This window comes from Theobroma cacao, chromosome 9 (assembly GCF_000208745.1).
Source record: "Theobroma cacao cultivar B97-61/B2 chromosome 9, Criollo_cocoa_genome_V2, whole genome shotgun sequence".
Lineage (NCBI taxonomy): Eukaryota > Viridiplantae > Streptophyta > Magnoliopsida > Malvales > Malvaceae > Theobroma > Theobroma cacao.
In genome coordinates this window covers 30,947,196-31,018,603 of record NC_030858.1, presented here as the reverse complement: position 1 = coordinate 31,018,603, position 71,408 = coordinate 30,947,196, and the positions used below count along the sequence as shown (strand labels likewise).

The window sequence follows — 71,408 nt, the reverse complement described above, 5'->3', positions numbered from 1 at the left end:
GAGGTATACGTGAAAAACTATGTGAGAACTCGTTAAGAGACAAGGGTATACGTGAACACGTACAAGAAAAGAAGGTGTACGTGAATAAGTACTTGAAAACAAGGTAAGAGGGAAAAATACTTATAGTTTGGGAAATGTTAAGAGGAAGACCCTTTAACTATCTCCATATTTAAGCTACTAAGCCAAACTCTCTAGAACATCTTAAAATGAAAGTAACCCGTGAGTCATGCCACTTATTCCAGGTTGCTTTCACTGCTATATGTGTGAAGTGGTTATTCTATACAAAGTAGTTCTTTTACTTGCATTAGTCGTTCTGTATGGAGTAGTACTCCATTTATTTTAGTTGTTCTACATGAAGTAATACTTCATTCATTTTAATTGTTCTACATGAAGTAGTGTTTCACTTGTTTTTACTTGTTCTTGCATAAAGTAGTGCTTCACTTGTAAAGGTTGTTCTCATATTCTCTGCACAACATTACGCTGTAAAACAATTCTTTAAAGAATAAATAGTAATCAAAATCAACTATTTACAAAGACCAACCCTTGAAATGGATTTGTTGAAAAAAAGAATTAGCAGATTATTTTTCCATTTTAAAGAAATTCCAAAGCTTATACTTCCAAGTTGATTAATTAAATTGTTATTTGTTTTTGAATTTCTTGTCTTAATTTTCAACATGAAATTGTGTGTAAATTTTTGACACACCTAATGGGACAATCTTTGCCACAAATAGCAAATTCTCAAGTTTTCTTGAATTCAAAAACTAAAAGAAGAAATTTTTGCAGCATCACTTTGCCAAAGTTAGTATAATAAGTTGTGTTTCTTGTGAAAATTATGAAAATAAATATCAAAGAAAAAGATGACCAAATTGCTTTCATGTTGAAGAAAATATAAGGTTTAAATGAAAACAACCAAGTTGTTCCAAACCAAAAAAAAAAACATTAAATTCTTCAAGAAAATGGTGAAAATTCCTTCAAGGCACCTATTGGAGATCCTCAAAAAGTTTTTTTTAATCAACTTAAATGAATTCATCAAAGAAGCTATCAAATAACAAGTTGAAAGTGTCACTCAACCTTATTCTCATAAGATTGATGGCAAGAAGATGTGAGAAAAATGATTAACCACTAAAGTTCCAATAGTTTGACGATAAAGGAAACCAACCCTCTTACATACTTTGTTGAAACTTTCACTAATGTTGGCACCAATGGAGATATTACGATGAAGTAGAACAATTGACAATTGTGAACAATAAGAGTGTGAATTCCCCTATCACTTCTACAGTTGTTGTCATGTAGTTAGCATGACTGAACTCGCAATGTCATGTCAATGAAGATGAGCTTATGATTATTTGAGTATCAATTGCAAGAAACGATTATTTGAATCATCTAACCCTCAAAACTTGTATCTAAGAGATGAATTGGGGTTTACGTTGCATTTTTCAAAATATTAAGCCTAAGACCTTCGAAGATTTAATTACTCATACACATGGCATGGAGTTAACCATGTTTATTGTTGAAAATCAAAGACTTCCTTTTCAAAAGCCAAATAAAGGTAGGGAGAACCAAGACATTCACAAAAAGGGATAAACATTGACTAATAAGGGTGAAAACTAACAAGCTATGATTGTGAACACCAAGCCCTTCAAGATGTTCACCAATTCAAAGAAATCTCAAAATTGAAGACTTACATAAAGGCTTATTATAAGAAGTTAATTGGAGGATATGAAAAATTTCATGAAGTCTAAAGGGAAGGAAAATGAGAAGAATGAAGGTGTTGAATCATTTATCAATGTGACTTTTGGTAGTGATGAGGAAGAGGTTGAAGTTTTGATGGTGCAAGAGGAAAAAAAAAAGATACAAGAGATATATGAGCTTTTGATTCTCCATGTTCCCAACATATTTGCACAAGGAAAGAATGGGTTTCAAAGCTTGAGAAGTAAGAGAAACCAATTTACATGGCTAATGGTAGTGAAGACAACACTTGGGAATGTAAGGTATGAGCCAAAGTTTTCAAGAATTTGATTTCTCTTGGAAAGTTAAATAATCTATGTTATGGATATTCTATTTAAGGTGGAGATTTGAAGATTATAGATAGTTTAATGATTGTGATTAAAGAGATGAAGAATTCGAAAAATTTGCATGAGTTGATTGGAAGCACAATTAAGGGAGATGGGTTGATCTTTTCATATCAAGTTGAGAAAGTGAATGTGAATTTCATTAACAACAAAGCAAGTCACCTTTGCGAGCTTGGTGAAAAGGTAGAGTTATTAGCTCAAGTGGAGTACATTTGAGAAAGGTAAGATTGTTGGGTTTTTTTTTTTTTTATTTGGTAAAGTTACTTGCTAATTAAATAAATTTAGAAATTTTTTTGGTACTCAAAAATAGGTTATTATACTTTGGTTAAATATGAACTTGTTTGTCTTTGCTTTTTTTATTTAATTTAACAATTATTGTGAAACTCTTATGAAAAATAATAACTTTTAAAATTAAATTAAAACTATTTGATAAGTTTACTTATATAAATTTTTTTTTATAAATAAGTTGTTTAACAAAACAACTTATATAAGTTCTAATTTTGATTTAAATTATCATAAAGGAAGAGGAGAATGAGATCAATCAAGAGAGAGAATATTTTTTGAAAGGGTAACGTTATGATTACTTTTAATAGATGAAGACATTTTTGAAACAAAAAGAAAATTTTTTGTAAAAAGTTGACATATTTTTAGAAGAAGAGAAGAAAAAATTACTCTAGAGCTTTTTCTAAAGTTTTTTTTTAGATTTTATTCTTTAAAAAATTATTTTTTTTAATGTTTCTCAAAATCTTATTTAGCTAGATTTCTATTTATAAGAGATAAATAAATTAAAAAAAAGTCGATCAATCATACACTATATATTATTTTGGAGAGTTGTAAGATATCCTAGGAAAATGTGAGAGAGACTCTTGAGTTTTGGGTATTTGAGATAGTTAGAGAAATGGGAAAAAAGATATAATTATAATCTTGAAAAATTGTTAAATTGTGAAATTTTTACATAATGAAAAGTTTTGTTTTTTATTGTATAGTTGTTATAAAAATAAAAATAAGTCTAATTCATAACCGCGACCAACCAAGCATAAGATTTCCATCTAAATCATGAAAGTGAAAATTAAAAAATAGTTTAAGGCGGATTAAGATGGGATGAGACAAAGCAAAGAAGTGAAGTGACATGCCTAATCCAACTAAGCCTTGTCGCCACATGTGAAAAAACAGTACAACTTCGAAACAAAACAAAGTTGACAAGCCAAAGCAAAGATCTACACTTGGACAAACACCCACATCACTTCTCCACCTAGCAGGCCCCCATATTTATTAAGTTATAACCACGGCATCTCAGTCTTTATTAGGCAGAGTTTAGACCTTGGAAGCATTCATCCTTCCCAATTTGTCAAACTTCGACCAGAGCGTTGAATAATAACCCAAAATCTCCAATCACTCGCAACTCCGCCCCACTCTCTTCAGGTAACTGCATTCATCTCTCGTTTGCTCTTTACATTTTCTTCTTCTTGGTTTTTGTTGCTTCCTATATTTTTTGACTTCAGGGTTATGCTCCATTTGTTGGTAGTTTTTATTTATTTTTTAAGTAGAATATCAGATCTGTTCTTTGCCAATGTGAATTCTGACTAATACCCAGATTTACCCTTTTGTTTTTTGCTTGAATTATTATCATTTTTCATTCTTCTGCTTTGAACATTGCCATTTTCATGTAGCGTTTACTTATAACTCACTGCCTTGTTGCGTGCAATGCGCTGATGCAGATTCGTCCTTTGGATATCTGAGGGATTTATGATCTATTGACTGAGGTTTTGCAATAAATGGTATTCTTGACTCGCTGTGATTCTATACTGTATAGCTGCAAATTCGTGCGATTTAATGGAATTGATGTGATTTCTTTTTTCATCCAAATGTTGCTATAGATAGCATCATTTAAATTACTTGAGTTGTGGCTGTGAGAAGGCAGGATTTCGTATTGCATGGTAAAAGATGAAGCGCATTTCGCCACTCTTCTTGGCACTTTTAGTCCTAGGATTTCTCTTTGCAACATATAATTTGTTGATTATGATAATACACTACAAGACCTCAAGTTCAGAAAATTGGGATTCATCCGATCCTATTATTGGAATGCATGAGAACTTAAAAGAAGGTGGGGATTCTAACTCAAAGTACCATGTTGCTCTCACAGCAACTGATGCTCCCTATAGCCAATGGCAGTGTCGCATTATGTATTATTGGTACAAGAAGGTAAAAGATATGCCCAGATCAGATATGGGAAAGTTTACTCGAATTTTGCATTCAGGGAAGCCTGATAGTTTGATGGAGGAGATTCCAACTGTTATTGTTGATCCTCTTCCGGAGGGTTTAGATCGGGTGAGTCTTCTGCTGCTTAATGTTTCAGTTCTTCATAAATTTCCTTTTAATTCTGTTTCTGGTTGTAAATTTTGAACATTTATAATTGAATGAGCGGTCTGCATTATTTTATATCAAAGTGAAATTTTGTTTATATGTTGTGTTCTGTAAAATGGATAATAAATTCAGGCAAGGTAACAGATGTGTTTTGGTGTGCTAAAATATCAATTAAAAGATGCACGACAGCTTCACTTACTCCATCAAGTATGATACCTGAGCTAGAAGCATGGAGGAAAGCTGCAAATATTATTGTCTCATTTTTTTTTTTGGTAATCTCTTGATTATTGACTTTTCTTTAAATGGATTTAATCTTTGCATATTTTACCAAAGGTTCACTTAAGTCAACTAGCTTAGCATCATTTTCAAAGTATTGGATGGGCAGGAACAAACAACTAAAATGATAGATGTTAAATATATTTTTGTAAACTCTACAGATATAATCAAGCTCATCCAAAATGTGTTGGTGTGAGTTTAAGATGTTTATAAAGATTTTCGCTTGAATTTTATTGTTAGAGTGAATCCTCCATCAGCACCAGTTGAAACTTGAAAGACACAAGCTGAAGTAAAGCACCTTCTTGTTTCAATAAAATTATTCTTAATTCTGTCTTGATGTTGTGTTCAGGGTTATGTTGTCTTAAATAGACCATGGGCTTTTGTGCAATGGTTGGAAAAAGCAACAATTGATGAAGAGTGAGTTTTTTTTAACTGATAAGACCATTTGTGTTTTCCACTCTTCCTTTACATGATCTGAAAGTTACTGCATTTTATGACTGATGCAGATATATTCTAATGGCAGAACCTGATCATGTATTTGTAAATCCTTTGCCTAACTTAGCTCATGGAGACCATCCAGCAGGGTTCCCTTTTTTCTACATTAAGCCAGCTAAACATGAGCATATTATTAGGAAGTATTATCCCAAGGAGAAGGGTCCTGTGACAGATATTGATCCAATTGGAAATTCTCCTGTGATTATTAGAAAGGTAGAACTTTATGGTCATGGTAGCTTGTGTGGCACATTTGATCTGAGCATAAATTACTATTCAATTACTTTTGACATGATAACATTACTTGTTATTTATAAAAATTTAAAGTATAATTCCTTGTGAGCCTCATTGTCATTGGTTGCAACCAAATAGTTTAATATGTTTGTATGTTTTATATGCCTTAGTCTGCACTGGAGGAAATCTCACCTACATGGATGAATGTTTCTTTAAGAATGAAAGATGACCCTGCAACTGATAAGGCATTTGGATGGGTGCTAGAAATGTGAGAAGTATTTTTTTTAATTGTCTTAATAATATTCTTTTCGCTGAATGGCCTTTTGACATGGTTGACCATTCAATTGGACTTAGGTATGCATATGCTGTGGCATCAGCACTGCATGGTGTGCGGCACATACTTCGTAAAGACTTCATGCTCCAGGTTTTAATTGAAACATAATGAGCCTTATTTTTCTCCCTCAATGACCTTTAGCCACCAGTTGAAATTTAACTTCCATCTCTGTTTGTTATCAGCCACCATGGGATTTGGAAGTAGGGAAGAAGTTTATAATCCATTATACTTATGGATGTGACTACAATTTAAAGGTACAATCATACAAGGATCTCTCTCTCTGTCCCTCTGTCTCTCTAATTTATTGTTTTTGAAGTATAATGTGTAATCAGTGATTTGTTTACCGCTTCGAGATGAAATTTTACCTTTCTAGACATATTTTGTACCACAAGTTCACTTTGATTTGGCATTACAGGGAGAATTAACATATGGAAAGATTGGAGAATGGCGTTTTGACAAGAGATCATATCTTAGTGGGCCTCCACCAAGAAACCTCTCTCTGCCCCCTCCAGGTGTACCTGAAAGTGTGGTAAGTTCATCAATAAGTTTCATTTCTTTGGGGTCCATTAGGGAAAACATAAACACAGGCCACCTGGTAAATATAGAAGCTGATGGATTGATCATTGAGTAAAAAGAATTCAAACTAAGCCTAAGTGAATTTTTCATTATTTACTGTGCACAACAACAGGACCTGGTAATGGCTGTAATCAGTGTCTCACTGAGTACTGGCCAATTAATTGATTTTGTATTGTTATACTCAGTTCAATCTATGTTGCAGATTTTTCAATCTTCATGGTCTAGACTGAACATTATGTGGGATATTTATAATTCTTATTTCAGCATAATTTTCCTCATATTAACTTTAGTTATCAACTCAATGTGATGGCCAATTGATGACATTAAGTTGGTGATGATAGATGCCGGAAGTACTAGTGAGTGGTGGTTTGGTACTAATATTCTGCCATTGCCTATAGAAGCAATAGCAGAATCAGCCGATCACCCTAATGTTCTGCCATTGGCTTTACTTCATTAGGACAGTTTTCCCAGTCCCTGAAGCCTATTTAAATAAGCTCACCAAATTAAATAGTTTTCTTGACATAAACTTTTGGGTTTTAATTTATGTAATTTTTATCTTTCTCTCTCCAGTCTTGAATCTAATCATTGCAATTTCTGTAGGTGAGGCTTGTAAAGATGGTGAATGAGGGTACTGCCAATATTCCCAATTGGGACACTTTAAATCGTGGCTGAGATCTAATCTAATTAGTCTGTGCATCCGTTCTCTTACTGATATCAAGCTCCTTCAAAAGAGAGTTATCAACACTAAATACAGGTAGTGAGACAGCAGTATATATAGAGAAGGATATGTTTACAAGTTAAATGAGGGATATATCATTTTTTACACTTCTTATTATAACCATGAATGCCTACTAATATTTTTTGTGTACCTCTTAAGCATGATGTCTATTTATTAAATTTTTCTTGTGAAGTTTTGCTGACTGTAAATCAAATATACCTTTTGAAATTTTAATTAGTTATGTTGGCAATACAAATCAGTGGGTGATGACAATCTTTTTGCCTGATCAATGAGGCATTGGGGGCATAAATACTAAGCTTTCACTATGCTAGCAAGCATAGCGATTCTTTCTTTCTTTCAAAGCACCTAGACCTACGCGAGGAACAAGCATGACAGTGCTTCTGTAGGTACCTAATTGGTAGAGAAGAGGGGTTGAAAATGGTCATTTTCTTTTACCTAGTCCCACATTGGTAAAGTTTCATGCATATAGGATTACACAGAGAAATATATGGATAATAGCCATGTCTGTTCAGTGTTCGGATGAGTCTAGGTTGCAGTTCCATTCCAATGAAAGATGTTTCGGTGTTTATAGAATGTTCATGGCGTATGTCTGATTTACACATAGGTTTGATTAGGTTGTGTCCTTATGGATGCCTTTCTTATGCATAGTAAATTGCCAGGTCTAAGATGATGCTTATAATGTTTGAAAAAGCCTTTGCATATTTAACTTAAACAAAATCAAGCTCATGCAAATTAGACAAACGCCTCTGTATAATACAAAGGAGTTTGTGTTATCTCTAGCTTTCTCCAATTTTTGTATATATATAAAAGAACCATTGCTATATTTCTTCACATTTGTTTTGCTTTATCTCCTAAGTATGTATAGACTTCTCCTTATGGGTGTGGAGATGAAGGTTGAGATGATCTTGTAGTTAGGGATGGCTTCATTTGAACAATTTGTTCTCCATCAACACCCATTTTCTTAGCAGAACGTCCAGCGTCAAAGAATCGTTTAACAGCATCTTCCATGTACTCTTTCCCTTGCTCGACGCTCATTTCCTTTCCTATCTCGTCTGGGTAACTTGTGAGGATATGATCTCCCTTGAGCACCGCCGCCAGCTGCAGCAGCTCTTGCTGGAACTCGCTAAGCTTGGCCTCTTCATTTGCCTCACCTTGCCTGATCCTCGCCGGAGTTGGGAGTTGTTCTGTTCACATAGTAATTTTTAACACTTTCAAATGTGAGAGCACACAAATCCGTATATTGGGTTTAACTGACTGTTTATTGGGTGACGACTGTAGTGTATGAAACTGGAGGTGCACGACAAGTGCACCATAGATTTTATGATTGTTGGACTTTTGAGCTCTTATCTTGGTTGTTCAGGCTCTAGCCAGCCAGTTCCCTTCCCCCTTCTCTCTCTTCTTTTCCACTCTTTATCTATCCTCCATTTTTCTTTCCCTTATCCCTCTTTTCAGCTTCTGCTTTGGGCAGCTTTTCCCAGTGCTACTTTCTTCTTCCCCCTTCTCTAATCCTATTCCCAACTCTCTCTCTCTCTCTCCCTTCCCATTCCTTTTCTTATTTCTGTCTCAGCACTAAACCCATGAACAACCAAGACTAGAACTGGCAAATCTTAAAAATAATAAAGCTGTTGTGCATCACAAATTTGGCACACTATAGTCTCTACCTTGTTTATAGTGTTATAAAAATGTTACAAGTTAGATGAAGACAAACTAGTTTAGTACACTTTTACCTTTCAGCACGTGAATGCTAGTATAAACAAAGTTATATTCATGGGTTCATGGTAGTTAGGACCAAAATCAAACGGTTTATTGCTTAAAAGTTAAAGGTAAGTTATGTTAAGTTTCTTTGTCTTCTTGTAAGTTTTTTAAGACTATTACTTACCATAAGTTAAAAAGTAAGGTGCTTTAAGCTTCTTTGTCTTAGAATTCTTCTAATTTGTAATCTTTCTATTCTATTCATCACCACATCAGTTAAGGTTAAGGTGTGTTAATTGTTTCTATCTCCTTTTCACTTGTAACCTTTTTGTGTTATTCCTAGAAAATTTATTACGTAAAGAATAGGTGTCTAAACTCTTTTTTTCTTTCCTTCCTACCTGTTTTAATCCCCTTGTCCAGTAACAAGTTAAATTGTCTAATGGCTGGCTCATCACATTTTGCAGCATATAAACCAGATGTTACCTGTCCAAACACTATTGAACTAATAACTTTTTAATTCTAAATCACACAATTTTTAAAATCTTAAGTTCATATTGGTAATAATGATTGACTTCAATCTTTATATAAATTTTAACAATCACATTCACATTCAATTTGGGATAAAGTATCATAATCTCACCAACTATGGACAAATGCTTTAATGCCAATTTCTAATAATCCAACCCAAACACCACTGGTCTAATAATTTTTCAAACCTAAATAACGTATCTCTCAAAAGTTTAAATTAAAATTAATAGTAATGATTTAAATTCGAATATAAGTTTTAATAATCACATTAACATCAATCTCACAATCAAAGTCAACTCTACAAGTCCAAGACCTTACTAGCACAATGAGGAAGCTCACTGAACTAGCACATACTCTGATATCAATTGTAATGATCTAAATCCAAACATTACTAGTTCAACAACTTTTAAACATAAATCACGATATTAAAAAACTTAAACTCAAATTATTAATAATAATTGATTTAAATATTTATATAGACCGTAATAATCGTGTTGCAAAAAACTTTTTTTTCGTCACCTTGGAGCGTAACATAAAATTTTGTTGTTAAATATCTTTCTTTTAGTGCTCTAGCAGTAACATATGGAGAACCTCACTAGAACAATTCCCCGTTACTGTAGGCCTAATATGAGTTTTCAGTGTTCGGCTGCATTGACTAAGAGCAAGTATTAGTAGAGGGTTGAGGCGGCTGACCTGGACAATCAGTTCTGGGCTCTGTCCGAGTTTGGACAATCGATTCAAAAGTGCCAGCCCATTCGTCCCTCTTGGTCAGGAATGGAGAGGACAGGTTGAAGACCTTCTTCACTGTTGCTGGAATTGATGAGTGCTCAAATTCTGAAGTTGGAAATGGTCTTCCGCTTGGCCCATGAACAACTGCATCACATATCAATCTAAACAAGTGGGCCTTCCTTGAATTGTTTAGAACATTAAAAGAGACCCATAATGGGTGATTTGAAGTTAATGAACAAAGATTTACTACAGTAACTGGTGGAGGTTTGTGGCTCACGAGGATTCCTTCAAACATTCACCTAAGTAGAAAAATAGCTAATCAATAAGCAAAAGGTCTACGGAAGTGTTCACACCATGAATCCAATACCTAGAATACAAACCAATTTGTTATAACTTTTTGAGGCCTTTCCATTTCCCTTTCACTCGTGGCTTAGCTCCAAAAGTTTTCTCCAAACTCCAAACAACTAATCCATTTCAATTTCAGCCATGCAACCCTCGAGATAACTTTAAGGCCTCAACATCATCTTCACCAACCACATTCAGCACACAAATGTCGTTGGCTTACTTGAAGAAAAGGTACAAAAGGAGCTCCATTTCATTCTACTTTTAGGTTTGCTTAGCTTGCTTCACCATTTTAACAAAAGATTTCACCGACTATTTTGACAATGACGGAAAGAGACAAATGAGTGTGGCCCGGGGGTTCTCCTTCACTTCCCCACTCTGCTTTATATCCCTTCATTAAAGTCAGTGTGAACTAGCTAGCAGCTGTTCTATCCCTATGCAAAAGGAAGGACTCCTTTTTGTAGTTGAAGGATGTCAATGTAAATATACTAGATAGTATAGGGCATATACCCTTAATGAATCAAATGTCCAACCAACCTACCCTCCTTTTCGCTTTTTTTGTTACCTGGGTTTGTAATTTTTATATTTTTTTTTCCCACAAATAGCAAATAAGGAAATTGAAAAGCAACTAAATAGTAAAGAGTGATTGAGTTCAACCCACCAGTGCCCTTATCAATCCAAGGAGAGACCATGATAGTAGGAACCCTAACCCCCAATCTATCAAACTTGAAGAAGAAAGGGTCAGGCCCCACAATCCCGTCAGGGCTAGGGACCCCACTAACAGGCGTAGCCACATGATCAAAGAACCCTCCATGCTCATCATATGTGATGATCAACAAAGTTTCATTCCACTGCGGGCTACCCCTCAATGTCTCGTACACCTCCTTCACAAACATCTGCCCTTGATACACATCGTGGGACGGATGATCGTCGTTGGCTGGGTCCAGCTTAGTGTCCATGTACCGCTGCTCCACCACAACGTAGCCCGGCAACTTACCGTCTCTTGCATGTTTTTTGAAGGTCAGACCGTAAGGACGAAACCTAAGCAAGTATTTGAGCTTCCTAAGGTTTTTGTAAAACAATGTGGCTGGTATGTTCTGGTAGTATATTCCCCATGATATTCCGGCGTCATCCAGGTTCTCGAAGATTGTTCTTTGTGGATAGCCCTTTACGAGGAGTGACGGAATGTTGCTCGTTGCTCCGGCGGATGTCGCCGAGTGGACGTAGAGACGATTTGGTTGCGTGGATGATGGCACGGAGGCGAACCACCTATTGAAAACAGCACACGTTGTTTAGAACAAATAATTAAGTTCGACATAAGGGTTGATATTTTACTTTTATATATTTTTTAAAAAATGTTGAAATTTTTTCTTACGTGTGCAAGAAAAATTAAAAAAAAAAAGAAAATAAATGTGTGAACTATAGAAAAATACTGTTATTTTCCATCCATTTATCATTCATTCTCATTAGTTGTACACACTAAATTCTAACAGGATGATACCATATAAATATGATTATATGATTAATTGCTCACTAATTATGTACCCTTGGGCCTTGGCATTAGAGAAAATAATTTCCAAAAAGGAAAAATGTTAGCATTTCTGCATAATTATTACCTGTCAAAGACAGCGAATTCTGATACAAGAGCCTTGTACACAGCAACCATTTCGGGCTCAAAACCATTCATAACACTCTGAGACATATTGGTAGATTGGTCCATGGAGTACGCTTGTTGAGCGAAGCCATTCATCGGCGGAGGGTTAGCGGAGGTATCATTGGACCCGAAAATCTGCTCCCTTGTGGCTTGAAATGAGTGACCAGGATCAGGGTCCACGAACTGAGCTTGGTTCTGGAAGAACAACTTTTTGGAGTTTGGATCAGTAGTGGACAAAGGGTTCCATTCAGTTCCGTCGACACCGTTGATTTCCGGGTTGATTTTCTTCATCCATCCTAGCATGTGATCAAACGACCGGTTCTCCATCACTAGGACGACGATGGTTTTGATTGGACTAGCAGCATGGCTAGGGCCGTGGAAGACTATAAGCAAGAAGAAGAAGATGGCTGTGTTGGCAGGTGGTAAAGGATTTTTTCTGGTGAACATTATTACAACAGGTTTTTTTGCTTGCATGAGAAAGAGAGAGGGGGGGGGTCTCAAATTTCAAGTGTGATTTGACAAATTCTGAGGCCCGTGAACTCTTTATATGTGGCTACATTTAAGGGTCAGATTTGCTTGTGCAACTGGGTTCTGTTTGTCATTTTGTTATTTCAGTTGTCTCGTGACAGATATTCCGCGTTACAGGTAAGGATAGATCTTGGTGGGATTGGAATATTGAATTTCTAATGTAAATATATTGCACCCCTTTAAGGAGAATAGTGTAACAGTTGTGCTGGCTTTGGTTTCTAAACAACACTGTCCACCCATATATACCATAAATCTAATGGATGATTAACTTGGCTTTACTTGTAAACTTCATCCATTTCTTTTATAGCATAATCTTCATCCACATGTAATTATTATTTCTTGTTAATTTTTCCCCGCACTAGTAATTAACTTAACCTTTTGTTTCTTTTTTAAGTTTTGTGTTAGTGAATGATAATAGAATTAGATTGGGATCCACTGGAAGCAAAATCTTACACCGGAGAAACATGAGGCAATCCCATGTTTGCGAAGGCCGAAGGTGCTCTTTCGGAAAAGGAGGTCAATGTTAATTCCATTCTATATTATAGTTTAGTTAAGTGACACTTCACTAGCATATATACAAATACAATATTGAAAAATAAGAAATTGATGCAACACGACAGTCGTTCCGTTTTCCAACTTTATTCCACTTGACAAAATAGGATGAAGACAACCCATTTTGTACTGTATTTTATAAGAAGCTACCCCTTTCTTTGTTTGTTTCCTTCAGCACTCATGTATTTTCTATTAATCAAATGTAATTGACTCTGATTGAATGCCTAAACATAGTTTAGCAGTAACCAACCATTGGTGGCGGACATTTAGTGTTAAATCCAGTTTTAAATATATTAGATTGATTAATCTTGAGTTTCTTTCCCATTTCTTTTCTCACCGTCAAGTTCACATTAATGAAAGCCAAATGAACAACTACTAAAATAACTTGATACCCACTTGCAATACGACTATGTACCAAAATATTTCCTCACATTCCCACGGAACATCTAGGCACGCACCTAGAATGATTTCTTTGGATGGTACAAATATTCAGATCTTCATGCACTTGATTACGCATGCAACTCATCATCTATTTCGATTCAACCAAGCCACAAACAAAATAAAGAAACTGTGCAGCGATGACCAGGGCAATGTTCTCCATAGATTTATTTCATTACAGAAGAAGAAGTTTTGAGTGAAAAGCCCAACTTCAAGAAAAGACGCTAGTTTTTGGGTTCCACATCACTCATCATCTTAGCCAGTAAAGCATAATAATAACATAAACAAGTCTTTTGACCCAGATATCAAACGTACACATCACTCATACTCACCCACACATTCTGCTACCACCATAAAATCCCCAATCCCCACTGTCCAACGACTGATATGCAGATCATACCTAGTAGACCTCTCGACTTGAGCTCTGAAGCTTATCTGCACAGAACTGGTCAAGCACATCATATTTTATCCACTGCCAGCTGCTGATTGTTAACAGCAATTCAGGCAGACCATAGGAAAGTTAATAGGATATTAAACCAAGTTTATTTGACCAACTCCTCAAGATATAGCCCCAAAACCAACAGATGATCTTATTAACACGTTCTATCTCCATTCCAAGTAACCAGTTAAGGCATTTACTCCTTACATGTTTCGCATCTTAAAGATGGTTTCCTCAATCTTCCTCCACAGATCTGGCGAAATCTGCAAAAGCAACTGTAAGAGCCACTTGTGATAAACAGGAAAACATGCATGCATGACAAAACATCTCCAAAACACCTGCAACCCAGGACCCCCACATTCTGCAGGCACATGTAAGAACAGGCATCAATGCACAAAAATGATCTAAAAATTAGTGTTACTTCTTAAAAAATGACCTAGGATACATTCACTAAGTGCATATGAACAAACAAAAACACACACACACAAACACACACAGAGGGAGGGAGAGGGAGAGGGAGTAAGTGGGAAATGATCTAAGAAAAAATAATTGAGTGCATACTCACTTGTTCAGCAGCAAGTGCCCGCTACAAGCCAAGGCCATCCATGCTCCAACAGAAACTCAACACTGACAATGCTGCAAAGTTGGAGTTGAATTTGGCAGCAGATGGATGCAGTACATTCATGGAAATCATTCTCAAGAACCTCAAGAACAAAAACAAATGCAGATGGAACAAGTTATGTGATAGAACTTTAGTAACAATTATGATCAACTACAAAATTAAGATGTACAAAATGAGTAAAAAAGTGAAGTTACCAGCTACACTTGCATATGGATCTCACACAAAATAACGACCTGTCCAGACTGATTGTCCTTGATACTGCTCAGGCAGTGAGGTAAACTGCTGGTTTCCATTCATGAGTTGCTGTTGCTGCAACTTCTGTTCATGCTGAATTTTCAGATGCTCAAGAGTATGGAAATTCTGCCAGCCTTTCTGCTTTTCCATTTGAAACTGCACTGTCGGAACCTGCTTACCAGGGAAGGGAAAGCTTACCGTTCCAGTCAAGCCATTGCTGCTGTTATTTACATACTGGGGATCTGCATGAGATGCATAATTGATGGAACTATCAAGCCCAGAGCCTTTCAATGATGATGTCAACTGATATCCATCCAACCAACTATAATCATCCATGAGTGGGTTCTCTGTTTCTGTAGCAGAAACAGATTCATTCAGTGGTTTTGGAGGAACAGGGCTAAAACCTGGTGGGGGACCAAGATGCCTAACTGGGCGGCTAACTGGATTCTTCCGCATCCCAACTTGTGAAGCTGAGGTAGTTTTAGCAGCCAAAGAATCACCAGTAACTCCAGATGACACAATAGCATCAATTCTGGATGGCATAACGGTTTCTGGCACTTTTGTCTGACTATAGTACATACCACCAGAACTAGCACTGATGGGTTGTTGGATAGCAACTGATCGTGCAGCGGGATGAGAAAGGCCTACATTATCTTGCATCTCAGGTTTTGTTAAATGCCCATTCTCCAAAAGTGTCGAACCTTTCAAGCTATTAGCCAGAGAAGTAGCTTCTTCCACTGACCACCTAGATGCATGCATCTGAACAGGCTGCAGATGCTGAGGGAATATGCTACCAACAGATACAGGCAGTAGAGGACTAGCATCAAATGTATTACGCTGGAGATGACTATCAAGAGGAACAGACATGGTACTGCTATAAAATTTGAGATCTCCAGCAGAATTACTTTGATTAAGCTTCAAAGTCTCAGAGGGGGACCAGTTTAGACCAATCACCTCAGTTCTCTTCTCACTCACAACAGGCGGCTTGAAAACAATCACTTCATCCTCATCCTCCTCTTCCCCAACCATTCTTGGTTGTGGAATTGGCTGCACAATACCAATACTAATAGTCTTCTCAGATGGGGTTTCATGCCCCACACTGTTCGTTGCCAGTGAGGTAGAAGAGGTGAATGTGACATCTTCTGAAGGCTCAACTCCAATAAGAAATTTCTTGGCTTTCGAATCAAAACAAACAGTTTCCTGATCAACCATAATGACATTAGCTAGAGCCTTCCCAGCTGCTAAAATTCTCTTGACACGGGCTTTCTTTTCCTTATCACCATCACTTACAAAAGACCGTTTCCTTGAGAAGTCCAAAATGGTGTGTGCTGGAAGAAGAGGCAAGAAACCTCGCAACTCAAAGTCCTCCCACAATGCAAGACGGTTTTCAGTTTCCCCTTCTTCATACCTGCTCATATTGAAAAAGCAGGTCTCATCTTCATCATCATCAATGCACATTGGCCTAACTGACAAGATCTTATTCAGAAAAGATATGCAATGTTTCCAGAAATGCGATCTAGTAATTGACTGTTTCTCGTCCACATCCTTGCAAGCTGCCGCAACATCTGGGCAGCAAGCCATCCATTCTAGAAAAACCAGGATAGCAGGTAAGGTGTGGCTTGAAGAAACATCCTGGAGTTGTAAACATCTCTTAACTACATGTCCCATCAATTCAAAAACGGCAGTGAACGCATTCTGAAGTAGGGCAGCACGCTGTACAATTTCAGCATATGTTTGACCTTCACTCTCCCTCTTCAGATTGTGAACTGTAAATATGAGAATAGAAACCAGCCTAACAAGAAAAAGTGCATTCTCAGCAGCATCTGTGCCAAAATTCAGTCCCTCTTCTGGTCCAGCAGAGAGAAGTTCACATAGATCACGGCTAACCAGAGTAAGAACATCTGCAAAAGTCTCCAGGCTGCACAAAAAAGCTTGATAAGAACACAACCCCAAAAAACTTAGTCAATAACAAAAGAGAATAAGTTTGTGAGAAAGTAAACCTTGTGCGTGTAAAAAGAATGCCATTTAGACGCACAAATCTAATGCAAAAGGACTTATAAGTCTCCTGGACACCAGACACTTTCTCCTTAGCAGGGCTTAATTCCATGTTGGCATCTTTAGATGCAAGTTTTGCTTCCACTTTCCCTCTACCCTTTCCTGTTAACCGCACAGCAGGCTCCTTGACCAAGAGAGTTTTAACATCCCCAGGAAGCTGTGAGCAATTATGACGATTCTGCCGAAAAGAAACATATATTTTAATACAATTTCCATAGTTGTATATATATCCCAATACTAGCATATAAATAATAAACCCACTCACCAACTGAGTTTCAAAGTCGGTAACATTAAATATACAATTATTAATCACACCCTTAACAGCGATTGAGAACAAATATTTTAAGATAAAAGTAGTAAGTTCTCAAAGTTGGATTACCCTATCAGAAGCTCACTGCCTGCTCAAAATGTAAATAAATATGTCTTCGACAGAATTAAAAATCTCCCACAACGCCATAATTAAAAAATATGATAACCATTTGACTTTATGTTATATTGTAGCTTCTGCAAATCTATGAATAATTGTGTGTACATATGTAAGACAACAAAATAACACAATTTCTTCTGTTAAAACATTTGACAATGTTTTGTTCTATAATACTCCATCACAAATCTTCATAAGCATTGTCATTAACCACTAAACCAAAAAAAGGTGGATTGATAATTTCTTCCCATCAGACCAGAAAGAAGTAGCCATCTGTTATCAGCACCTTTGCAGGAAAACACCCAAGACAAGGTTAATGGTTAGCAATTATCTACATTTTTCCAAAAAATCTTATAAGTATTGCATAAAAGATGATGCACAAATTAAAATGTTCAACCAAGCAAGCAACTTAATGTTCTAGTTAGCTACAAAAGCACGCATTACCAATCACCAATAAGACATCCAAAAGACCCCATGGTAGAGACAAGACTCTATAAAATAAGTAAATAAATAAACCCAAATGCCAAAATAGAAACTAAAATTAAAACTTAAACCTTCTCAAATGCCACAATCAAGTTATCCCTCGCAGTTGAAAAGGGGTTATCCACTGCCAAACTCCGAAAATACCGATAAACGGCCACCAGCTCATCCCCTGAATAGGACGCCAGTATAGCTAACTGAAATAAGCAGATATTTGCCCAAATAAAAAAATCAGAATTTTGCCCAAATAAAAAATCAGAATATGTTAAATAGGAAAGATTCAAGGCAAGTGCAAAAAGATTATCGGGGCATAAAAAGTTAAAGGATACTCTATTAACAGGAACAAGGAAAACAAAGATAAACCTGATGATGTGGATTCCCACTTGATGGCCAAATTGATGCAGCTTGCAAGTAGTAACTCGAAGCTGTTGCATACTCACGTGATTTAGAGTCTCCATCTCCATATAATCCTTTGTACCGAGCCAGGTCTCCCAAGTATATCAAACAACGGTGACAAGACACCAAGCCTTTTTTTATGTCAGCCGATTTCTTCCCATCTTTGTCCATAACAATTCGGCTTTCTGAATCATCAGAGAAGTACCCAAGTGGAAGTCCATACTTTGCTCTGATTTTCAAAATTAGTTCATGATAAAATCCCGTTGCCTCTGAAAGGAAAGTCTTAAACTGCAGTCTTATTTTTGTAAGACGGTCAGGTCTTGGAGCAACTTTCACACCCTGAGATGCGTTTGATCCTGCAGAAGCTAGGGCAGCACTATAATGTGCTCTTAGTTCCTCAATCCGCTTGTAATGTAACTGCCACAAAGCATATTCAATGTTGTGCTGCTCAGAAAAAGCGTGGTCCTCTAGAATTATGGCCTCATAGTTCTCACGCATCTGCTGCCAGGCATTGGGATCTGAAGGCACACGTGCCTGAGCTGATCGCCTACGATTATTTTCCAACTCTATATTCTGTACAGCGTACCAAAAATTAACTTCCATGGCCAGAAACGCAAAAGGAACCTCATTTTCTAAAGAAGAAAAAGATACCTTCTCATAAAGGCGCTGTGCGCGCTCCCTGGATGAAGGAGCAGACATTTTATCCATCTGCGCTATCATCATCCATCTAAAATATTTCGTCGAAATGCATTAAATTTGCAGAAAATGTGTACACATCATCAGCAAACAAAGTAGGCAACTTATCAGTGGCTAAAGCAAATTCAATCAATTTCAACTAAGTTAGTTGTAATAACAGTAGATGGGAAAGAATCTGATCCTCCAAATAATAAACACTTTCTATGGTAATAAAAATGCAACAGACTCCAGTAAAATAGAAGAAAGCTTACATAACTAGATTCCAAGATGATAATAGTTCAAATTTCTAACACCCAATATATAAAATGTAGACAATCGCAGTGCCCATCTCAAAGGAAAAATATTTATCAAACCATTCAACTAATTGAAAACCTATGATCAAGATTGCCAAAATCAACTAATTGAAAACAATGAGCTAGAAAGTACAATTTAAAATCTCTAATCCAGAAAGACTTTCACACTTGAATGTAGCTATCTAATAGTAATCAGCCCTCAAACGGCAGCTTCAGTCCCAAAACATCTAAGAATTAAAATCCATCCCAAACCATGTTTGGCTTACCCTCTCATGATTACTTAAAAAATAATATTTGAAAATGATTGCAAAATCTCTGGAAAGGATAATACCAAAGCTTCTTCCAACTGGCAATCAATCCATCCTTTACATCCTAAAGCTAATATTAGCCTCAAACTCGTACATTTAAAAAAACCAATCAAGACATTCTTGTTTTTCCTCGCAAAGAACTAACAGGCCCAAACATTTTACACATAAATAATCAGTAAAGGACAATAATATTTCCAAAAATTCTTTAAAGAAAATATTAAAAATAAAAAAAAACTCGTAAAATAGTCTTCCAAATAATAAAATCCCCGCTTGGTCACCGAGCTAACAGCGGAAAATCAACTCTCTCTATTATTATCCCAAATCAATTTTGAACGTATATTTTCCTTTTTCCTCTCGGAAAAATTGCCTTAAATTTGCAATTTTAAATTTTCCTTTCTTTCCTTTTCTTTTCTTTCAATTATTTCCTCAAAAGAATAATAAAAATCCATTAATTACAGATAAAAATTCAATAAACAAAAAACAAAACAGAAAAAGAAAACATCCGATCCGCAGATAGAAAAGAAGATGATTATAGTACTTACGTCTATCAATCCTCCAAAGTCTCCAGAAATAATAAATCAAATCCGAAAAATAAAATAAAGTCAAAAAAGAAAAAGAGAGGAAAAGAAAACAAAAAAGAAACTTACGTGAATCAGATCTGAAGAGACATCTCGAATTAAAGCATCGGGAAACGAATTAGAGAGAAAAATAAAAAGTTATTGGTTAGGGTTTGGTCGTTGAAATAGAGAGAGAGAGAGAGACGAGAGAGAGAAACTAAGAAAAATAAGGAGAGAGAGGTGGTTTGGTTTTGGCAGATGAGGTTAGAATTTCAATATTTCAATGTGTTTTCTTTTCTTTTCTTTTCTTTTTCTTCCGTTTTTTTATTTGTTGATCCATATCTTAGGACTCAGGTCGGCGATTTGCCAGAACGACGTCGTCTCCTTTCATACCGCTTGTTGTTTCCTTTTCGTATTTTTACCATACTAAAATAAATTTTATTTTCTTGAGGAGGCGTCATTGACGCGCTGAGAAGTCGAGTGACAGTCACTCTCCATTGTCCAACCGGAAATAAGTTAATCAAGTCTGGATAGTTGTATCCATACTTTTAGAGGTGTGCAAGTTCAAACTAAATTGAAATGAATTTGGTATTCTCGGTTCAATTATCTCGGTTAATTAAGTTTGATTAGAACTGTTTAAATGATTCAATCTTTGTTAGGAATTTTCTCATTTGAAATAATTGAATTAATCGAAGTGAGTAATACGTATATAATAATAAAGTAATTTGGGGTTTTCCTTATTTAGAGAATTAAAATATATGTTTTTCATATGTAAAATCTAAATCAAAGTATATAATATTAACTCCATAGTTTTTATTAACAATACTTTAATTAAAAGAAACAATAATATTGAGAGCAGATAATATGGGTTTGCATTTACCTAAACAACATAAGTGAGCTTTGAGTTCAAAAAACAAAACAAAATTTTTTATTTTTAAATCTTTATTATTCAATTAAAAAAACAAGATAAAAGAAAATCTCAATATGAGATCCAATAAAAAAATTCTACATCCTCACATTTTTTCCCCTTTATCTTCAGAAGTTTGGTTTTCAATAACCAAATTAAACTAACCTAAGTAGTTCAGTGTTCAATTTTTTCGATTACTATAATTACTTCGATTCGATTTCAATTTTTTTTAAAAAAAAGTTCAATTTTTCGATTTTAAGATTTCTGGAACCAATTTCATTGAATTGACCATTTGCACACCGCCAACATACTTCTAGGCTTTATCCTCTACTCATAACAATTCTTCTGCTTGTTAATTTTTGTAATTATTTTTTATTTTAAATTTTTTTATAAATGTTATAAAGTAAACGGTAATTATAACTAAAATCATATATTATTATTTAAGAAAATATATTTTATCTTAATTTTGAATATTATTTATTTTTTAAAACTAAATGTGCAAATAATAACAATAATAACCAAATAAATTGTACTTTAATTATATATATTGTTCTTTTTTTTACCAATTTTATTTTTTAAAAACAGAAACAAGCTAAATCAAACCTTCAACCTAATTAGAAAAACCCTCTAACCAACCATCATCGAAAAGACATACAAGCATCAACATTCACAACAGTCAAGTCGCAAGGGTATCAGATTTAGCTATTAGAAAAATAATACAAAAGAATAAGTAAGAAGGCTTGAGGCATGCTGTAACACATTGTCTTCAAAAAGTTGTTATCTATTATGGGGATTTACAGACGATGACTCTCTCAGACACAATAAATCTATTATAAAATGTTTTTGAAAGATGAAATCTATCTTGAAAGTACGTTCCTTTTATAAACACTAAAAAGTTGTGTCTATTGTATTTCAACTTATATATCTGTTGTGTTTCAATAGATATGTTTACTAAACAATTTTCAATAGTTATGTTTGTCAAAAACACTTTTCTTATTTTAAAAGTTATATTTAATCTTGAACAATCAAATCTAAATAAGACTTCCAATATTACAAATTATCTAAGAGAAACGTCGTTGTGGTACTTTAAGTGGAAAAATCCAATTGCAAAGGTGCCATTTTGACACTATAGGGCAACCACATCTGATCCATGGTTTGTCTTTTGGTACCTCCAATAGTCTTAGTAGGTCATCAACTCACTATTTTAATTTTTTTAAAGTTTAAACTTGATTTTTGACAATGGTAATGTTGAAAAATAAATAGTTTCGACAAACATTCTGACGAGTAAAATCAAAATTTAATTAAATATACAAGATAAAATTGTCTAATAAGTGGTGTTTGTAGACACCTCTAAAATAAAATGATAATAAAATATAAAATACAAAATAAAATTAATTAAAAAAATGAAAATGAAATGATCAATAAACAGGAACGGACTGAGCGCGTGCTCAGCCCCTTCCCTAGTCCATCATTATAAGGTAGGGAAGCCTTGAAAGGCAGTTGGGTTTTGAGAAGGAACGGTCACCTCCGGCTGCCAACCCCTCCAACCTACCAGAGCATTGTGAAATCATGCTCAGAAGAGCATGATTTCACTTTTGGATTGTCCAATAAAAGGCGGAGGGAATAAGATTTTGAGGGGGGACAAAAAAAAACATTTTCAACAAAAAACTCAATCTTTCATAAACCAAAAACCCAAATTCAAACAAAAAAATCAGATCTTTCAAAACCACAAAAAAAACCAAAATCATAGATCAAACCCAAAAAAATCCTAAATCTAGCAGCCAACTACCTAACCACAATCAACAGCAAATAAAAACTCATAACCAAAAAATACAAAGAATAGGGGAAATGGCAGTGGTTTAAGATTTTTGGGTTCGGATTTTGTGATTTTCTTGGGGAAATCTGGTTGGGTCACCGCACGTTAAAGGGAGGAGGCCCGATTTGGGTATCAATAAGCGGATTGCGCCGTTTAGGAGGAAGAGATTTGGGATCTAGGACTCCCGATCTACGGCGATAAGGAAGAGAAGTCACCGACCGGTGAAAAGAAAGTAGAGAAAAGCAGGCGCCGACCGGCGAGAAGGAAGAAATAGAGCGAGGCAAGCCGCCGACGTAAGGGAGAGAAGAAGGAGAAAGAGAGGAAAGGTTTTCTAGAGAGAAGGCAGAGAGAGTGGCCGGCTAGAGAGAGAAAATGAAGGTTGAAAATGAGTAAAAAAGGCCAAAAAAGATGTTTTTATACCCAAGTGTAGGAGAGCAAAACGGTGTCGTTTTAGTGGAGTGGCAGAAGTTGAAAAGTCCAGGCCTAAACGGTGCCGTTTTGAGCGGCTCTGCAGGCACCAAACGGTGCATTTTGAATTCTGCCTTGTGGGCCTCAAGAAGCAGACCGGGTGTAGTAGATGTGGGCTTTTGCGGGCTATTGAGCTGGGCTAATCCGAGCCCAGAAAGGTATAACCCATTTCTCTTTGGTTTGGGCTTATTTCAATTAATTTTGGGTTAGCCCATTTTGTTAAATAAATTACATTTTTTATTGTTATGATTTAAACCATATTAGGAAAAGTTATTTATATATATGTATATATATATTATGAATGCTTCTTTTAATGCTAGAAAATCAGAAAATAATAATGATAGTAATAATAAAAAAATAATAATAGTAAAAATGCATAGTTTAGAAATATATATATATATATATATATATATATAAAATAAGTAAATAAATAGAAAGAAAATTCATAATAGATTTAGTTTTTTTTAATAAATATAGTAATAATGATAAGTAAATGAGAAGAATAAAAAAGGAAAAATGAAATGATTATTTGAAAAATTTCACCTAAGAGAGGTAAAGAGTTGCCTCTTCTAAGTGAGATTTTTTAAATACGAAGTTCGAGACGGATTTTCACCGAAGCGTCGAGATAAATCCGAACTCTAAACTCCAATATCCGTTAAGTCAAATAATCGTTGCTAAAATAATAATATATATTAAGAAAAATAAATCTACATAATATTACATTTAAATCTAGGTTAGTGTAGTTGGTTAATTAGCAAATAAACATCATTAAATAAAAATAAGTTAATCATTAATTTAATTAATTGTTTATTTGATTAAAAAAGGAAAATAATACATAAGATGGAATATTAATTCACTATGCTAATTAAAGAATATAGATTTAAATAGGAAACTCTAAAAAATAATAAATAATTAATAACAAATAATACTAAACATATAAACAAGGTGATAAATTATTAAATACATAGTTGGGTGAATTATGAACCACCTAATTCAATAAACACGTGCATGTAGACATCTGCATTTTATCCTGTCATAGCACGCCACATTTATCTTGCAAATGGTGCGAGAATTCCGATGATGGGATTTCCCCGAAGAGCTTGTAGAGACAAGTTCTTTCGGGTATATCTCTAGGTGAGGAGAATTTCGAGACTTCACCAAAGCGTTGGGATGGTCTTCGAATAATTTTTCTAATAAAAGATTACCGACCCTATTATTTAAAATAAACGAGTCATGACATCATTTTACGCTTGCATCACGTGCATACGTAAAACCAAATAAAAGATTCAGGCAGTCAGTTTAATAAAAATTTAGTTAATAAGTAGGGATTAAATCAAAAGTAGGTTATAATAGGATAACTTAAGATTAAATGGTACCGTTCGTAGAACGGGCGCCACGGAGGTGCTAACCCTTCTTCGTGGGTAACCGCACTCCCGAACCTATCTCTAAAAAACATGGATCAGTTCTCGTTCTTTCGACGGACCTAAAATTAATTTAGGACTTCGTCGATTAGAATCGGGTTAATAGGTGACCAATCACACCTAGATAAAAAAGATTGGTGGCGACTCCTAAACCATTTTAATTTTCGCCGACGTCTAGCGGATGGGTTCCCGGACCCGCACGCTACGACAGATGGCTACTCCACTGGGGAAATCGAGAGTCAAGCCATTAATTAATCATAAGTTATATTAAGCCTTAAATAATTTGTTGTTTTCCCTAGCATCAATTTTGCATATTTTTATTTAATGCATTCAGTTATTTTGCTATTATTACTTCATTGTTTTTTATAATTGCGAAAAATTTAGGATAAGGGGAGTGTGAAATTATTGGTCCAAGGTCAGTATATTCCTTCTCACACACTACACATCTTGCATTCATGCATAAGCCTTCCACCCGGGCTTTGTCCTTAATTAGGAGGGAGTTAAGTAGTTACGCTCTCGTGAGGTGATAACCTCCGCATGGGCTAGTGAAGACTCCCACTCAAATCGAACTTAGTCCGTTTAAAGCCTGTAATGGGTGAGGACCGGGGTGCCTTACTAGTTCGTGTAGACTACAGTGAGGAGCGATTTGGGAACCTTTAGTTCCATTTTCAACCCAAACTCAGCATGTAAAATATCGAGAGTTACCTTTGCTTAGGTAGAGCTTCACTTGTAAGAATATACCTTTTAACTAAGTACACATGAAGGAATTTTCATAATCCCTTTGTTCTAAATTCTTCTCCGCGACGTAATAAAGGTATCGTGTTATTAATTACTCATCTTTTGGAATTCTTGTTTACGGTACTGACTTAAACTTTTTGTCATATGCATATTTGCATCATAATTTTTGCATATAGGAAAAGTATGTCATCTGACAACCATTGACGGAGTAGATGTAAAAGATGACTCTTGAATTGCAACAAGAAACAATAGCTTATGCACTGAATTACTTTGTTGATGGGTGTTATGTGACAGATACTTTTAGTACATGACCATTCATTTATACATGCATAAATCCCCATTTCATGACAATAAGTATTTTCGCCTGTAAATAAAGATAAAGGGTTCATTTTTTCATTTCATTCATGCATGCATCTAATTCACGTTTATGATTACAATAAGGTTCCAAAAATAGGTCGACCACCTAAGTTAAGTGACCAACGTGTTCATAATACGCGTCGACAAGCAAGGATCATGGAAGAAGAACAAAGTGAGCGAATGGATAGAATAGAAAGAGCTCAAGAAGATATGAGAGAATAGTTAGCAAAGATGATAGAATTGATGACAAGCTTAAGTAAAGGAAAAAGGGTTGCAGAAGAGTCAGCTCCGTTAAAAAACCCACCAGCACAAGACACTGAAAACCAAAGGGATGATCCACCTTATCCCCCAAAGTTCACTCCATCACATGCCCAAACCTCTCAAAGGGTCTACCCTCAAGTGATACCATCCGTTTATTACAATGCACCACCCCTGATGGGCCATCAACTGACTCATGGGCAATTTGAGCCGTATTCTGGGATAAATCCTGCTGAACCAATGCATATCCCAGATTTAGACGATCCAAAAGAGCAAGAGAAACTAAGAAAGGACTTATCACAAACAGGAGAAAATGAAAAAGATCAGAAAAAGTACGATTTGTTGGAAGAACGTCTTCGTGCTATCGAAAGAGTTGATAGGTTCGGTACCATGGATGCAACCTAACTATGCTTAGTGCCTGATGTACTGATCTCGGCCAAGTTCAAAGTTTCGAAATTTGAAAAATATGATGGAACAAAGTGTCCCATGGCACATATTACCATGTATTGTCGGAAGATGGCTGCACAGTCTCATGATGACAAGCTACTGATCCATTTTTTCCAAGACAGCTTGACTGGGTCTGCTGCTCGGTGGTACGTACAGCTAGATCGAAATCGTATTAAGACTTGGAAAGATCTAGCAAGAGCCTTCATAGCCCAATACAAACATGTGGCTGAATTAGCCCCTGATCGGTTGTCATTGCAGACTATGGAAAAGAAGCAAAGTGAGAGCTTCAAGGAATATGCCCAAAGGTGGAGGGATACAGCAGTGCAAGTTCAACCACCTCTCACTGATAAGGAAATAACTGTGTTGTTCATAAACACATTTTGAGCTCCATTCTATGAGCGCTTGATCGGCAATGCCACAAAAAACTTTACGGATTTGGTCTTATCTGGAGAAATAATAGAATGAGCTATCAAAAGTGGAAAAATTGAAGGGCATGAAGTTGCCAGCTCAAAGAAATGGAGTACGCCCAAGAAAAAAGAAGAGGATGTGCAAGCAGTCGCTCACGACAGCCAACAAACCCACAACTTTAGCCCATATCACCTATACCCCCCATACCAACCCTTCTATCCAAACATAGGCAATATCACACAAAACCCATATATGTACCAACCTGCCCCACAACCAACGTTTCAGACCAATGTTCTCCCACATGCTCCACCACCAAGACCGGTAGCTTCAACCAATAATTCTGGTAATGGTCAAAGAGGACCTAAAATTACCCTAAAAAAACCAAAGTTTGATCCTATTCCAGTCCCTTACACTACATTATTGCCACAACTCATAGAAAATTGACTCCTTGCTCGAACCCCTTTAGAACCACTTCGATCACCTTTCCCGAAATGGTATGACCCGAATGCGCATTGTGATTACCATTTTGGAATTTAAGGGCACTCCACCGAGAATTGTACTGCTTTAAAGCATAAGGTCCTAGCGCTCATTAAGGCAGGACTTTTAAATTTTGCTAAAAAGGATAGTTCAAGTGTTGATGGGAATCCTTTACCTAAACATGAAAGTCCGACAGTGAACGCCATACATGAAGGGATGATTCGAAGGGTGAAAAAGAATGTCGACGAGATTCAAACACCAATGGATAGAGTGTTTGAGGCGTTGTCCAAAATAAAAGCCATCACTCCAAAACCGATAGACATAAAAGAAGTAGGACATAATCTCACCCATTCTTGCAAATTCCATATGGGGGTTGTTGGACATTCCATTTCAAATTGTGACGGCTTTCGCCGTAAGTTGCAAGAGTTTATGGATTTGTCAAAAATCGAGTTTCATAAAGAAGGTGAGGAGGAAGAATTTTGAAAAAAGACAATTCCCTTCTTGTATGAAACATTTCGATCCGCAGGGTGCATTCATACCAAGGCATCGGAGGAGGTCAATCAGGTTTCACGGATGTTTGATGAGCTATCAATCCATATGATCAAAGGTGAAGAACCTAACGAGAAGATCCCTGTGGTGTATCCAGTACTACCAGGAGAGGAGTTAACCAATTGGATAGCCACGGAATTGCCCATCATCTTTAAGTCTTTGAAAATGTAATGAACAATTTTATCTAAATGCCTATGCCCAAGGGTGTTAAGAGTAATTTTTTGTTTAAGTAGGGCTTTTTGTTACCTTCATCATTTAAATAAATGACAATGCATAATGTGTTTCATAATTCATCAACCTTTTTGCATATTTCCTTTCACCTATTCTTTTAGCTAATAAATACTTACCCATACACGTGTCTAATTTTACCTGTTTGCAAGTCTTTAAATGATGAACACGAAGACAATCTAGACAACAATTTGAATATCGATTTTGAGATGATTCCGAACGTTGATGAATTGAAAAATGAAGAGAAGGCGGATGACTATGGCTTACCCCCTAATTTGTCAAGAATGTTGGAACAGGAGGAAAAAGAGATTTTACGTCATCAGGAACTTACAGAAATGATTAACCTCGAAAATAGGGAAGATAAGAAAGAGGTTAAGATTGGCACATCGCTGTCATCTAATGAACGACAGAAGCTAAAAAAAACTGCTCCGTGAATATGTGGATGTGTTTGCTTGGTCATATTAGGACATGCCAAGTTTTAATATTGACATTGTTGTCCACAAGTTACCTTTGAGACCAGATTGCAAGCCTATTAAACAGAAGTTGAGAAGGATGAAGCCAAAAATGTTGTTGAAGATTAAAGAAAAAGTAAAGAAGCAATTCGATGATGGATTCTTAGAGGTGGCTAAGTATCCTGAATTGGTGGCTAATATAGTTTCAGTTCCTAAAAAGAATGGAAAAGTTCGAATGTGCGTCTATTACAGGGATTTGAACAGAGTGAGTCCGAAGGATAGCTTCCCTTTACCACATATTGATACTCTTGTGGATAACACAACAAAGCATGCTTTGTTCTCATTTATGGATGGTTTTTCTGGTTACAATCAGATCAAGATGGCACCCGAAGATATGGAAAAAATAATATTCGTAACCATGTGGGGAACGTTTTGTTACAAAGTAATGCCATTTGGATTGAAGAATGCAGGTGCCACCTACCAAAGGGCAATGGTAGCTTTGTTTCACGATATGATGCATAAAGAGATAGAGGTATATGTGGATGACATGATTGCAAAATCTCATACAGAAAATGATCATACTGTCAATCTCAAGAAGCTGTTCGAGAGATTGTGAAAGTTTCAGCTCAAGTTGAATCCTGTAAAATGCACTTTTGGTGTAACTTATGGGAAATTGTTGAGGTTTATAGTAAGTGAAAAAGGAATTGAAGTGGACCCGGATAAGATACGAGTTATTCAAGAGCTGCCACCTCCCAAAACGCAAAAAGAAATGAGAGGATTTTTAGGGAGTTTGAATTACATTGCTCGATTTATATCCCAGCTCACCTGTAAATGTGATTCAATCTTCAAGCTGTTTCGAAAACAAGACCCAGGAGAGTGGAATGAAGAATGTTAAATAGCTTTTGATAAAATCAAAGAATATCTCACAAATCCATCGGTGTTGGTGCCACCGACGATTGAAAAACCTCTTATTTTGTATTTGACTGTGAACAAGAATTCTATGGGATGTGTATTGGGACAACATGATGGAATTGGGAAGAAAGAACAGGTCGTATATTACTTGAGCAAGAAATTCACGGAGTATGAGTCCAAATACTCTGCGCTCAAAAAGATATGTTGTGCGCTAGCATGGACCACCTATAGGCTCAGACAATATATGTTGTATCACACAACATGGTTGGTGGCAAAATTAGATCCCATCAAGTATATTTTTGAAAAACCCTTCATGTCTAGAAGAATAGCTCGATGGCAAGTGTTATTGTCTGAGTATGATATTCTGCATATGTCTCAAAAGTCAATCAAAGGGAGTGTCATCGCTGATTTCCTCGCAGATCGAGCTAATGAGGATTATGAATCTGTAAGTTTCGATTTTTCAGATGAAGATTTGATGTCTGTTTTGCACATAGAAAAGGACGTTCCCAATGAATTTAATCCATGAAAGATGTATTTTGATGGAGCATTCAATGCTTTAGGGCACGAAATTGGGGCAGTGTTGGTTTCTCCAAATGGAAAGTACTATCCAGCCACGGCGATATTAAATTTTAATTGTACTAATAATATAGCGGAGTACGAGACATTTGTAATTGGATTACAAGCAGCAATCGAGATGAAGGTTGGCGCGATAGATGTTTACGGAGATTCGACTTTGGTGATATGTCAAATGAGATGTGAATGGGAAACTAGAGATTATAAACTAGTTTCATATAAAAAGTTGGTTACAGAATTAAGCAAACAGTTCAAAGAAATCAACTTCAACCATTTGCCTCGAGTAGAGAATCAGATTGCTGATACTTTGGCCACTCTTGCAGCAATGTTCAAAATAAAAGAAGCGGCTGATGTACGCCCTTTTGATTTAGAAGTCCGTAAAGTCTCCGCACACTGCTTGAATGTTGAGGAAGAGGTTGATGGTAAGCCGTGATATCATGATATCATGCAATACATCAAGCACTAGGCATATCCTAAGAATGTCACGAACAATGACAAGTGAACTCTTAGAAGATTAGCAATGGGTTTCTTCCTTAGCGGAGAAGTGCTCTACAAAAGGAGTCGAGATCAAGTACTTTTGAGATGTGTGGATGTTACGAAGGCCAACAAAATAATGGAAAAAGTCTACGAAGGAACTTGTGGAGCTCATGCTAATGGACATATGCTGGCTAGACAAATTATGAGAGTTGGTTATTATTGGTTGACATTGGAATCAGACTGCATAAACTTTGCTCGAAAATGCCACAAGTGTCAAATTTATGCAGATAAAATCCATGCTCCACCAGCCTCATTGCACGTTTTCACAGCGCCTTGGCCATTTTCAATGTGGGGAATGGATGTGATTAGGCTTATTAAGCCAAAAGCCTCTAATGGACATCGATTCATATTGGTGGCCATTGATTATTTCACGAAATGGGTAGAAGCAGCTTCCTATGCCAATGTGACACAAAAGGTGGTGTGCAGGTCCATCCAAAGGGAGATCATATGTCGGTATGGGCTTCCAAAAAGGATCATTACTGATAACGCAGCAATTTGAATGGTGCGATGGTGAAAGAGGTTTGCGCTAAATTCAAGATCAAGCACCATAACTCGACAACTTACCTTCCAAAGATGAACGGAGCGGTAGAGGCAGCCAACAAAAACATCAAAAAGATTGTCGAAAAGATGACTGAAATTTATAAAGACTGGCATGATAAACTTCCTTTTGCCTTGCATGCATATCGAACTTATGTGCGTACCTCCACTAGGGTAACTCCGTACTCATTAGTATATGGTACAGAAGCAGTTCTACCTGTCGAAGTAGAAATCCCATCATTGAGGGTGTTGATGGAAACATAATTAAAAGATGCTGAATGGGTCCGCTTTCGCTATGAGCAATTGAATCTGATTGAGGAGAAAAAGCTTGCGACTCTTTGTCATGGCCAGATGTACCAACGAAGGATGATGTGAGCATACGAGAAAAAAGTTCATCCCCAGCAGTTTCGAGAATGAGAGTTGGTTCTCAAGAGAATCCTCCCTAATCGGGTCGATTTTCGGGGAAAGTGGATGCCAAATTGGGAAGGACCATATGTGGTAAAAAAGGCTTTTTCATGAGGAGCTTTGATTTTGGCTGACATGGATGGGGAGGATTTGCCTAATACGATAAATGCGGATGCGGTGAAAAAGTACTATGCTTAAAAAAAACGAAAGGGGTTCGTGCTGAAAACCGGAAAAGGGCAGCTAGTACCTAAAGGAGGAGGTTCATGCTGAAAACCCGAAAAGGGCGGTTTGAGGCCGAAAAACAGGAAGTTAGAATGAAATTTGAAGATGTCAACCTAAATGGAACACAAGATTGAGGTAGAAATACACTATGAATGGAGCTCCATAATTTCACAAAACAGGGGAAGCTAGGGAGTCTGCAGCCTACAAATTTGCTCAAGGCATCAATCAAGGACAATTCTTGAAATCGAATATCAGATTATTTTCTCTGAATGGTCTGAGTGTTCATTACTTAAAGATATAATGTTTGCTCTGTAAATTCCTTTTGCCTTGAATTATCTGACTTCTCATATATGAAATTCTCCGTTGCCTCTTTATTTTAACCCTTTCATTATTTACCATCCCATGATTCACATAGTGATTGTCATAAGAAATGAATGATGACTGGTAAAAGAAATAAACTAATTAAGCAAGAAATTATACTCATTGTTCAGCAAAAAACTTAATAATGAGGAAAAGCAATGGCAGAGCCTTAAACTTGGGGCAAAGTCAAACGTCAAAAGAAAATGTGCTTAGGGAAAATTCGGAGTTACCTAAAGCCTCCAGCAGGAAAGTAAACAGACGAAGGTCATTGAAAGCTACAGTGAAAAATTGGATGAAGCAAGAGAAAGGTCTTGGAACCTTAATGAATCATAAACATGAAAAGCATTCTATCATGTCAATCATACATACATGTCTAGCCATGCACATGATCATTTTCAAAACAAGAATCAAAATTAATTCATCTCCCAAGCTTCGAAGGTAGAAATTCACTCGACTTAAAGTGTTGAGATTGTAAAACTTTGATGGAAGGATTTGAGTCTTTTCATTTCATGTTAATCCAATTAAGTTAGCATTAAAGAATTAAATCGAACCTGTTATGAGATAGGTCGAGCCTAGATTAAGTCTAAGAATTTTAATTTTTAAATGGAACCTGTTGTGAAATAGGTAAAGCCTAGATTAAGTCTAGGAATTTCAATTTTTTAAATCGAACATTTTGTGAGATAAGTCGAACATAGATTAAGCCTAGGAATTTCAAGTTTAAATTGAATCTGTTGTGAAATAGGTCAAGCCTAAATTAAGTTTAGGAATTTCAATTTTGTTTAAATCGAACTTGTTGTGAGATATGTCGAGCCTAAATTAAATATAAAAATTTTAATCAAATTTGTTCTAATACGGGCCAAGCCTAGATCAAGTCTAGAAATCTCAATTTTGTTTAAATCGAACTTGTTTTGGGATAGGTTAAGCCTAGATCAAATTACTAGAATCAAACTTGCCCCAAGATAAGTCAAATGTGGTGTCTACGTCTTTGCACTATTCTTGATTTTCAAAAATCTATAAAGAGGGGCAACTGTAGACACCTCTAAAATAAAATGATAATAAAATATAAAATACTTAATAAAATTAATTTAAAAAATGAAAATGAAATGATGAATGAACAGGAAGGGGTTGAGCACGTGCTCAGCCCCTTCCCCAGTCCATCATTACAGGGTAGGGAAGCCCTGAAAGGCAGTCGGGTTTTAAGAAGGAGCGGTCACCTCCGGTTGCTAACCCCTCCAACCTGCCAAAGCATTGTGAAATCATGCTCAGAAGAGCATGATTTCACTTCTGGATTGTCCAAATTTTTAGATAATCCAATTATTAAAAGGCGGAGGGAAAAAGATTTTGAAGGGGGACAAAAAAAAAACGTTTTCAACAAAAAACTCAATCTTTCATAAGCCAAAAACCCAAATTCAAACAAAAATATAAAAAACAAAAAAATCAGATCTTTCAAAACCACCAAAAAACCAAAAATCACAAATCAAACCTAAAAAAATCCTAAATCTAGCAGCCAACTACCTAACCACAATCAACGGCAATAAAAACTCATAACCAAAAAATACAAAAAATAGGAGAAATGGCAGTGGTTTATGATTTTTGGGTTCGAATTTTGTGATTTTCTTGGGAAAATCCGATTGGGTCACCGCACGTTAAAGGGAGGAGGCTCGATTTGGGTATCAATAAGCGGATTGCGCCGTTTAGGAGGAAGAGATTTGGGATCTAAGACTCCTAGTCTGCGACGATAAGGAAGAGAAGTCACCGACCGGTGAAAAGAAAGTAGAGAAAAGCAGGCGTCGGCCGGCGAGAAGGAAGAAATAGAACGAGGCAAGCCGCTGACGTAAGGGAGAGAAGAAGGAGAAAGAGAGGGAAGGTTTTCTATAGAGAAGGCAGAGAGAGTGGCTGACTAAAGAGAGAAAATGAAGGTTGAAAATGAGTAGAAAAGGCCAAAAAAGAGGTTTTTATATCCAAGTGTAAGAGAGCAAAACGGTGCCATTTTAGTGGAGTGGCAGAAGTTAGAAAGTCTAGGCCTAAACGGCGCCGTTTTGAGCGGCTCTGCAGGCACCAAATGGTGCATTTTGAATTCTGCCTTGTGGGCCTTAGGAAGCAGATCGGGTGTAGCAGATTTGGGCTTCTGCGGGCCATTGAGCTGGGCTTATCCGAGCCTAGAAAGGTATAACTCATTCTCTTTAGTTTGGGCTTATTTCAATTAATTTTGGGTTAGCCCATTTTGTTAAATAAATTATATTTTTTATTGTTATGATTTAAACCATATTAGGAAAAGTCATTTATATATATGTATATATAATATTANTTCACTACATTATTGATCTATGCGGATGACATTCTAGTTGGTAGCACATCAACCAAAGCAGCAAATGATGTGAGAGAATACCAAAGTTCATAGTTCAAACTAAAGGTCTTAGGAGTAGTAAAGTACTTCCTACGACTTGAGGTTACTCAGTTACTAGAGGGCATTTATATATGTCAAAGAAAATATGCATTGGATCTACTTTAAGAATATGGAATGCTTGGAGCCAAACCAGTAACCACCCTTGTTGATTATAATCACAAGTTGTCAAGAATAAATAAAGATAAGGAATTAAACAATCTAACAAGGTACAGGCAGTTAGTTGAAAACTATTATATCTTACTTTTACAAGACCAGATATATCATATGTTGTACAGGTCCTTTCTCAGTTCATGGATAGACCAACAAAAAAGCATCTCAATGTAGCTCACAGAGTGCTGAAGTACCTAAAAAGAGCACTAGGTCATGGAATTCTAATGAAACCAAGGTCCAATCTAAAAATCACAAAATATTAAAACATTGACAGGGTAGGATGCCCAAACACCAAAAAGTCTATAACAAGCTATTGTATATTAAATGGAGATTCGATGATAAGTTGTAAGTAAAAAAAACCACAGGCTGTAGCTCGAAGTTCAACTGAGGTAGAGTATAGATCCATATTATCAACATGCTGTGAGATGATATGGTTAAAATACTTGTTGGTAGACTTTGAAATCAACCAAACTCTATAGTGACAACCAATCAAAAATCTATATCAGCAAAAACCCTATGTTTCATGAGATGACAAAACACATAGAGATAAATTGTCACTTCATTCAAGAGAAAATCTTATATGGGGAAATCAAAGTTGAGCATGTTTTAACACGGCTTCAATTTTATGACCTGTTCACAAAAGGTTTACAACCAAGACAATTCCAAAAGTTATTATGCAATATGAGTGTTCATGACATTCACACTTCGTTTTAAGGGGAAGTGTCAGATAGTGTATTAATAATAAGTCCAGGAAGCTCAAGAAATAAAGGGAAACAGAAGACCCAGATTGATGAAAAGATAAGGAAAGCGGAAGGCTAGACAAAGAAGAAAAAATAAAACACACAATTTCATTTAATCAAAGAAACACACCATATCAATTGAATATAGGCTTAATGCAGTGACTGTTGAAACAGTTACTATTTAAGTTTTTAAATGTTAGTTTTTAGTTAAAGTTGTAATTAATTAAACTCTTTTTTTACCTTTCTTCTAGGTTAGTTGAAACACATGTATATATACTCTTTGTACCTTTGATTTTGTTATCAGAGAATGTACTCACATTCCTTCATACCCTTTTTGTCGTTTTTCATTTTTTGACAACACGAACAAGAATATTTTTTTTCTTTCTTTTTTTTCCATAAAAGAAAATTTTATAATTCAAAAGAAGATATATTCAAATCTCACTAAACTTTTTGTTCTTTGCTGTTTACCATTTAAGTTAAGCATAAGTCCAAGTGAATTGATAACACTTTGAGCCTATTTGACTTTTTTTTTTTTTTAACTTAAAAGCTATTATAAAGCTCCTACGAAAAATAATAACTTTTAAAATTAAGCTAAAATTGTTTGATAAATTTCTTTTTATAAGTTTTTTTTTATAGATAAGCTATTTGACAAAACAACTTATATAAACTCTAATTTTGATTAAAATTACCATAAAGGGTATTTAATAAATAACTTTTTATCAATCACGAATTTCTTTATTCAAAATAAAAAAATTAACTTTATTTTTTATCTATTTAAAATAAAATTTTGAAAATATAAAAAGGATTTTTATATAACTTAAAGTTTATAATTAATAATAAATCATAAAAAAGAGTTTCACAAATAATTTATAAATAACACATAATTCATAAATAACCCATAAATTAATGATTTCTATTTTCGATCAATGCAGCAGCCATTTGGTTGCGAACTCTTCCCATGTAACTATCATCCAATGCTCTTCTAGAAGTATATGAACCCATTTCTTAATCATTATTTCTTTTTTCTTGACTCTCAGGAATATGTCAAACTCCTCATCTAGATCACAACACTATCTAATGTAGTTATGAAGTGTCGTTGTTGCAACAATAATATTTTCCTGTTTTATCAACGAAAATGGCTTCATATCAGATAAGATATGCCACTTATTTTTCCAAACTTCAATTGTTCGTTCAATGACATTTCTCAACAAACAATATGCCTGGTTAAATATTTCTTCTACACCTTTTGGTTGACTGCAACCTCCAAAATCAAGAATGTGATAACTTTCACCTTTATAAGGTGCTAAATACCTTTTTGTATTAGGATAATCAGCACCCACTACATAATATTTACCTAAGGAAAAAGTTAAAGGTTTCAAGATTAGTTCATTATACAAATTCAAGAGATAAATATATAGAATGGTAAACTTTGTATCATAAAAATTATAAGTTGTACCTTTTTTAGGGTGAAGGAACATGTTTTCCATTTTTTCAAGTCCAGTTGAAAAGATACAGGTGTCATGTGTAGTGCCAGGCCAATCAACAATCACAAAAGTGAATAGCATGTCAAAATTACACACTAATATGACATTATGTGTTGGATATGCTTTTCGACCAATAAAACAAATTTGATCATTTACAGGATGAGTAGCAGGAACATGTGATCTATCTATAGCACCAATGCACCCTTGAAAATGAGGCCAATATCTACGATGATCAAAACCCATAGGTTGTAAATGGGTATTTAGAAAGAAATATAACACGGATGATTCAGTGCAAACCCTTAAAGCTAAACTAGTTGCCAAAGGTTTCAGGCAAACAGAAGGCATTGATTATTTTGATACTTACGTCCCGGTAGCAAGAATAACATCCATAAGAACATTTTTGGCTTTGGCATCTATTCATAAATTACACGTACATCAAATGGATGTTAAAACTGTCTTCTTAAATGGATATCTTAATGAAGAAATATATATGGAGCAACCTGAAGGTTTTATACTTCCAGAAAATGAAATGAAGGTTTGTAAACTAATCAAATCTCTTAATGGATTGAAACAAGCTCCAAAGCAATGGCATGAAAAGTTTGATAGTACTATACTTTCAAATAGATTTGTACATAATAATGCAGATAAATGCATTTACTCTAAATTTACAAAAAACTATGGCGTAATCATATGTCTTTATGTAGATGATTTGTTGATCTTTAGTACAAATATGCTTGGAATTGCTGAAACCAAGAAATATTTGACTTCAGTTTTCAAAATGAAATATCTCAATGAAGTTGACACAATCTTGGAAATTAAGGTTAAAATAGATCAAAATGTGATTTCATTAAATCAATCACATTACATAGAGAAAATTCTTCACAAATATAGTCATTTGGGAATCAAAGAATTTAATACTCCTTATGATTCGACTATAAAATTGACTAAGAATTGTGAAAAAGTTATGGCACAATTAGAATATGTCAGTGTCATAGGCAGCATTATGTATGTTGCGCAGTGTACCAGACCAAATATAACCTTTGTTGTTTGCAAACTTTCAAGGTTTACAAGTAAACGTAGCAAGGATCATTGGAAGGTTATTACTAGAGTACTTGGATATTTAAAGAAAACCAAAAATTTGGAAATTTGTTACAATAGTTTTCTTAGTGCTTTGGAAGGATTTTCTGATGCTAGTTGGATAACTAGTATTGATGACAATAAATCCACATCATGATGGATTTTTACTTTAGGAGGTGGTGCCACTAGTTGGGCATCTAAGAAGCAGACTTGTATTACGCATTTCACAATGGAATCGAAATTTTTAGCATTAGTAGCTGCTAGAAAAGAAGCGGAATGGTTAAGAAATTTGTTATTAGATATAAAGTGGTGGCCGCAACCAATGCCAGCCATTTTCATATATTGTGATAGTGAGGCTACAATGTCTATAACCCATAATAAGATCTATAATAAAAAGTCTAGACACATAAGTCTGCGACATGCCTATATAAGAGAATTAATCTCAAATGGCATTATAACAATAGTTTATGTTAAATCTTGCAAGAATTTGGTTGATCCACTTACCAAAGCTTTGCCAAGAGATGCTATAAAGTCAACTTTTAGTGGAATGGGGCTAAAACCCTTGACTTAAAAGCATTAGTAATGGAAACCCAACTTTGAGTTAGCAAAACTAACAATAAAAGTTTAATGGGTAATAACAAGTTACTATATGCTATCATTATGTACTAAATTTTATATTAAATAACCTCATTCTAGAATATTCAAATAGCCTCATTCTAGAACATTCAGTGCGACTATTACGAGAAAATGATGAGCAAAAGGCTCTTAATGGAAACATCAAATGCTTGTAGTAACAGAGGCATAAATACAAATTCCACCTATATGAATATTGAAGTGGTGGCGCTCCAACCAAGAATTAAAAGGGTTTATTCTTGTAAATATTCATGAAACTAGGATTAGCACAAGGCCATATAAGTGCTAAAGCAGTTAGTAGAATCTTAAAAATTAATACTATGTGTGTGATATTTTCGGTTATGACATAAGGAGTTGAGGTTCAATCCTTATGATACCAATAACTTCATCTTAACTTTAAAATTTGTACACTAATAGAAAGTTCAAATCTTCAAGATACTTTCTATTATGCATAGTATTATTAATATTACAAACTAGTGGAGGATTGTTGAATAGTTTGTAATATTTGTTGGAAGATAATTATTCAGGTGTGACTGTTTAAGAATAAATATAACTCTTAAAAAATAATAAAATAAAAATAAACAAAAAATAAATATTTACAACAAATACAACTATTGAAATTTGTAGATACGTCTGTTGAAATACAACAAACACATCTATAAAAAAAGTATACAGACACATCTGTTGAAAATAAAAGGACGTATCTGTTGAAAGACAACAAACACAAGCTCTCACTGTCTATAAAAGAACGTACTTCCAAGCTAGAATTTATTTTTAAAAGCATTTTGCAAAAAAGGCTTGTTGTATCCTGAAGAGTCTTTGTCTGTGAATCCTCGTAATAGGCAACAACTCTTTAAAGAAAGTGTGTTACAGCACGCCTCAAGCCTTACTTTTTTCTCTTTTCTTCTTCTACTAATTTTCTAACACACGACGTATATGAGTTAAAGTACATTCCCAACTCCTGTTAAATAGCTATCAAATTGATCTCAAAAGTTGAATATTAGGCTCCAAATCATTTTCTTGGTTCCTTATCTTTTGTAAAGATAATAATGAGTTTGTTTCCGCTTGCACTTTCTTGTAACCCTTTGACCAACACACCTATAATCCGTGATAAATTGCCCAGAGTTCCATTGTTAGAGAAAATGAGACTTCTATTTTATAAGCGAAACCTATTATCCACACACCAGATGCATCTCGAATCAGGCCACTCGCTGCTGCTAATCTAGGTTGTCCTCTTGCACTACCATTTATATTCAACTTTACGAATGGTGCCACAGGCTTTTACCAGCTAACCATTATTTCCTGTTTAATTTTTTTGTTGGTCTAGCTGAAGAATGTCCCAAGATTCTTTGGCTTTTGACCATGTGATCTACTTACCCTTATGAAAGCAAGTAAAACTTGTCATCGAAAATGGATATATTGCGCCAAAACCAAAAACACCATAGTGAATAAACAAATATAGACCCTCATGGAATATCATCAAATAACGTCAAGTTCTGCATGTTGTTTAACATCCAATCTTGTAAATCCTGCTAAAAAAACCCACTGTTCGTCAACCCTGAATTGAAAGCTAACCAGATGTTTTTAACTCTATTGCAATCACGTAAAGCATGAACTAAATTCTCTTCATGGGCCCCACAAAATGAGCTGGCAGATGAAGTTGATAATCCTCTATTTGCCAACCAAGATACAGTTGGTAATGACTCATGAAGCAATCTCCAAATAAACATTCTCACCTTATTCGATGCATGTAGTTTCCAAACTTTTCTCCAACATATTATGTGAGGGGGATGGTTTTCGAGTTGCATTTCATAGGCAAATTTAACTGTGAACATACCTGAACTAAAACGTAGTCAGAAAAAATCATCTTCATCCTCACTTGATGGGTCAATCATTACTGCTAAAATCACAAAGCTTATGTTTTGAGGAAGCATTTGCATGATTAGCTCCATATTCCATCTCCCATACTTATCATAGTAGCTTGTCACTGGTAAATCTAAGCAATTTAATCTTTAAAATAATTACTTTTACAATTTAAAATAATTGAGTTTTATTTATCAATATAATTGATTATTTTAACTCCAAAAAACATAAACTTTGTATGCATATTTTAGAAAAAATTTGTCAAATTATTATTTAAGATGATATTATTTATTCTCTGAGTTCTAAAAGAATATATATTTACAGAAAAGATAAATTAAAACTCTCCTTGCAAGAGAGTGTAAAATTTCATTAAACGTAAGAAATTTTAATAATACTAAAATTTTAGTAGAGTTATATGGATTAATCTATTAACAAAATAAACTAAACAAAGTTAATTCAAGTTCGTTCCGAATTAAGCAAGTTAATCTTAAACATGAAAATTTAGGTTTCTTAATTATATATTAACATGGTTAATTCAAATGGACAAAAATTGAGTATTCTTAAACCTTTTCTTTTTGAAAATTCCTTAAACTTGATAAAACTTTTGCATTTTGTTACATGTTGTTCCCCACGTGCTGGAGAAGCGAGTGGAACATGAGCAATAGTCTGACCTGGACTAAGTCCGTCCACGCGTGGATTAAGACATGCATTGGTAATACCGTAATGCCCACTCCAACGCTCAGAACACATCGCCGGCTCAGTTTGCACAAATTGTAATCTGGAATAATCACAGCCGTTTATTTGGTTTTCTTAGTAATCTGACGGTCAAAAATTTCTATTTAAAAATTTCGTTGTAATCATCACCCCCAGCCACCTCATTTATTTTCATGATTTTCTAACAAGTAGTATTCTTTTTTGCTTTTTCCTTTTATATAAAAAAGAAAATCAATTTTTTTCTGATTATTTAATGGCACTTGATTTGTTTACTTTTTAGTTATATATATATATATATAATATTATGAAAATTGAAAAGCGGTAAAAATTTAAGATTTATTAATCACATAATATGTGATTTCATTATTTACTTTGACTTTTATTCAATTTTAATGAAAAATGAGATAAATAGTTAATAATTAATAGGATGTGGAAGTGAGAGAAAATATATATTTATTAAGTATGAAAAGATATATAAATATTTTATTAATTATATTAAATTTTATATATTTTTAATATAATTAATTATATTATTATAAAATTATGAGATTTATGAAAATTTAAGATCTAAAGCATGGGCTTTGTTGACTTTACTCTATGGTTGGCCTTACTTAGAATGCTAATCATATACGAGCAAAGAAATCAACAATCAAGGGGACGCTGTATCTATTTGTTTGAATTTGGACTAGACAAATATATAAATTTAAAAATTAAAAGAATTCACATAATAAATGTTTCTAAATGAAGGTATATAATCCAACTTGTTAGTTTTATCAATTTTTTATAGAAATTTAAAATTTCTTTAATTCAACGTATTTAAAAATATAAAAATGGAGTTTTAACTTTTAATTTCAAGTTCTCTGGTGTTTTTTATTTTTTAGTTGGGTCAAGGTCTCGTAACTCACTTCGTTTTTAATTAATATAGATAGAAGTATTTTCAAGTTTTCCATGAATTTAATTTTTTTCTCCAAACGATTTTTAATGTTTATTTTCAAATTGTTCTGATGTAATTCTTTTTTTTTTTTGTTAAATCTGATGTAATTCACTTTGACTTCTATTTATATATTTTTTAAATATTTAATAATTCATAACACATGTTTGACTCGACTAAGATTTTTGTACAAAATATTATTTGAGTAAAACTGTGTTTAGAGTGTTACAAAGAGAAATTACGAATAGTGTTTAGCAAACTTAATACAAAACTACAGTAAAAGTGTTGAAAACCATTGCATAATATTTTTTTATTTTTAATAAATAAAATAAATTACCCAACTTTATTAAATTAAATTATAAGTTTTTATGTAAAATTAATAAATAAAACAGAGATAGTTTTGTCCATTAAAAATAAAATCAATAAAAGAGTTACATCAAATAAACAAAATGAATGTGAAATAATATATTTTTTATATAAAAAATTTATTTAATATTTGCTATTGCTTATTAATTCTTTTTGAATAACTTTCTCTAAAAATGCAAATGGCTATCATAAATTAAAAATTATAAAAATTAAACACCTTGTTTTTGGCTTTTTACAGTAAAAAAGTTTTTTGTAAGCTGGACCAAAGATTCAATAGTAAGTTTTTGTTGGCTCCAACCCTGGTGGGCTCTCTCTCCATCGCCAATAGAGGCTTTGCCTGAGCCACAACAAAAATGATTAAAAGCACAGCAAACTGTCCTCAACAAATGCTTGTAGACAATTTCTAGCAGGAATCAATTTGAATTTGAAGGCACTTACTGTTTAAACACGGGGCCATCAAACTTCCTTCCTTAACAACCATAAGCTCTGCAAACATACAGCTAACCAGAGATGGGAATGGGTTGCTTCTGATCACACATTTATTCTGGTGTATAAGTACTGATGGAATGCAAAGTTCCCATCTCAAAGTAGGGAAACTAGTTATATTCTTAAAGCTAATGCAGTAACATAACAAACCAAACACAACAGCCACCACAACGCAGGGTGAAGATACCAATCTCTAGGTCAATATGCGCAGGTAAGGGGAACTTGATGTAAATCTGGTCGTAATCTCCAGATTGTAGTTATGGCACCTAAAACAAAAAGCATTCAAGCCCTTAACGAAAAACAACCAGGAATAATAAAATCAAGTGATGAAGATTAAAAATGGTGACGGTTTTATTCTCAAGGAAAAAACAGATAATCAATACCATAGACTATAGAGCTTAGATACAATTTACTGAATAAAATGGGACCAACACCACTAAGACTTTGGACAATCAATGGTCAATAACATAGCTATAAGGTCTACTAACTGAAACAACCCTCACTGAGAAAATTTAATAGCCATATCCAAACTCTATTTATCAGCCAATGAGCAGATTCAAATTGATGGTATATGCTATCATCAAAGTCAATAACATTCACAGTTTGAAATTAGCATGCAGCAAAAGTTATTTACATCATATGATATTTGGCTAAAATACAGATAAGATCAGGATATCCAGTATTTCCAAGGAAGACTGTGATAATGAGTTCTCCAAGGTTCAGACACAGGAAAACCTCAACATGAATGAACTATAGGATAGGAGAGGAAAGTGTTTGAAAATCCATCTACTGTCATACTGCCCAGGGGCCACCTGAATAACTTGCTCACCAAGGCTGCATGATCTGCTTTCAGGTTTTCTGAAAATTCCAATTTCTCCTTCTCACATTCCTTAGCCATCCAAAATCAATGAGAGGTTGCCCATATTGTAGCTTCACAAGGTGCCTTCTATATGGGATTAGTATATTTTTAAGACCTGCCATTGATAGAGCACAGTGCTGAGAAAAAAATTTTAACTCAACACTGCCAAAAAGAATAGCCTTAAAATTAATACCCTCCACCTTGCCAATCACAAGGCTGACCTCAGACAAGGGAAGATAATAAGTAAATAGAAAAAACTGAAATAAAAATCAAATTTTCTAATATTTTTTCCTTCCAATATAATGTACCATATTAAAGCACACTTAATACTAGGCATACCTGTCGTGCACATTGTCCTGTAAAGATGAGCAATACGGACATCACCTTTTGTGCTCATATGAGGCTTCTCCAAGCATTCAAGAAATGCTAAATCAGCTTTCAGAAGCTTTTCTTGATCATGAGTATCATAACCAATATCATGACAATAGCAACAAAAATCTAACCAATCAATTGGTCTCCTGTCCCAAACAAGAGATCCGCCATCTTTCCCACTTGACCAATTAGGACCACAGTAATGCCCATATCGTGGAAATAACTGCGAAAGGAAGGCTCTAGCACCTGTATGCCATGGAACCTTGCAAACATATGGCCTAAACCGGATAGAGGTACCTCCATTGGGAGGCTCAATAGCCCCACGTTGTCGTGCACGTCTTTTTAATCCTTTATTTATAGTGGTTGGTGCTCGATTTTTATCATTACCATTCACTGCACATGGAGGAACTGAAACTAGAGTCCATCCCCATAGCCTGATCTCAAAACCAGCTTTCTGTTTAGGCTGTTCCAGGAGAGCACTTGTGGATGCGAGAGTCAACTCCGAATCCCTTTTGGGATCGAGACCAAACCATGGAATGCTAAGAAATCCAAAGTTCATCATCAAAAAACACAAGATGCCACCATATTATAGATCTTAGCCAGCAGAAGGTAACTCGTTCAGTACACCTGATAAGACATAATTATATCAAGAAATATAATTCCATTTTCAAAAGCATAAGCAAGGGCAACTAACCATCTACAGCACTATTCCACAAACCACAATCACATAACATCCAGCTCAATAATTGCACTGTTTTTGAGCATGCAAACACCAAATCACTCAAGAAAAAAAGTAGGGGACCACAAAGAAATCGAAATTATTCAGCTTTAAAACTTTCACTTTTCTGAAAGACAATTAATTGGGTTGAAATCCAATCATCATTTTCTGCAACAAAATGAAAAATGAAATTCTGATATTTATATAGATTTTAGCTGAATTACATAAAATTTTGCGAAATTAATCTATTCCACAAACTAATTTTTCCTTTTTCGTCAACTTTCTAATTTAATTTCACCACACTCTCACAACAGCTAAACTCCCAGGAGCAAAAGATAGGCAAAGAGATCAAGGATTTTATCTGACCAATTTGAATACACTAAATCAAATTCATTGCCTTTAAAGCTCAATTATAAGCTTAAAATCTTACTTAAAAAGAAGAAGAGTAAAATAAAAACAAAAGGATTTTCTTCCTCTTTCCCCCTTGGTTTTTTCAGGAATTAAACAGATATAACCATAAACATACAGAGAATGAGAATCAGAAAGGAACTTACAGGGCTAATTCATCGATCACGCAAGAGAGGGATAGGAATAAAGGCGAGAAAGTGAGTAAAAAAATTGGGGGGATAGAGGAATTTCTCGAGAACATTGCTGTGGACTTTCTCTCTCTCTATTTGGATTACGGAGTGGGCCTACTTATATTCTGTATGGCCCACTTAAAAGTATGATAGATCTAGATTTCATTGGATGAGATTCATATCTATTTTCAGTTTTATCTCGTTTTATCTCCACGCGTGTAACGGCTCCGGATCAATCCGGGAATTGGTTTGGTAAGTTCCACCCAAGGACGAATGCGACAGTTTTTTGTTTTTGCTTTATGATTTTATATTTTCATTAAAAATTTTCATAAATATGATGCTAAATTTTTTCACAAAAATTTTTAAAAACAGTTCCCGTACAGTAAGCATTAAAATTTTGAAGTTACACCAGGCTTGATACATTATTTGCTTTGTTGTCAATAAATTCTCTCGATTTATGCATTATAAAAACTATTATTGAGATACTTAAAAGGTACATTGTTTCATGGTCTATTCATCAAGTACAAGTCTAACCTGTGTTTCATGCTTTCTTAGATTTTGACTGGGCATGGAATCCAGAGGATAAAACATCTATCTCTGCATGTCTCATATGTATACCTTGGTGACACACCAGTTTCTTGCTGTTCTAAAAACCAAAACTCAGTGGCTAGAGCTTTCACAGGAACACAATATAGAGCAATTGCTGTCACTGTTTCTGAAGTCACATGGATTGAATCCTAATTTTAGGAGCCCAAAGTCAATCTTTCAACACCTTCAATAGTGTATTGAGATAATCTACTGCCACTTACACTTGAAAAAAAAATTAAAAAAAAAAAAAAAAGAATCCTATTTTACATACAAGAATGGAGTATCCGACCTTAGATTATTACTTGTTTGTTCGAGAAAAGCTCAATCATGAGCAACATGTCCCAACAACACACAACTAACAAATGCTTTTACTAAACATTATCTGTTGTCCGAGATTGGCGTCTCTTGTAAGGACATATTAGAGAAAAAGATCAGGCTTTTGCTAACACAGCTGAATACAACATAAATGGGACATGCAATATGAGAGCATTGCTTCAAACTCAACACTCAACATTCAGCCTTGCATAATACTCCTTAACATTAACCAGGGTCACGGCGTTTTCATGCCTGTGGAAACGTTTATACCATCAACAATACGTGTCCAAAAATTAGTTTTAACATATCAAAGACTTTCAATTCGTTTGTGCCAACCGTCACCGCCTTGTAACTTTTGGGGTAAAAATCGTAGCCAAGTGCAGCAGCTTCGGAGCTATATAAATTTGATTCATTATTGTTTCTCCAACCTTGTTTTCCCTGGTTGATGGATTCCACAGAAACAAAGTCACCTCTAACCTCTTTCACTACCGGGGATGAGCCATGTGTAGTTGACTGTTCTGAGAATGAGTCACCTCTGACCTTGGATTATCAGGGTTGTTGTGTTCGCTGGCTTTTATCAAGGTGTTCATCGATCAAAGCTCGCCAGGATTTGCACACTCCCTTACACCGCGAAAGAGACTTCACGGGTACCCTCACAAGTATTTCTATTAACAGGTCCCCTGGTAGGATTGGTGGCTGAGTGCTTATCTTCTTCCGATAGTGCATTTGAATATTTGATGGTGGCATAATGTAATACGGAGTATAACATAACATTACATAGAACTTGAGACTTCTCAACTTAGAGATCTCACGTTCAATCTTGGAAAGGGAGTCGTAGGGCTCCTGAGAAGAGAAAAAGACAGTTCAATGGGTTTTTTATATACCAAAAATCAATAACAAAACTACTAGGACATCGAGAATAGAAACTAATTAACGAAAATAAATGGACAAAATCAAGATTACTAAATACCAATTTAAGAGAGGGAATGAGTTAGCGCAACAGCAACTCACTCAATCACTTTATATATTAGCAGAGATGATCATACAATAGTGCTCAAAATGGGAAAAGTGTTTTCTCTTCAATGACATTCGCACAAATACATACCTCCACGCTCCACCTACTATTGACATTGTTACTGGTATCTTTACAATGTCTGACAAAAAATAAACAGCATGGTTACAACTCCAATCACCTTCTCACAACCCAAAAAACGCGAAGAAAAAAAGAAATAAATTTTAAACGAGCAAGACTACAAGAAATACATTTATATGCAACAATTTAGGATGTACAACAAGACAACATTGTTCATCTCTGGTTAGTTCCATGGGGGTGATGATGGTCTGTATACAAAATCCTGAGAAGACGTGCCATAGTTCAGATCAAGGTTGTGGAGCTGCTCCATTAGTTGGGAACGCCTTTCCTTGAAAAAATCAAGACGGGTTGTTAATTCTACCAAAGCAGAAGAAGCTGCTGATGGATGTCGTGGATAATCAATCACCTGCAAAGGACAACTGCATCAATACCTACTAACTATATCGAACAAGAATTAATCAGGTGTAAGTTGGGTGATCTGCCAGTTAGAAGGTTTCAACTTTCATGTGATAGTCAAGCTTCACATGATTGGATTCTGATGCACATATTGCATGGTCAAAATTAAGGGGCAAAGGCATGAATGTCACCGATGGAACAGAAACAGGCAACTGTCAGTCTTACCTCTGCTGCTCTAGAAGTGGATGGGATAGAGGCAGAATCAACCACACAAAGCTCATCCATGGTCACATTTGCTGATGCTTCAGTACTTTTTGAGTCACTCAAGCTTGTTGAATCCATAAATTGCTTTCGAATAGGCTGCCTGCTGCTGTTGCCAACTGCCAACCCCTGTCCTTTAACATTCCTCCAGTCCGCCCCTAACAAATTTTCCTGCATCATGGTTTTAAAATGCATATATAGAGTGGATAAGATGAGGACTGAACATGAATATCTGAAGGAAGGGAACTAAAAGAAGACATATAATTTGATGGAGATAGAAAACAGAACAAGTTCAAATGTAAGAAAAGAGTATCAGCTTGACAGAAATGGATGCAGAAAAACTAAAGCATTTACTGATCTGGTCATCATCAGTTTAGTTTCATTGTCATCACCAATGAAAATCCTTGATATGTGACATCAGGGTGCATAACAAGCATCGGTTACTTTTATATGCAAAGGACATATCTCGAGAGCTACTGAATCAAATCGATATAGGCATTTCTTTGTTTATAGGCGCTTGGTCCCTAGGTGGACCCTTGACAAAGGATTTTAAAAAAGATGAACCAAATTGCACTCACAAATTTGTCACTGTAGGCAAAGAAATTGTGATAACATCATGTTTACAACAATAACAAGAAAATATGTACCAACCTAAGAATAGTTTAAAAACTGCAGAAACCAGGTAAAATCACTAGCCATCTGTCCTTGGTACCAAGATATCACAATTGTGAGCTGCTAGTTTGCTAAGCATCAGAATTATATGAAGTATAAATGGTTACTACATGTACTTTATGTTCAAACTATTCAACTGGATTGTAAATTTGAACCTGGCAATTCATGTTTAAGACATATATTCATGTGTATTAACCATGTCGTGTAAACATAAGATATTAACAATTGCATGGATAGTCATTAAAACAACACTATTAATTAAACGTGTAAAGATCCTAAACACGAATATAGATACGTTTATTAAACGTGTAACATGACATGACACACTTAATACGTTTATTAAACAGATCAAGTTAAATTTTATGCGACATGACACAATTTATAACCTGTTTAAATAATTAACATGATTAAAATTTTAAACATGATAAATACGATTAATACGAAACATGATTAAATTAAAATGAATACAACTATAAATGAACTCTAACTTCATTATTCAAATTTAAAACTAATAATCACAAAACAAATTATAAGAAAACAATAATATGTATCAAGCATTTCAGAACAACCATTATAAAATAGAGTATTTTCATATGGAAGTTTGAACGGGGTCATAAGCGGGTCATAAACTTATCCGGTAGACATGTTTACACAATTAATTAAACAGATAATAAACAGGTCATGGGATACACAATAACATTATTAACTACATGTGTCTTAAATGGGTCCTAAATGGGTTAAGCAGGTTTGACACGTTTAAGACACAAAACACGAGTATCATAAGCCCAAACTCACATAATTCTGTGTCATGTTATTGTGTTGTGTGCAAAATTACCTAGTCCAATTGTAATACACTTCTGAGTTGCTTTGATTTGTTTATTTTGTATATTCTCCTACATATAGAAATCCTTCATAAGCTGATCATACCGGTATTCATATACAACACTTATACAATTAAGCATTATTGGCTCATTGAGCTTTCCACCAATAATAAGGAGAAATATCAGGAATGACATGAAATATAGAAGGAACAGGACAAGCAAAACTTAATGACCATTTCCAAGAAAAACAAAAAAATTGTTGAGAGGAGAAGCCTAGGCATTTTTACAAACACTTGGCACACAAAATGTAAAACTTCTTTAAACAAAATAACTTTCAACCTTTTCAAAATCCACCAAAATCACAATTCATCACCACAATAACAAGCATAAATTCCTACAAAAATAGTCCACAAATACCTTCTTCAATCAACTAGGTTCAAGACTCAAAATCAACACAAACAAACTACCAAGCACAAGTTGTACCCAAACGAATAAATAAGAATAAAATCAGATTTTGCACTTTAAAATGCATCAAACATCATCATGGAGACTAGAGTAAAAGTTCTTACACATAAAGTTCGAAGATCTCTTCAACAAGCACTCACTCAAAATGTCAACTCTATTTTTGATTCATTACATTTTTTGCTTTCTGTTTCCAGCAACTATACAGCCACTATAAGCCTTGTTTTGTCTTCTTTTTATTACTCTAGTTACACTCCAAATAGGCCCTCTATTACACAAACTTGCCATTTGAGGTCCTTGTAACAGTGTCAACATGACACAGGTATGGATACATTGTATGTGCCTTACACAGCACTGACAATGCAGAGGCTGTCTCTTCTCCCTTTGGCTAGCCACAGGGGCTATGGAAGAATAAGAAGAGACAAGGGGAGAGAAAGGAGGGTGGGAGGGAACTTAAGTCTTCATTGCAAAGGCTGGGCCGACAAAAGAAGACGATATGTTGTAGGCTTGTAGCTAATAGGGCATTGAATGATACCTGTGGTATCTGTGGAATGGTGGATTTGAGAAGAAAGCAGTTAGCTGGAAGCAGAAGAGAGTGAACAGTCTGATGGAGAGGCGAGCGAGGAGTCAAGCATAAACGTGGCAGATCACTTAAGATGCAGAAGAATTATTGGTTTGAGAAGAAAGAAGCTCAGTCATTGCATTGCAACTCTTAAGACCAAGTTGACACATTTACAAGCCCTTGAATATTGATGCCATTAAAAGAATGAAGGTGATGTCCGGAATGAAAAATAGTAATTGCGTTTAAGGGGGGATGTTGGTCATAAAATCAATTTTGTTGGGTATTTACTTTGGTTTAACTTTACTAGTTGGCCTACATTCTTTATACTTATGCTGGACTTGAGTTGGTAGGCTTTATGCCCATTTAGGGTGCAAATGGATAAGTAAAGAGAAGACAAAAGTGGCTGTATAGTTGCTGGAAACAGAACAGGAAACAGAGGCAAAAGACGTAATGAAGAGAAAAAGGAGAGCTTCTCGAGTGAGTTCTAGTTGGTGGGTAAAGTTTAAACTTAATGCGTAAGAACTCTCATTCTAGTCTCAGTGATGAGTTTGATGCATTTTAAAGTCCAAAAAACGTAATTTTATTCTTGTTTATTTGCTTCAGTATAACTTATGCTTAGCAGTTATTTTGTGTTGATTTTGAGCCTCAAACTCGGTTGATTACAGTTCTTGTAGAAAACATTGGCTGGAAATTATGCTTGTTTGTGTGACAATATTGAAAGTTACTTTGTCTAAAGAAGCTTTATGTTGTGTGTACCAAGTGTTTGTTGCCTCTTAAGCCTAACAAAATTAAAGGCGGAACAAAAGAACCAGCTTTTTTCACCAGTACAGACCCTACCTACCAAGAGGTATGGGTCACTAGTCAACTGGCTGAAATGCCCAGGCACCCAGCATATAGTGCATTTCAGCAGCCTTTTAAATACACTATCCTCTTCTGTTCATTTCCAGAGACAGACTGAATTTTTTTTGCTCTGGCCTGTCTTTCACCCTCCAGATTCCTTTTCATAAACATTCCACCTCTAGATTTCTTACCCCTTGCTTTAAGTCTCAGCACATCACTTCTGAATGACAGCCAGTACACACAATAGCTGGCCTCCTCTCTTTCCTCCTTTCTTATTCTTTCCTGTTTCTTCCCCTCGACCAACCCCTCTCTTTTATCAAAGTTTAAACCAAATCTTGAGATCTACAATAGGCACAGATACACCCCAAAGTTTCGAGCTGGTTCACCTCATTCTACTGTTGAGTGGCTTTCTTGCTTGAAATCTTAGGTCAATTTTTTTGATGAATTAGGAATTTAAGCTCATGTGGGGTTATTTTGGGCAGATGGATTTGTGTTTTTGGTTGGAAATTAGCTGAGAGTTTGTATTAGCTACTTTTTTTTGGCAGTGTTTGAAAATTTTTCTAATAATTTGCTACTTTTTTCTACCCATCTTTTATTTTTCTCCATTTTCTGTAGCTCTTTTTCAGTTTTCCCTCAAATCTTTTTCCATTCAACATTCTCATTTCAAGCCTAAAGCCTAAAATCTTAGCCCAAACTAGCAAACCTCTTTCCTTTTACATTTTGGATCAAAAGCCCAGAAGGAATAGAAACCCAACAAGTAGTGGGTCATCCAAATAATTGAAGGGCAGTAGTTCATCTGGGTTTGACTAGGTTTAAAACACTTCACGGTTGTACCAGCCCAGACAGCCTTCAATGTCCCAATTAAACTGGGTCAAATGACTGGGCCAGACTGGCTCTAAAACACTAGGAAAAACAAAATGATGAAAGCCAACAACGACCAAATTCTTAGAATTTTCCCTACTGAAATTTTACAGTCCAACACAATCAGCTGAGATGAATAGGATTTTTAAAAAATATATTGAACACATACCTCTGTTCTTTGTTTCCTCTCATGATTACAAAAAGCAAGGGTTGTGTCAAAATCTTGCTGAAGAAACCTCCTGTGAACATAAAAATTATACATTTTAAGCACAGGGAAAGGAATAAGACAAACTTGATAGAAACTATTCTTTACCATTTTGGATAGTTGCGAGTTTGCACTAAAAGGTGCATCTAAAATGATAAAACAATGTGTAAATTAGTAATCATAAGAAATCCTTCAAAATCACCATATTACACATAATAACTACCATTACAAGACTATAAAAACTGTTCATAACCATGTAGCAGAAGTTCTTTTCCCCTCTCTGGAATTCAATTGTTGGGCTTTTGAATTTGGCAGTAACCACATTCCCTTCAAACTTCGAATCCAACCTAATTAGCTAAGGCTTTTGGCTTAATGATTCAGAAGCTACTAAAATTATGGCTCTCCTCCCACACTCCACTCAACAAAAGCCCTAAAAACGCCTATTTTTCAAGACATCCTGTAAGAACCACATCTTCTTAAGGGCTTGGATTCAACATGATATCCAAAGAACTTCAAAAAACCTTAGTCTTCAAAAGATATTAGTCAAGGTCACCTGAACGGAGCCCAAGTCTTGAGTTACTATAACATGCAGAAGAGTAACTGTTGCATGAAAACAGAAAAGCACAATATCCATGCATGCTATATTTAGGCTAATATGATATTGTCAGGTTGCAGAATCCTAAAGAGGAAGCTTAGAGATAACTCCTAATGCAAGGAACCAATAAGATGAAACAAGTCACATGATAATTTTGGGCACCAACAGGCAAAGTTCAAAATGCCTCTGGCAAAAGGCAATTTAAGCGCTTAAACCAGTACTAAAAGAAGTTATTTTAATTGGTTCCTTGAGAACAATCATTATGACCTCATTGAATCTGCCATGCAACTGCCTACCACGTTTAGCATCTAAAGCTTAGGAATCAATGAACAAAAAGAATTTCATGAACTCACTGTTGAGAGTTATGATTTTGAACATGTTGATAACGGTCACATGCATCAGAGAGAGAACCATAGTGATGCTGCCTTTGCTGATTCAGCTGATGATGGAGTTCTGCAACTTTCTGCTTCAATCTGGCCACATCAGCTTCGGCAAGAGCAATCTCCTCAAGCTCGGCCCTCGTCTTTGCATCAATTTTAAGTTATAAGTATGAGAAATGCTAAAAAAAAAAAAAAAATGGTTTTCTCAACATATGTACAAACCTTGGAATCCATTCCACGGGAACTAGAAAATTGTCCAGATGACATGCTCAATCCAACTTCAAGTGCTGCTCGAAGATCTCGTTCAGCTTGTAGCTGCTCTTGCAATCTAGAGACCTATATAGTCATTTACAGGTAAGTATGAACACAACTTTGGGAACATAATGCTACAATAAAAGCTTAGATAATTGTATAAGAAAAATCATTTTCTTAACAAGAGAGAAGATAGATATATGTCCACAGTTAGAGATTCTGCACAACCCATTTAGTTCATACAGCATCAAAATTATTAACCCCCTTAGTTGTTCTATAGTCCGCAAAAGTTGCAAAAAAGAAAGTCAACTCTCCAAAGTGTTACTTGTGCATAACTATATAATGACAAATGCAAGCCATAAAATCTGCAAGTTAGCATGGCTCTCCGCAGATTGAACTTCATCCAATCATCTAAGCAGCCAACAGGTCAAACACCTTCACTTCCCACATACTTAAGAGATGGCACAAAATTATCAACCACATGAGCCCATTGGGCTGTTAGTGTCCAAAAAATTTTGAGACCTTTTCCCTTTCAACCAGATTTAAGAAAGTTCAGAAATCTAAAATCTTCAATATCAAATTGAAAGAGCAAGTCTAATAGAATAATCAAAGGTAGGCAACATAAAAAAGACAAACATGTGCTTCTTGATGATAGGATTAAATTTAGAATCCAAGGATGGATCCTAGCTACTGCAATATAAAAGGGTTTAGAAGCTAATGCCTCATTAAAGTAAAAACAACCAAGATAGAAAGGAGCCTAATAAACCATGTACTACTAATCCAAAATGAAAGCAAAGTAAAAGATCCTAAGACTCAATTCCTTGCTGAACATGTAGTGCAAAAAATACCAAGCAGATTTAGAGATAAAAAATCTCTGAGGACAAGTGAAGTGTTCAATTGGTAAGAAAGACATACATCTTGTTCAAGTGCCAGGCGACGTTCATGCAAAGCTTGTTTTCTTCTTTCCAAGCTAGCTTGTAAAATTGCATTTCCTCTAGTCTATAACAGGTAATAAGCAATGTGTGAGTGGAAACAGAAAATATTTCTCTAAAATGGTTTTAAAAAAGGAGCGTTACCTCTTTCGCGATACGATGTTGCAGTTCATTCTTTGTAACCTCAAGCCTCTGTATAGCAAGCCTAGAAAAAATTCAACAAATTAATTTTGTGATTAAACTATGGACAGCATCAGATTTATGCTACATTTTCACAGTTTTAATATAAGAACTCAACTGCTCACTGTTTTAACACTATGGGCATCTTAAAACACTATCCAGTCAAAATAAGATGTAAATAGATTTTAAAGATGGATACCAAAAGTCGTACTTGTGCTAAGCAGGAGCTGCAAAAGCACAAAGCCTAAGTAATAGTTTTCAAATGCACACATACTAGTAAAAAATAATGTGAATAATAAAGCTGAAAGCTACAAGATGTAATGAGTATCTTACTCTTCTTCGCCAGAAGAATCAACAGATTCCATCGATGGTGTCTTTCTGGCCTGAATAACAAAGCAAATGAAAGATTCAAGTGAGTAGAGTTGTATTGTGTGAATCAAAAACTTGTAGAAATGAGAGTAAAACACCTAATTTTGTTTCCATGTGCGAAACCAAAGCATATGTATGTCCACCAACAAAATAAGGAATAATGTTTTGCAAAGATGATTTAAGAGGAGTGAGAAAAAAATTGCACTTGACACGTTATCAAGCTTGTCACATATGTAAATTATGCAATTTTTAAAAACACAAAGGATTTTTGTTAAGATTGACATTTCTTGGCTAGTTGATGCAGCTACCATAATTTCCATCTGTTTATTTAAGCACATGAAAAGGAGCAACCCTCCAAATGATTCCAGAGCCAAAAAAACTTGTCAAAGAGTTATTACACAAGGGAGAAAGTAGAGACAAAGAAATTATCCATGCAAGGAAACTGATGACTGAGCAGTACAGTTTAGTATGAGTTGAAGCTACATCAACTAGAAACATTATATTGAGAATAAAAATGCAATCTTTGGATGATGTAGGTCTGACGCAGCGAGTTAGCGTAAAAACAAAGGCTAGCACCTGACTAAGCCTTTAAGGTTAATAACAAAGTTTCAAATATTGAAACTTAAACTCAAGTTTGAGAGAAGAACTCAGTAATGTTATTCGATGATCCTAAAAACTAAGCCTAAAGGTCTTATTTATAGCATTATAGGCTCAAATCCTAATACAACTCTACTTTTAATTGTCTAGTACAACTAGAGTAGTTAACAAGAGATTTAAATAAAATAAATGTTCTATTACTAATTAAAACATCTTTATCCTCAAGTCCTAGTACAAGTAAATTAAATAAAAAAGAAATTCTATTATACCTATAATTCCTATTTAGACTCCTAACTAAAAGGAAAATATTAAAATTATGAACATACCCATTTATGACTTTTGAGTTTTTGTTTTGATTTTTGACGCTCAGCCTGCTCTGATACCATAACTAGTTAGCATAAAAACTGTTATAGAATAGGAAGTGTGTAAATATTCTTTTATTAATTAACGTAATTATAGGAATTAGAAATCACCATAATTATAGGAATTAGGAATCATCATAATTATAGGGATTTTATTTTCTTTATTTTTTTTCCTATTTTAGAGAACCCTATACTGTCCTCTTTCCTTCCAAGTCTTTGTTTCCTATTGAACCTAGGAAATTTGGTCATACGTGTTTTGTTCGTGATGTTCGTCCCCAGGTCACCAAATTAGATCCAAAATCTCTCAAGTGTGTTTTCCTTGGGTATTCTCGTCTTCAGAAAGGTAATAGATGTTATTCTCCTACTCTTAACCGATACCTTGTCTCTGCAGATGTCACTTTCCTTGAAAATACTCCTTTCTTTTCCTAATCTTCGAGTTATGATAGTCAGGGGGAGAAAAATGATCTACTAGTTTATACTGTAACACATTCTGTCAGTACCACAAATATTCTTGCACCTGATCCTACACCTGCTCGGCCACCTATTGTCCATGTCTATTCCAAACGACTAGAGACTCAGACCACATGCCTTTTACCAGTCCCTTCACCATCAGATCCAGTCTCTAGTGAGCATGATCCTAGTCTTCATCTCCTTATTACTCTTCGGAAAGGTAAATGTCAGTGTACTTATCCTATTTGATCCTTTGATTCTTATGATCACTTGTCTTCTTCTTCTAGTTCATTTGTTGCATCCTTGGATTCTGTTTCAATTCCTAAATCTGTTCATGAAGCCTTGTCCCATCTTGGCTGGCGTGCTGCTATGGTAGAGGAGATGGTGGCTTTAGATGGTAATGGCACTTGAAATTTGGTAGATTTGCTTGCTGGGAAGAAAGCTATTGGGTGCAAATGGATGTTTGCTGTAAAGGTAAATCCTGATGGATCAGTGGCTCGCCCTAAAGCCTACCTTGTTGCTAAAGGGTATGCCCAGACTAATGGTGTTGATTATTCTGATACTTTCTCTCCAATGACTAAACTTACCTCTGTTCGTTTATTCATCTCTATGGCGGCTACCTATGATTGGTCTTTACATCAATTAGATATCAAGAATGCTTTTCTATATGAAGCAACCACCTGGGTTTGTTGCTCAAGGGGAGTATGGGAAAGTCTGTCATCTTTGAAAATCCTTGTACGGCCTGAAACAAAGCCCTCGTGCTTGGTTTGGCAGATTCAGTGAGGCAGTTCAAGAGTTTGGGATGAAGAACAGTAAGTGTGATCACTCAATGTTTTATAAACAGTCTGAGGCTGGCATAATTTTACTAGTAGTGTATGTTGATGATATTGTCATTACTGGGAGTGACATTGCATGTATTTCATCTCTCAAATCCTTTCTTCATACCCAGTTTCAAACAAAAGATTTGTTAGTGTTGTAAGTCAGTTTATGTTTGCTCCAACAATTAACCATTGGGCAGCTTTGGAACAAATCCTATGTTATTTGAAGGGGCTCCAGGATGTGGTCTATTTTGGAAATCATGGACACACTAGTATTGAATGTTTTTTAGATGCAGATTGTGCAGGTTCCAAGAGTGATAGGAGATCCACTACGGGATGTTGTGTTTTTATTGGAGGGAATCTGGTCTCATGGAAAAGTAGGAAGCAAAATGTAGTATCTCGGTCTAGTGCAGAATCAAAATACAGAGCTATGGCACAAACTGTGAGTGAGGTAGTATGGATGTATCAGCTATTAAGTAAAGTTGGTCTTAAGTGTTCTTTGCCGGCAAAGCTGTGGTGTGAAAATCAAGCTGCTCCCCATATTGCCTCCAATCCCGTGTTTCATGAACAAACTAAGCATATTGAAATTGATTTGTCATTTTGTTTGTGAAAAGATTCAGCAGAAGTTCATCTCTACAAGATATGTTAAAACTGAAGACCAACTAGGAGATATCTTCACAAAAGCATTGACTAGACCTCGAGTTGATTATATTTGTAGCAAACTGGGCATGATTAACATCTATGCTCCAGCTTGAAGAGGAGTGCTATAGAATAGGAAGTGCGTAAATATTCTTTTATTAATTAATATAATTATAGGAATTAGAAATCACTATAATTATAGGGATTGGGAATCATCATAATTATAGGAATTTTATTTTCTTTATTTTCTTTATTTCTTATCCTATTTTAGAGATGTTTAGGCTGTATATATAGATGATGTATTATGAATGAAAGATGTAGAGTTTTCTCTTCCTAAATAACACAAAGGCTAGCACCTGACTAAGCCTTTAAGGTTAATAACCAAGTTTCAAATATTGAAACTTAAACTCAAGTTTGAGAGAAGAACTCAGTAATGTTATTCAATGATCCTAAAAACTAAATCTAAGGGTCCTATTTATAGCATTATAGATCCAAATCCTAATAAAACTCTACTTATGGTTGTCTAGTACAACTAGAGTAGTTAACAAGAACTTAAATAAAATAAATGTTCTATTCCTAATTAGAACATCACTATCCTAAAGTCCTAGTACAAGTAAATTAAATAAAAAAAATTCTATTATACCTATAATTCCTATTTAAACTCCTAACTAACAAGGAAAATATTAAAATTATGAACATGCCCATTTATGAACTTTGGGCTTTTAGTTTTGACTTTTTACGCTCAGCCTGCTCCAAGATGTTCTACGTCAGGGTCACTATCTATTGAATGATGGAATAGTCTGGCCTCACAGTTGTGGGCACTAAGTTTGTTTCTCGAGCTTTGCTTGCTGCATTTATCAAAAAGTCATAAAAGAAAAAGAAAGAAAGTAACATGTGTAATGGAAAATCCTAGAATGCGGCAACAAGAACACAAAGCAAAGATGCAAGAACGAATAAAGTTTTAACTTAATTCTTATGATTCCTTTCAAAAATCAACTTTTCTTATCACCATGGTTGTAAAGTTTATTAAGACACAGATCCTATTTAAGTAAATCAACCATGTTAAAATCCAGCCAGATATTGCTTGATCGGTGTGATGTGCCTAATGCATGTAAATTCAGAGTTCCTCAAAATTAGATAATGCATCATAAAAAGGGAACTCACATTGCTTCTTCCCCAGAATGTTGATCTCTTTGCATTAAGACTGGAGCCTTTAGCTTTACCAACAGGCTTCTCAGTGGAAGATTCAACTCCAGGCATAGATATAGGATGGCCAGGATCCATTGAAGAAAGAATCTCACCCATTGATCGGTAAGATTCACTAGTAGGTAGCACACTTGAGACATCTATCTCATTATTTGGATTTTCATTTCCTTTATTTTGCTTACCTTGTTCCTCCAGCTGAGCATCGGGATCTCTCATCTGTAGAGGGCCTACAGTTAAGCCTGAACTCTCAGCCTGAGTATGATTGTCTCTAGGGGATCCAACATCTGAACCATCATCCCCAAATGCCTGTACACAAAAAAAAAAAAATGAATCAATTAGTTAAACGGATTATCACTCAAGGTCTGCAACTATTTTGAGTATGAAGGAATGAACAAATCAGCATTAAACTTAGTATCCATCTCGAGAACAAAGTTTACATGGATGATTTGAAGGGGCCCTAGTGTTATTGAGTAAACATTGAAACCTCAAACAACCTATAACATGAAAAACAAGAAGGTTTCATTCATTCAATCTCCAGTCCTTGAACAAGCTAATGTTGGATATGAAACATGTTTTTTTCCGAACGTACAAATAACTTCCTTTTCATTTTATCCTCTTTTATATTACCACAAATACATCTTAAAAACACCCATTTCAACTAAACTCACTCAAATTCTATGATAGAGTGCTCTTCCATATACCCTTCATGGATAATCACAAGCCTAGATACTTCTTGTTCATAGGGCATGATTGTTATATTTGAATAATCACGAAGACAATACTCTGAAAGAATCAAATCATATGATTCCTGGCTGCAGAATACAAGCAAAAGAGCACGGCAATGGACTATTATTAGGTAGGAAGTCCATCAACATCTTAAGTTCAATACAAGTGTTCTATGCAGACAACTAAAATCTTTAACCAATTTCCATGTCCAAAATATCCTGACATCATTTCTGAACATTGATCATCGCAACAGACATTATATCAATTTGTCGTTTTAGTCAAGCGAGTGTGTGTGCAGATATTGGTGTATGTGCTTCACATTTTTCTATTATAGAAAGGGGGTGACAACGAACCTTGTAGTCATACAGATCACTGCCTGCATAACCACTGCTTTCACTTAATTTCCCACTGAGAACACGTTCAGGTTCATCATCTGTGTCTGGATCAGCTTCATTTTCGGCATCATGGTAACCATTGTCTTTCATATCTGGATTTTCATCATCAGTCGAATCTTCACTAACACTATTTTCAACCCGAGAATCAGCTGAAATAGAACATCTTTGTAGATTTTCATCCTGAAACAACAAAAGTAATCACCACAAATGGCACTATACTAAAGGAGACCACAAGCGTGGGGCTCTGATAATGCAAAGGTTAACAATATTTTAAACTAGAGTTATGAGAAAGAAAAGGTCAACAATCATTAGAAATATTACAAGGAACAAGTTTTCAATAATTAGTGACAGCATGAACAATTCAAGTTTGCAATTGCTCAACAGTAAGGCATAAAATAACATTGTCATCACACCTGTAGCTGATTGCAGAATTCATTCAAGTCAGTAGAGTTCTAAATGAGTTTATGCTTAATTATTACTTATAGATAAATGGCTATAAATGGTAGGGCATAATTTCAAGCATCTAAGTTTATGTAACTTACTTTTCATGATATATCATTTCAATACAAACTTGGGTATGAATATTCTAAAAGAAGTTTAAAAAAAGAAAAAAACCCCCCAGACTCAGGGTTTATCATGACACATAAAAAATCATAGAGAAAGCATTTACATATCGATATGCCATATGAAACAACAATGAACTTGGGAGCATCTTACATCAAAAATATTCTCATACTCCTCCAGAAGAGTTGTAATGATGGCTTGAGCATTATTAGCAGCATTTGCAGCAGCAAGAAGCTGGGCAGAATTATCACCATTAACATCAAAGTCATCCTCCAACTCACATTCACCTGCTAATAGGGGGCGTAAAAGCAAGGGTGCCATGCAAGCAGCTACAGCAGATGGAGTCATTCGATTCTCGTGAGCATGAGATGAAATTGTATGCATCATCTTCAGAATCCTGCAAAAGGTGATGCATATTAAGTTATATAAATCGATAAATATTTACAAGAATTTTCAAGGATGTTCACCTATGAAATAGACAGATTTGAAGTATGTTTAAGAGACAATAGTAATAGAAGTAAAATGTTACGAAAAGCCATCTTGTCAATTCAAAGCTAGACACATATGGAAGTGCTTGTGAATCAAGTAGCTTTCTCTCTACTTTCTGTAGCCTAAACACTAGATATTGGTGGGAACCCTTCCCACAAATGTCATCCTCACATAGGGCACAACCAAGTGAGATAACTAAATGGCTAATCCCATACCCTCTTAGCAATGAATCACAGTTTAGCATCTACTTTTGTGTCAAAGCATAGGGCTAAGTAGATCAACTAGGCAGCAAAATCATCTTTTCAGCATAAATGTATCATGTCAACAAGATATCTACTACTAATGCAGTAATTTAGTTATTAAATAAAAATATAATCGAAACAAGTATTTATTGAATGAAATGCATAGGTTTAAAAACATTAAGAACTCAATCACAAAAGTCACAGCAACACCACAAGTGACAATAGATGCAAATAGGGGGAAAAAGTTCAAACATATCATGTTAGAAAGTGATGGGGGCGTTACCTTTGTAATAGACGCCGGTTTGGTTCAGGAAATGTCTCTAATATCGCAGAGCGCATTGCACTTATTCGAGCTTCCTTCCGATCAATTTCTTATATGCAACAAAAACATAAAACAACAGTATTAACTTTTACAGACACATGGACCAATCATTTCACTAAAATGAAAAATAATTTTTGAAAAAAAAAGGAAAGAAAGAAAAGTTGTAAACAGTTAAAAAGAAACAAAAAGAATTAAAAGAACGGTTGGGACAGAACTCATGCTTCTGACACCAAAATCTTAACAAAATCAAGATGATAAATTATACTTTGTACCCATTGCACTTGTCCCCCCACACCCACCCCCCCCCCCCCAAAAAAAAAAAAACATTAGCAGCAGCTTACTGGAATCAAACAGAAACCACCAAAACCTGAGGAATTTGGTATTTCTTAAACTTGGTAACAAAAACATATACATTTGCTCCAGGATAAAACCGAAAAATTCATAGGCAGAAAAGGCTTGTTCATTCAAATTTAATCATTTCATACACACAAATAGAATTAGAAAGCAGCAATGCCAATGCAACAACAAACAACATTAGCAGATTCAGGACCCCAACAATGCAATTTAAATAACACGACTAGAACCATGTCAAACCAAATAGGAGCATCTACCTACCTCTTACATTTTAACAAGTGAGATGACATCACAAATACCCCCCAACAAAATGATAACTTAGCCACATGGTTAAACTATCATGCCAGCAAATATTAGAAAATATCTTATTTTTTGACAACTTTATTTATATGTTTCATTTTCTTTCAATTCCGTCAACTGAAAAAAAGGACCACTTTGTCAATCATGAAATTGAAATGCTAAGAAATAAATAGAAAAAACTGTCAAACAAACCAAATATTCTATTCTTCCTCTTAAATACTGATGTAAGTTAAGTTTCCAATAAAAACATACATAAATTAACATGTTTGCTCATTAATTATAGAATGTTGAGTATCAACATGGCAACTTTAAAGCTTCAGTTACCATGTTTTAAGTATAGCTTGGTCTGGGTAAAATGTTCCTTATTTACATCCATAAATTGGCCAAAACTTGAGGGATGTTCAAGCTCTAAGTGCCCTATTCTTCTATTCACTCTAGGCTCGCCATGTCAATATATGATGCACCTGCTATATGAACTCATCATGCAAAACCTCATGGGTACAGGATAAAGCGAGCATTCATGGCATCATAACTTCATACTGCAGGGTTTTGCTTTTTGCTTTAAAAATACATATAGAGTGTCAAATTCTGCCCCAATAATAGGTAATGAGGACTTATAAAAACAATATATTTCTTTTAACATCTCAAAGAGGTACTATCAAAATTCAAAGTGAAAAATTTCAGAGACAATATAGGATAGAAAAGAAAAGAGTAAAACATACTGTAAGCCTCCAGCAACGCAGTGCAGCAGGATGCAGGAACTGGGGATGAGGGTAGCTCCCTTAGCACATGCTGCAAATCAAACACCTCAGCTGATTAAGGAACCATGACATTAATCTGATAATCACAAATGGCATAATGTACTGAAAAAAATTACCTTCACACAGTCTCCCACAACATGAGCATCCTCATCAGAACCAAATTCAGTCTTGCCTAAATTACAAAAAGGAAGACAAGTAACACAGCCTTAATTTGAATGGCATGTCAACAAAATAACTTATCCACAGCCAATGTAAAAAACAGTTAAGAAATCCAAAAAAGCAAATATGTGGATATTCTAAAATAATCATCAAGTTGAAATGAAAAGATACCCTGTTCATATTCTTGAACTCTGTGATCAACCTCCTCAACATCTGCAGACTGACGTAGAATTCCCTCAACTTTAGTTCCTGTTGTAGAAACATCATAAACAGTAAGTGAAAGGAAAAAAGTGTAACAAAGAAGTAAGAAAACATTTTCTTCACTCTTATCCTCTTCAGGTCTCTTCATGTAATCAGTGAAATTTCCCAGTTTGTTTTTAAAATAGTCTCGCTACAAATTAGTTTTACAAACTCAACCAGATCATAAAGTTTAATTACATATCCAAACTATCCTAAATAGACAGAATACCAGAACGGCAATTGCTATTTGGGTTGGGCAATCTAGCCTAGACAATGGCTCAGAAGTTCAGACCTAGAATGAGATAAAAACAATAGATGATCAAAAGAGCGTCTGCGCATAGAAATTTTCACCTAAGTTCATCAAATTTTCACATTAATTATAAAAGAAAACTGCCAGCCTAGCAAAGGATCATAATTTGCAGACATAGAAAGGCATAAGATCCGGTGCTACATTAAAATCAAAATATCAGCAGCTGTGTGGGTGGAACGAAGGGGTAACAAAAACTGTATTGCCAGTTTCATTTTAATCCTTAATATTTTTAATTGACGCAACACCAATCTTACAGTTGGCTTCTATTGCAATCTGATCATTTGTGCATGTGCGGGTGTGTGTGAGGTCAACCCAAAACCTCTCCACCTGCTTCTTTCAGACCACTCCCCATCTAAAGTCTACAAAGAGAAAACCTACATAACCAAGAGATCCTAACAGTAGCAAGATGTTTTACTACATGAAGTTATGGATATCTATGTTGTAACCATATAAATTGTCACGCACCTCCCCTAACTGCTATGATCACAAGAAAAAACCAATTTCTAAGATCAAGACTACAAAATTTCTAGAGAAGACAACAGGATGCAAGAAAGGATTTGCTTTCCATAAGAAATAACACAACAACAGAAAGAATTGGTCAGTAACATATTTAATAACAACTTAAAATCACCACTTACCAAACTTCTCAAGAAACCGCAGAGCTTTCTCAAGGAATGATGGGCTCCCGTCAATATCTTCAAGCGCAAGCAAAATTGGTCTACCAACAACCAACGATTTAACAGTGCGTTTGTCTCTCCCTAAAAAGAATCCAAAAATCTAGTAAAGTGAAGAAATAGCAGAAGAATCGGTCGACAATCAATAGAGATCATCAAATAAAAAAGAAGCAACTATGGGAACAAACATTGATGGAATGACCCTTCAATTGTATCACTTGTGTCATTTCGGAAAATCCCATTGTGTCCCATGACGAGTGCAGCACTTGGCGCTTGTGCAAGAGCATGTTCTAGGGCTGTCTTCCACTCATACAAATCCTCTGATGTCTCTGCCTGAAAATTTGAAGCAACAAGGAAGGTATTAACTAGCTGAACATTTTCTACAGGAAAATGACAAACTAGTGTCATTCAAATATGTCAAAAAATAAACATATACATAAAATAATAACTGAAACAATATTCAACTACAGAGGAAGCACCTTAAGAGTAAAAGCCCGTCCATCACGTCCATCAGGAAACAACACAGTCAACAATTTTTTATCTTCTCTAACAACAACACTGCAAACAAGAGCAACTATAAGCAAGACTAATGTGACACTATCATAAACATACAATGACTATCCACACCTTCCAGAATTATTCAAGTCAATGCCCCCCAAAGTCAAGTTAACTTCACCACCCCTTTGTGGTAGGGCACTCTGCAAGAAAATTATAACAATAAGCATTGTTTCAAATAACTCCTGAAAATAATCTTCTAACAAACATTCAATACATAACAAGTAAGACAATGATCAGATTGTGCTTCTCTCTGTAGGAAAATGAAGCAATAAGCATTTGCTTCAATTAAGTACAGAAAATAAGACCTCTAACCAACATCTTAAAAAGTGAAACATAAAAATTATCAGTCTCTTCCCCTTTCCCTCTCTCTTAAAAGAATTTGAGGGGAGGGATGGAATACAGAGATAGATCAAATCATATAATCAATTGCATATTCAAACATTTCACTTTCTCTAAAACCACATGCAAAAGTTGAGAAATATAATGTTATTTCCATGCAAGCCACAATGTTGGACTAGCATGAAGATGAAAACTCCTAATTAATAACTTATGCAGAGGGTAATTGAGACTTCTCTCTTCATTCTTCACCTTTTACCTTTAGGATAAGGGGGAGAATTGTAGACAAAATCATAATGCATTCTTTTCTCATGCACTGAATATTTTACTTTCTCTAAACCATGCTTCATAAAGAGTAACATAATAAGTAATTCCATCCAAACCACAAGGTTTCCTCTTACAACTAAAATAGAGACTTTATTTCCTGATAACATTTGTAGCGTGTGTTCCAGGACCTTAATAGGATATTACATCATGAGAAAGTGCCATGCTTGCACATAACCATATCCATAGGACAAATCTCAATAGACCCTCAAAAATGTTACACAGGAAACAAGAAAATCGTGTCATGCTAAGGGTGATAATTCATAAAGTACCCTACCCTCTAAAAGGGAAAAGGTGGCACATGTCGTTGCAAGGTCAGAAAGGCACATCCTGTGCCAAGCCACAGTTCCTTCCCTAGCCACAAATTGAAGACATTCAACTCATCCTAGATAATCATACTGCCTCACTGGGTCAAAATTCAAGCTTTAAATTCGGCCACCAAAAGAAGCCATCAATGGTAACACAGAGCCCTTGGAGTGTCATCAAGAGGATATTAGGAAGCAACTCTCTTCCTACCAAAAGATGTTATAAGTATTCACCCCTTGTAATGTGTTGCAAAGCATGTGTCGAATCTCTCTGAGGTGACAAAGACAGGCATGTCCAACTGGAAGGACAGAAAGGCTTTTACATTGAGAAGGTAAAACTCTTAACCCCTAAGACAAGGCACTAAAGTTATCTTTCAAATCATCATAATGCCTTGATCAGCTGTACTCCCAAATTTGAGTTGCCAATGACACACCATATAAGTTAGAACTATGCAGAGCACCTCAGCCTGTTAACACAGGATTTGACTCTCCACGACCACCACCAATCCCAACTTGAAAAGAAATGTCACAAAGGAGTTCAGCTCATATAATATCATGATAAGGGAATGATGCAGAAAGATCCCTGCAATCCTAAGTCAAAGACCTTTAAGAAGTTCAAGAAGACCCTCAGATTGACGGTAATCCCTTAAATTCTAGGATCCAGGTGATCAACACATATCATACTAAAATGCATTTGAAATTTAGCTGCCAATGACATAGGTGATGTCCAGTGAAGCACAAATACATGAACAAGATATAAGCACGATATGATATGGATATGTTGAAATGACAATCTTCAAGAAATAAAGATCTGATACAATGAGGATTCATTATATCTAAGACGGCCATCCAAAATACTTCCATATCATACCTGATTGATTTGCACGATTTACTCTTATGATATACAATTCTCAACAAGTTCACAGCTTGCAAGTGAGAGTAACTTGTATTACTGAAAGTTTGACTATGAAATAGCAATATAAATGCTGATCCTTCTCATATCAGAGTTAACATCTTATATGTGGCTTTTACGAACAGAAATCTGCATTTTTTCTCATTTTTTATCCAAGGAATTCACCTCAGCATAAATTCTTCAGTCTCTAGGATCCCCTCTAACAAATTGGATTCTTATGATTCCGAGCAAATTAGTATTATTTGCAAAAGGTAAAGTTGATAGTAAAGATCTGATCCAAATGTCAATAATTACTAATTCGTTTTATACTTGTATTATCAAATAAAGAATTTCTTCCACATGTTGTTTCCTTCAAGGCAATAAACATACAAAGCCTTCATTCTTACAGATTTTTCCAACAACATAACTTCACATACATAAAGCAAGATACAGATTCTAATAATGGTTTACCATCATTTAAGTATCAACAGTCCCAACATGTCAGTTGTGCATACATTACAACTGAACATAAGCATATGAATATGTGTGGTATTCAATTGCTATTATCCTAATCCACCTATATCAATATTGAATGATTTAAAATGTACCATCAAATCATCCTAATAGCCAAAAAATTCCAAAGGCACTTCTACAGCATAGCACATCAAGAAATGAGAAAATCTACATTTAGTCACATATTGATGATACAATGGTCCACAACCACTCTCCCAAAATTCCTGGTGATGACTGTGAAGTATTTTGTTGCATACAATCAATCACTATCCTAATCTATCTAACAATAATTCTAAATGATTTAGAATATAATATTATACCATTCCAACAGCTAAAGCTTTTAAAAGGCATGGTATGTACATAACAGTATAAAAAAAGTGAGGAAAAAACAGCTAATAAGTTGACTATAATATAACAGAAGAATGTTATTTTTAAAATGCAAAGTTCACAACCCTTTTCCTCAATTCCTGTTTTATACAGTCAACAAACATCACATAACTATGAAATTAAAAAATCAGACAACAGATCACTAATGCTAGCATGTCTTTGGCAACACATTAAAGTTAAGAATCAGTAGAACAAAAAATTTGAAAAAAAAAATGCCATATTATTATTCCAATAATGGAAAAGATGATCAGTACTAACAGGATCATTTTTGAAGAACACCAAGGAAGTCCGTGTGAGGATAAACCACCTCTTCTTCCAAGACTTCCAACCGATGCCTGCAGAAGTTCAGATGAAAAAATTTTAGATAAGCTACAGTGATAATTGAATCAAAAGAGTATTTAAAACATAATGCTATGACTAGGTCCCACACATGAGAGGTGATAAAAGGTATATGGGAAAAAAGAAATAGTATAGATCTCAATTCTGCTCTTAATTCAACAAATATTAAAACAAAAGATGCATATTCTCCAAGAATTTGGAGCTAATAACTGATGGCATAAACATGATTCCTCACTTCAAGAACGCATTGCGCAACATTAATACTGAAACCATCAATAATGAAGAATAAATACTTAAACATGGTTTACCAAGAAGACAAACAAACTTACATGCGCACATAAACTCATACGTATGTACATACATACACACACAGACACAAAGAACACATTTACAGATATAGATATAGATATGCACACACGCACACAGAAACTGTTGAGGCAATTTATACACATAAAGCCATGCCAAAAAATAAATTGCTTTTTCCTTATCATTACAAACAAAGAAAATTATTCATTTACTAATGAAATCAATAGATATAGCACTATTTATACACATACAGGCCACGACTAGATGGTAAAACTGTTAAGGCAAGTTATATCCAAGAAAAGTAGGAGAATTTGAAAGCGGGGAAGAAAGCAAACAGTAATCAAAAACTTTACGAACCTTTTGAGGATATGAAAAGAGGGCCACTCTTGAAAACCTGTGAATTGGTCATATGTCAGAAGCCATGAACAAGCACCAACTACCTAGCGTAAAACTAATTATACTCTCGCAAATAGACATGTGTTAATCAATGGAGCATATACAGCATATGCATCATTGGAGTTACCACTAAAACCCAAAATTTTTAACATTATACCATCAGTTAATGCTATACAAATATTTCAAAAAATAAAAACATTGTGCCAGTCAATCAATGAATGATTAAAGCAATGATTATTTACATAACGTAAAAGGTGTTTTCTCGAGAATTACAAATGTGGCAATGCATGGGTTCACCAGTTGACATTAAAATGTGACCATAGCATATAAATTCATAAAGTCAAATCAAGCAGCTATGAAACTATATCAGATCAGTGAACATAAATTGAGGTGTTCAACATCCACAGGACACTGAGATCTCCAGCACAATTGGAATGAAATAAGGAGTAAATTCATAGATTTAAAAAAGGTGTCAATTGAATTTTCTAGATTCTTCCACACATCATTTTTCTTTTCTTCTTCTTTTGCTTTCTTTATATGATCTGCCTATCTTGGTAGCAAAAAATTTTCCATTTCATCATGAAGCAACGCTTTTTAAGTCACTAAAACATATGCTGAATTGAAATTATAACTTTCTTATTATAACACAATTAAAAGTTGATTTTGCACAATTTCTCCAAACCCTAGAATTGCAAGGGGGGAAAAGAAAAAGAAAGACATGTACGTAGGCCATTTTATTGACACTTAAATTATCACTCTACGTGTTTAAGATAATTTTTTTATGGCTCCATGCATGCTGATACGCTTTTTTTGTAAGGGTACGAAATTCTTAACCTAGAGTAAAAGTTTTGAATTGAAACAAGCACAAATTAGGCTTAAACTATAAAATCTCAAATTCAATTCTTTAGCATTAAAATTCCCAATAACACCAATCACAATGCCTCATTTGATCCAAAAAAATTATCATCTCTATTTTATTTTCGTGTTTTCAAAATTTCGCTATTTGAGTTCTCTTAAACGCCTTTCTTCCTTTCAAATTGATTGATAATAATATTACTAAAAAAGCAGAAGTTTAATTTAAAAATCTCAAAAATTTTAACTTCTACCAAAAATAGTAAAGAAAATGCCTTAATCAAAGGTTTATTATCTGTAACATCATATAACAAATCCAAACACCAAGCCATATAAAGATCCAAAAACTTTCTTTTTATTCACATTCCATTTTCGCAGGAACCAAACAGAAAACAAAAAACTAAAATAAAAGGAAAAATAAATTAAATAGATGTTACCGTGTTTGAGGCTCCCCCTCTGGGCCGCTCGAATGCCGCTAACGAAGCCGACATTTTCGTAGATTATCATTGAAATTATCAATCAATCAAAAAAAGAAAAGAAAAGGCATTCCTCAGCATTTCAACCTCTCAGCGGATGCACGGCGTTCAACATTGAGTCGACACAGCAGATCGGAGAGTTAACTCGAGTCGAGGCAAGATCTAAACGCTTAGAGCAAATATTAAGTGAATCTTTAAGCTTAGGGTTTTTCTTTTTTTCTTTTTTTGAAGAAAGATTGATAGAGACAATAAAGAACAATCACCAACCAGAACTACCACTCTCTCTATAAATATACTTAATTTATTTACCTAAATGCTACTAATATTTTTTCTCTCATTTTCCTTTCCGTTCTAAAATTTTTCCTAATTTATATGTAATATAAAATTTTTTTAATGTTATTTATTTGGATTAGGTATAAAGCAATAGTGGTTGTCGTAGTAATATGGAAATCAGAGAGAAAGAGAGAGAGAGAAAAGAAGGAGAGAGTCTTTGCTTTTCACCCACTTCACTGGTTTTGGAGAGAGAAAAACAAACGGTGAATGAAGAAGAGCTAAGGTCGTCTACAGTCAGTTTCAGTCCAACCTCTACTCTTTCACCACTTACAGCAAGCCACGTCAGCACAAGCCGACATGGAAATGCCATTTTCCTTTAGAATTTTGGACATCCGCTATTTAGTTATTTGTTGAAAAAAATGAAAAATGAGAAAGAATTGACATGTAAAACAACATTGTTGCCTTCAAATAAATCAATGCATATAACTAAGAATTTTAGCAATAAATTTAAAATATATCATTGTTGTCTCTTTTAAGCATTAAGTTTCTAATATT

The 71,408-nt window shown here is 35.0% G+C and overlaps 6 protein-coding genes across 10 annotated transcripts; 2 read left to right on the top strand and 4 right to left on the bottom strand.

The window, feature by feature from the left end:
- Positions 3,335 to 7,300, top strand: LOC18589983. Its single transcript, XM_018127254.1, has 9 exons — positions 3,335 to 3,494; positions 3,791 to 4,400; positions 5,062 to 5,129; positions 5,219 to 5,420; positions 5,609 to 5,706; positions 5,793 to 5,862; positions 5,955 to 6,026; positions 6,188 to 6,301; positions 6,949 to 7,300. Exons 2-9 carry the CDS (start codon positions 4,017 to 4,019, stop codon positions 7,018 to 7,020), a joined length of 1,080 nt encoding a protein of 359 aa, XP_017982743.1. The 5' UTR covers positions 3,335 to 3,494; positions 3,791 to 4,016; the 3' UTR covers positions 7,021 to 7,300.
- Positions 7,769 to 12,540, bottom strand: LOC18589982 (non-specific phospholipase C2). The gene is made up of 4 exons (XM_018127253.1): positions 11,995 to 12,540; positions 11,040 to 11,647; positions 10,001 to 10,180; positions 7,769 to 8,271 (listed from the first exon to the last, which is right to left on the bottom strand). Exons 1-4 carry the CDS (start codon positions 12,504 to 12,506, stop codon positions 7,961 to 7,963), a joined length of 1,611 nt encoding a protein of 536 aa, XP_017982742.1. The 5' UTR covers positions 12,507 to 12,540; the 3' UTR covers positions 7,769 to 7,960.
- On the bottom strand, positions 13,692 to 20,340 carry LOC18589981 (protein SMG7). Of its 3 annotated transcripts, none has more exons than XM_007015215.2 (8): positions 20,145 to 20,340; positions 18,852 to 18,927; positions 18,168 to 18,773; positions 17,879 to 18,001; positions 16,846 to 17,078; positions 14,806 to 16,763; positions 14,555 to 14,693; positions 13,692 to 14,350 (listed from the first exon to the last, which is right to left on the bottom strand). In XM_007015215.2, exons 2-6 carry the CDS (start codon positions 18,921 to 18,923, stop codon positions 14,828 to 14,830), a joined length of 2,970 nt encoding a protein of 989 aa, XP_007015277.2. In that variant the 5' UTR covers positions 18,924 to 18,927; positions 20,145 to 20,340; the 3' UTR covers positions 13,692 to 14,350; positions 14,555 to 14,693; positions 14,806 to 14,827. The 3 variants fall into 3 exon arrangements, with proteins under 3 accessions (XP_007015277.2, XP_007015278.2, XP_017982741.1); XM_007015216.2 differs by having other exon boundaries at positions 13,692 to 14,264; XM_018127252.1 differs by having other exon boundaries at positions 13,692 to 14,252.
- LOC108663292 lies at positions 30,022 to 30,498 on the top strand. Its single transcript, XM_018126897.1, has one exon. It carries the CDS (start codon positions 30,022 to 30,024, stop codon positions 30,496 to 30,498), a length of 477 nt encoding a protein of 158 aa, XP_017982386.1.
- LOC18589979 lies at positions 43,481 to 45,614 on the bottom strand. Of its 2 annotated transcripts, none has more exons than XM_018127273.1 (3): positions 45,481 to 45,613; positions 44,176 to 44,835; positions 43,481 to 43,951 (listed from the first exon to the last, which is right to left on the bottom strand). In XM_018127273.1, the coding sequence occupies exons 2-3, from the start codon at positions 44,768 to 44,770 to the stop codon at positions 43,827 to 43,829; spliced, it is 720 nt and encodes a 239-aa protein (XP_017982762.1). In that variant the 5' UTR covers positions 44,771 to 44,835; positions 45,481 to 45,613; the 3' UTR covers positions 43,481 to 43,826. The 2 variants fall into 2 exon arrangements, with proteins under 2 accessions (XP_017982762.1, XP_007015273.2); XM_007015211.2 differs by having other exon boundaries at positions 43,754 to 43,998; positions 45,481 to 45,614.
- On the bottom strand, positions 46,511 to 70,949 carry LOC18589977 (rho GTPase-activating protein 7). 2 transcript variants are annotated; one of them, XR_001929428.1, is made up of 23 exons: positions 70,542 to 70,949; positions 69,214 to 69,250; positions 68,470 to 68,546; positions 65,524 to 65,594; positions 65,376 to 65,454; positions 65,085 to 65,229; positions 64,861 to 64,980; positions 63,844 to 63,921; positions 63,630 to 63,685; positions 63,475 to 63,544; positions 62,060 to 62,147; positions 61,199 to 61,442; positions 60,440 to 60,661; positions 59,319 to 59,666; positions 55,253 to 55,302; positions 54,884 to 54,944; positions 54,723 to 54,806; positions 53,778 to 53,891; positions 53,529 to 53,698; positions 52,545 to 52,614; positions 48,122 to 48,328; positions 47,513 to 47,906; positions 46,511 to 47,250 (listed from the first exon to the last, which is right to left on the bottom strand). XR_001929428.1 is itself a non-coding variant. In XM_018127272.1 (22 exons), the coding sequence occupies exons 1-22, from the start codon at positions 70,593 to 70,595 to the stop codon at positions 47,724 to 47,726; spliced, it is 2,628 nt and encodes an 875-aa protein (XP_017982761.1). In that variant the 5' UTR covers positions 70,596 to 70,949; the 3' UTR covers positions 47,375 to 47,723. The 2 variants fall into 2 exon arrangements, 1 of the variants encoding a protein (XP_017982761.1); XM_018127272.1 differs by lacking the exon at positions 46,511 to 47,250 and having other exon boundaries at positions 47,375 to 47,906.

Excerpts from the sequence above, each read along its gene's own strand:
- LOC18589983 (XM_018127254.1), top strand. The coding sequence starts at position 4,017 with ATGAAGCGCATTTCGCCACTCTTCTTGGCACTTTTAGTCCTAGGATTT. Across the intron at positions 5,863-5,954 it reads GTAAAGACTTCATGCTCCAG|CCACCATGGGATTTGGAAGT; the intron begins GTTTTAATTGAA and ends GTTTGTTATCAG. Across the intron at positions 6,302-6,948 it reads CAGGTGTACCTGAAAGTGTG|GTGAGGCTTGTAAAGATGGT; the intron begins GTAAGTTCATCA and ends CAATTTCTGTAG.
- LOC18589982 (XM_018127253.1), bottom strand. The coding sequence starts at position 12,506 with ATGCAAGCAAAAAAACCTGTTGTAATAATGTTCACCAGAAAAAATCCT. Across the intron at positions 11,648-11,994 it reads GAATTCGCTGTCTTTGACAG|GTGGTTCGCCTCCGTGCCAT; the intron begins GTAATAATTATG and ends TGTTTTCAATAG. Across the intron at positions 8,272-10,000 it reads GCCCAGAACTGATTGTCCAG|AACAACTCCCAACTCCGGCG; the intron begins GTCAGCCGCCTC and ends CTATGTGAACAG.
- LOC18589981 (XM_007015215.2), bottom strand. The coding sequence starts at position 18,923 with ATGATGATAGCGCAGATGGATAAAATGTCTGCTCCTTCATCCAGGGAG. Across the intron at positions 18,002-18,167 it reads GTGGGAATCCACATCATCAG|TTAGCTATACTGGCGTCCTA; the intron begins GTTTATCTTTGT and ends TGCTTATTTCAG. Across the intron at positions 16,764-16,845 it reads ATTCTTTTTACACGCACAAG|CCTGGAGACTTTTGCAGATG; the intron begins GTTTACTTTCTC and ends TTTTTTGTGCAG.
- LOC108663292 (XM_018126897.1), top strand. The coding sequence starts at position 30,022 with ATGTATTTTGATGGAGCATTCAATGCTTTAGGGCACGAAATTGGGGCA.
- LOC18589979 (XM_018127273.1), bottom strand. The coding sequence starts at position 44,770 with ATGATGAACTTTGGATTTCTTAGCATTCCATGGTTTGGTCTCGATCCC. Across the intron at positions 43,952-44,175 it reads CAGGACAATGTGCACGACAG|GTCTTAAAAATATACTAATC; the intron begins GTATGCCTAGTA and ends TATCAATGGCAG.
- LOC18589977 (XM_018127272.1), bottom strand. The coding sequence starts at position 70,595 with ATGTCGGCTTCGTTAGCGGCATTCGAGCGGCCCAGAGGGGGAGCCTCA. Across the intron at positions 61,443-62,059 it reads AACCGGCGTCTATTACAAAG|GATTCTGAAGATGATGCATA; the intron begins GTAACGCCCCCA and ends CACCTTTTGCAG. Across the intron at positions 53,699-53,777 it reads CCCGTGGAATGGATTCCAAG|ACGAGGGCCGAGCTTGAGGA; the intron begins GTTTGTACATAT and ends ATTGATGCAAAG.